This window comes from Spinacia oleracea, chromosome 6, assembly GCF_020520425.1.
Source record: "Spinacia oleracea cultivar Varoflay chromosome 6, BTI_SOV_V1, whole genome shotgun sequence".
Taxonomy (NCBI): Eukaryota; Viridiplantae; Streptophyta; class Magnoliopsida; order Caryophyllales; family Amaranthaceae; genus Spinacia; species Spinacia oleracea.
In genome coordinates, this window is record NC_079492.1 from 67,003,039 (window position 1) to 67,075,127 (window position 72,089).

General features: G+C 37.3%; 1 protein-coding gene across 1 annotated transcript; it reads left to right on the top strand.

Moving 5' to 3' along the window:
- The first annotated feature begins 30,295 nt into the window (after window positions 1-30,295).
- LOC110800232 (23 kDa jasmonate-induced protein) lies at window positions 30,296-33,999 on the top strand. Its single transcript, XM_022005532.2, has 3 exons — window positions 30,296-30,398; window positions 30,933-31,389; window positions 33,667-33,999. The coding sequence occupies exons 2-3, from the start codon at window positions 30,949-30,951 to the stop codon at window positions 33,886-33,888; spliced, it is 663 nt and encodes a 220-aa protein (XP_021861224.1). The 5' UTR covers window positions 30,296-30,398; window positions 30,933-30,948; the 3' UTR covers window positions 33,889-33,999.
- The last annotated feature ends 38,090 nt before the right edge of the window (window positions 34,000-72,089 follow it).

The window sequence follows — 72,089 nt, forward strand, 5'->3', positions numbered from 1 at the left end:
TCATACGTCTTTTAGTTACTATTAAAATAATAAATTATTTTAGTAGTAGCCGTGCGTTGCACGGGCCCTAAACTAGTTATAGGCTATAGCTGATTGATTCGCATTTAATGCATATACACGACACAGTATGTATAGGTCCACGCATATAGTAAGTTAGTAACAAACAAATTCAAAAAAGAGGACTTGTTTGTTAAAAATAGGGTAAGCTCTAATACACGTGAATGTATTGATATTAGAGGGACAAGTATTTTTATATACCACTACACAAGCAAACAAATTCAATTAAGATAATAAATACTACTCCAATATGAATATTTTGTTTATGAACCAAACTAAGAAATTATAAATGATTATTAGTCGGTCCTCGCATGAATCTATTTATATACACCCTTCGTCCCATCAGTGCCGGGCTATAATTACGCCACGATAATGGGGCGCTGTGCCATTTCTTAAAATGGGCCCCTCGGTTCATTTCTGTAATCAAAATTTTTATTTTCATTAAACAAAATTTTTTAAATAGTTCATTAAAATTTCAAAATAAAAAATTTCCCAAGGCTGAGTGGTTTGGATGTTGAAGCAGCTTGGGAGTTAAACAATCTGCTATATCTAGCAGTAGCACCCTAGTTGTCACAGTATACCGGTGCTGAATTTGTCTTAATATGGTGCCCGTTAAAATTGATGTTTAAGTTCCAGAAGAAATGGTTTGGAAGGAATCCGTTAATATTCTCCACTATATTTTTGCAATTTTGCAGCAAAATTAACACAAACAACGCATGTTATATACTTGATAATTCAATCAAACATTTGTAATAAAACGCAATTACGCATGTGCAATACTCAACACTGATATAAAATTATAATTGAAAAAATCAAACTTACATAATTTAATTAAAATTATTGGCAAAATCAAATTGAAAAACAATGAGACTATCAAAACGTACCAAAAATTAGTAGATTTCGTAACCCTTAGCTTTGTGTGTTTTTCCCAATTATTGTATCCAAAAAATAGAGTGAATTTCTAACAATCAAGCTTGTATTTTTATTTGTGAAAATGAAAGAATTTGTAAATCGCATATGTAGGGAAATAAGGCTGAAAAAAAAAGTTTAATTATCAATTTCATTGGAGCATGGAAGATTTATCTGTTTGAAAACGATTTGAAGGAAAGAAATTAAATTAGAGATTAATTTTTTTATTGAAAGTTGGATGAGAATGGGAAAAAGGGATGAATTTGTGTTTCCCAGTAATTGGTAATCCCAAATTCTAGTAGCCTAATAATCACCGCGGAAGTTTTTTGAAAAAATAAAAAAATAAAAGGAAAATCTCAGTCAAAGTACATTGTATACCTGCCCAAGTGCCGGAAATCCAGCAAAAATGTGAATTTTGATGAGAAGGGGAATCGAACCCAGACTGCTTGCATATTAGCATGTTATCTTAACCAATGCTCCACATTGGTTTTTATGTAGATTTAGGAAACTATTTACACTATATTTAAAATTAAAATTTGGGGGCCCTGTTTCGTCGCTCACCTCGCGCCGCCCCAGAACCGGCCCTGCGTCCCATAATATAGTGCTCGTTTTACTAAAATTACGGTTATTAAGGTTAAGGATACACTAAATCATTGCTTGTACTTTTAAGATAAAGTACATATTTTATTTAAATTTTATTTAAAAACAAACAAAATAACAGTAATGGGTTTAGATTATAGTGCTGGTTTTTTAAGCCAATAACAAAAGATAATTATCATGCCAAGTTTCTATCCAGACAAAAACATACTGACCAATCAAATGTTTTTATTTCCCAGCAACTACCAATAGAATTACAGATTAGAAAACACACAGATTACTCAAATTCACATTTCTAAACCTATGACTAACACCCACAATATAAATACAGACTTCATTTGTTAATTGTTCAGAAAAATTTCAACAAAACAAAGAGAGAAAATCACTAAAAAGGGGGGGGGGGGGGAGGGAAAGCAGCCAACTTTTTGAGGAGAGCATCATCGCCTGGGTTTTATGGCTTCAGACTTGGATCTAAATCAGCCATGGTTTCCGGATGAAGAACTTGAAAAGGATCAAAACCACGATTTCTCTAGTGGTGATGAAGTAGATGATGATGAGCTTGACATACTCTTCAATGGAACCAGCAGGAGCTTGAATACGGAACAACATACAACTTACCCGTTTGATTTAAATATGGAACCACCAGAAACAGAGCAACAAGGGACAGAGCAACAGGGGATAGAAACAGAGCAACAATATACACAGGCAGCAAGCAGTATTGCAGAAACAGGGCTGCATTTACAACATTCTCAGGCTGCCACTCATCCGGAACCAAGGCAGGGAGGAAGGCGTCCTCATAAGCGCGCCAGGCTCAGCAGTGCTGATAGGCTGCATATCCTCGTTTGGATACTTAACAGGGGACTGGAAAAAGACGTGAAAGTCAAGAAAGGCTCAATAAAAGTTGAAATACACGAATTCGGATTGTCAAGAAGATGTTTAAGCAACTTATGGAACACATCAAAGAAGCAGAAAGAAGCCAACTAGAAATACAATGTAAGTACAAAATTTCACAATTCCTGTAGGAAAAGGATTGAAGTTCCTCTTGAAAGCATCACAAGTATTAACATGGGGGACAGAACATGTTTAAGAGATTTAGCAAAATTGCTCGGAATAGGAAAGAGTACAGTCCATATAATGGTTAAAAGGGGAATCATTAAGGCTCATACAAATTCATTACATCCCGGTCTGAATGATGAAAACATGATGGGAAGGTTGCAATGGATTTTGAGCTTGCTAATGGGAAATACACCAGAAACAAAAAAAAAATTTCACAATGTACGACTTTGTGCATTTGGATGAAAAGTGGTTTTACTTAAGCAAGAACTCACAAAGATGCTACGTAGCAGGGGGAAAAAAAGGCAAGTATAGATCAGCAAGTTCAAGCAAAATTGGACTACATTAAATTAGTTTTTCTTAAAAAATGACTACATTAAAAGTGTTTTATCTTCGACTTATCTCAACTGATTACATCGGAAACCTAGCATGACTCGTGGATTATCTACTTAAATAAATAAACTGGACCAGCTCATAATTTCTCCCGGACTAGTTTGCAGTTCTCTTTCCTCCGACATATGGCGTATGCTAATCACCTCTTCTTTGTCTTTCTGCTGTGTTGTTTTTTTTACTTCCTCGTAGCTTTTTTTTACATAGTCTTAATCATACATAAAAGAAAAGTTTTCACTTGACCTTTCTTTTTTACATAAATTAGGGAAGGGTCGGGCATCTTTTACCTTGACCACTCATACATAGGGCTTGTAACAAAATTTACTTCACCTAAAACCTTTGTAAATGCATACACCCACAATGGACATTCAAACAAGAAGCTCACTTGCATCACACCAAGGAAGCATATGAACCAACATAACCACTAGTAAAACAACCAACCCCATGCCCTAAGCAGATTACTAAGTTAAACAACCACAACAGAACAAACATACCTAAAACTGTGACTACTAAAACCAAGCACGAGTAATTGAAAAACTATTTCCTAAACTTGGACTACCAAACCAAGCACGACTAAGAGAAAAACTACAACCTAAAACTAATAAAAAAAAAAATCAAAGTAGAGAGGTATGATAACTGTTTGCAGTTCTCTTTCCTCCGACATATGGCGTATGCTAATCACCTCTTCTTTGTCTTTCTGCTATGTTGTTTTTTTTACTTCCTCATAGCGTTTTTTTACATAGGCTTAATCATACATAAAAGAAAGAGTTTTACAACACTACAAGACCTTTATAGACCTTTACAAGAACTACATTAACAACATGACCAACAGTTGCTCTTACATCAAAAACTTGAGATGACATACTTAAAGTACTCGCTTTCTGTGTTGGCCCTTGGTAGTTGGACTCCTATTGTAGGTTTTCGAACTTAGCGTGCCAAAACCTACTATACACATGTTTCCCAATTTTCCTTTTCCACAAAGGGTGAATCTTGGGTGAAAATAACTGAGAGTGTCCTCTAATTAACATGTGGCACTCGAAAGATAATGCAAGACACGTAAGGAAAGTGACATCACAGGGCAGCAAACCTCGAAACCTCCCTTTAAAGGGGAAAAGACAACCGAGTAGCATACTATGAATCCCCATAAAATGGGGAGCAACGCTCATATATAAAATTTTGAATGCAATGAGAATGAAACTCGTCGCAAACCTAAATTGAGACTTAGCGGTCGTTCCCAATGAACATTAATTAACCAAATCGGAACAAACACCCAAATTTCGTGAAAACCTATCTTCCCCCAACAAAGTGCCACACCTTGTAATGGAAGACCTACATAAAATAGACCCCACAAAACCCCATCAAAACCAATAACAAGGTTACTGTTATCCTCTTTGACAACATTCAGGACAACCACTTCCCCAAAACTAAGACACTTGACCTTTCTTTTTTACATAAATTAGGGAAGGGTCGGGCATCTTTTACCTTGACCACTCTATTCATAGGGCTTGTAACCAAATTTACTTCACCTAAAACCTTTGTAAACACATACACCCACAATGGACATTCAAACAAGAAGCCCACTTGCATCCACACCAAGGAAGCATATAAACCAACATAACCACTAGTAAAACAACCAACCCCATGCCCTAAGAAGATTACTAAGTTAAACAACCACAACAGAACAAACATACCTAAAACTGTGACTACTAAAGCCAAGCAGGAGTAATTGAAAAACTATTTCCTAAACTTGGACTACTAAACCAAGCACGACTAAGAGAAAAACTACAACCTAAAACTAATAAAAAAAAAATCAAAGTAGAGAGGTATGATAACTATCAAAATCGAAAATGGTCAATTCAATCCCAAAACTGAGACGCTCTACTAATCTTTACCTTTACCGTCACGATTGGGGTTGTCCGACACTATGAGACAGTGACGATCAGAATCCCTCTATTAATCCTTACCTTTACCGTTTAGATAGGATTTATCGGCCACTACGAGACGTGGACGATTAGAAAAAATTTGATATTTGAAAAAAAATCTAAAACCCCCAATAAACAGATCACAAACAAATTTAATTTGGGATCTTCTAAGAATTTAGATAACATAACATATAAAGAAATATCATGTTATTTTCGATCCGAAGTGTTAGTTTTCCTTTAATGTCATTTTATGTTTTGTACGTGTGAATCAAAGAGCACACAATTTTTTTTAGGGGTGGAGCTAGTGGGGAAAGGAGCAGAGTCGAACTCTGTTTATATACATGTTCATTAACTTAAGCGAGTCACATATCTCTTCAAATTGATATTGCATTTGTTTGTTTGATTTTGGTCCTTACATCCCTGACAGCTCCACTCTTAGATAAGAATGTGCGGGTTTTGGTGCCCAATTGTCTACCAATTGGGCATGCTGGCCAAAAGCCCACTTGTTTATACTAACATAATGCTAGCCCTCTCTAAAAGGCTTTACGGCTCATGTAAGCGGCCCATGACCCACTTGTAGGGAAATCTCTCCAGCATTTACTACACAAACACTATATATATGTCTCCCTAGTGTACATATCAAGGTACGTTCATTTATTGCCTTCACACTTACAATTCTCTACAGTATTCTCCCTAGATCCGATCCTAATACTTACTTAGGCATCGTAGGGGCTTTCCTCGGAAACACGCCCGAGGCTAGTAATCTTACTTGTGTGAATGTATTCTTGGACTTATTACATCAAAGAGAAAACTAGATTTTCCCCATCAACGAAAGGACCTTAAATCTGAAACACATTATTTCACACCCGGAACAATTTGGCGCCGTCTGTGGAAAAATTACTTTAAGTCCTTGAATAATCAACAATTTCTCTTCCAAATTGGAAAATATCAACTATACAGACTCTAAATCGGGGTCTGGATCTGAAGCGCGTTCCAACTCCAATCCAATTAGGATAATGCATACTCATACCGGTCGCCTCTAGACCTCCAGTCCCGACGAGGGAACAACTGAACGCGGCCATGACGATAATGCATAACTTCTTTGAACAAGACAAAGAGAGAAATGCAAGAAATGACCACCATAATTCCTAAAGGACTAGACGACGACTCAGTATAGAGTCACAACCAAGCGGTGAGCATCCCAAATATCACCGAACTCTTGCATCAATGTAAGAAACTTAGAAAACTAAGCAGGATTAGTTAACTCAGAAAACCAAGGAGGATTTCGTCCAATACCCTCGGATTTGCGAAATTCTGAAAAACATTGTTCGTACCGGCATTGCCTTCGGGTTTCCGAAATCATCTTTATTGGTTATGCTTATCAAAATGCTGCTTATCGTTTTCTAGTTAAGGTTGCTAACAACTCTTATGCAGGTGGTAACATTATTGAAGCAAGAGATGCTGAGTTAAGGGTGCTATCATGTAAACACTACAAAATAATCATTTTATAGAGACGAGGAATTTCGTCTCTATATAGTCCGAATCCGTCTCAAAATGATGCTTAGAGACGGATTTGAGACATAAATAGGGCGTCTCTATAAAGGGCATCTCAAATAAATTTGAGACGGAATATTTGCTAATCCATTACAAACTTGAGACGGAAGTTTTGAAACACTATGTACAATTTCATCTCAATTTTAATTTAGAGACCAAGTTTTAGTAACTCGTCTCAAGTTTTAGACGTTTATTGTATCCGTCTCAAAATCCATCTCTAATTGATGCATAATTTTGTAGTGGAATGAAGGTGACTCTTTTCGTTTATTCAAAACATGATTCATTTGGTTGTGTGATTATTTGTCTCTATGTGGATGATATGCTAATTTTTGGTACTGATTTGGATCGAGTGAATGAAATAAAAGAATTTTTTAGTTCAAAATTGAAAATGAAAGACATGGATGTGGCAGATGTGATTTTGGGAGTAAAATCATTAGAACTCGAAATGGCATGTCTCTGTCAAGCTCATTATGTTAAAAAACTTCTTAAAAAATTTGATTCATTCAATTTCGATCCGATCAAGACCCTCTATGATTTAAGCATCCATTTAGAGGAAAACAAAGGTGATCCTATTTGTCAATCTGAATATGCTAAAATTATTGGTAGTGTCGTATTTCTTATGAACTATCCTAGACCTGACATTTCCTATTCTATAAGTAGGTTAAGCAGGTACACTCATAACCCAAGCATTGAGCATTGGGGTGCTAATTTGAGGAGGTTTCTTAGGTACCTATGGGGTACCTTGGATTAGGGATTGCACTACTCCAAGTTTCCAAGAGCGTTGGAGGGATTTTTTGATGCCAATTGGGTATCAAGAAATGATGAAATCAACTCCACTAGTGGTTATATCTTGGAGTTGTATCTTGAAAATCTTGTATGCAATCTTGTACTGCTATGTCTATTATGGAATCTAAGTTTATTACTTTTGAATTGGCAGGTCATGAGGCATAATGGTTGAGGAACGTGCTTGCATATATTCCATTGTGGGGGGAGCCAACTGAAGGAAATATGTCCTTCACCCAAGGTGCATTAGTCCAATACCAAGGTCCAGATTAATTACGAACAATTAATTCAGTGAGATCAAGTGATCGGAACAGCTGGCTGGAGCAATGCTTCCGATCGGTGAGTACTAATCCTTTCGATCGGTGAGTACTAATCCTAATTAGGCTCACAACTTACTCTTGACTGAACCTATAAGGTCACACCATTGGCATGTTATAGATCATCAGATTAAATGAATAGGAAATTCATTTAATAGATTTTCGGAAAATTAGTTCGGAAAACATAATTATACGATTTACCATTGGATCGTGAAATCGTATATCGTATTGCGTATATTCGTAAGATAAGTGAGACGAATAATCGTATCGTACGACATTGGATCGTCATGTACGAAACGATAAATAAATTGTCGAAGGATAATTTAATCGCAACACGAAAGCAACCCACGAGCTAGAGCGCACAAGCGCAAGGCCCATCGGCGCATCGTGCATGACAATGCAGAGCTGACCCAAAGGCCTTGGTTGTGTAGCACGCAAGGAACAGATGAGAAAGAAGAAGAAGCAGCACGCGGCCCAAGACCCAGTTGTGCGCGCCTGCTGCTTGCTTTGCGTGCGGGCTTGGCCGGCCAACTTGGTTGGGTTTCCCACCAAGTTGGTTGGCTTGCTTATTATGACTACTAGGTTATTCTAATAACCTAAGTATACTTTTCCATCACATACGATTCAGATTGTACACACAACCCTAGGAGAAAAAGAGAAACCCTAATTCTCTCTTTGCCTCCATGAATGTGTTCTTCCCAAAAAGCAAAATATCTTGAGTGACTTCTAAGCCATCGATCTCAAGACGGATCTGAACTTGTCTGTGAACCAAGTACAGGAACGATATCTTGAGTTCTTGTTCGTGTTCGTACGTTGAATCTAGGAAAAACACACTACAAAAGTAAGTATGCTTGATCTGTACTTTATACATGGTTCCTGGCTTTGGGGATTATTCCGCTGTGCTAATATGTTTTTAACTATACTCCCTTACATTGGTATCAGAGAAACATGTATTTAAAGTATTTATTGGTATGTTATTATGTTTGTGATTAATGTCGATTTTTTTCTGAATTTTTCGTGAATTTTTCGAATTTTTCTGGATTATTGGATAGATCGTAGAAAATGTTCTGAATTCGTAAAATGTCGGAAATTCGATTTTTCTGACCCTAATCTGATTGACACAGCGTTCTAAAATCAACTCATGTGAACAGAATCGCAAAAACAGACCCTGAAGTTCGAGTTTTTGGGCGTTTTTGTTAATTAATGAATTAACTTAACAAACGGAAATATTGTCAGAATCGGAAATATTATCGGAATCGGAAAATAATTCCGGAAACGGAAATATTAAATATTTGTTCGAAACGGAAATTAATTCCGGAATCGGAAATATTAAATATTGTTCGTATCGGAAGTGAATTCCGGAACCGGGAATTTAATCGGAAGCGTATCGTACGAATAAGCATCGGACGAGGCCTGCCGGACGAGGGCCCAGCACGAAGCCAGGCCAACGCCCAGCAAGCCAAGCGAGCCACACGAACAGCCAAGGCCACGCCAGGCCCAGCGCAATGCCAGGCCCAGCGCAATGCCAGGCCCAGGAGGCCATGGCAGCGCGCGCAGCGCGCGCAGCGATGGGCTGCGAGCTGTGCTGCTGCTCGCGTGGGCTTGCGGCTCGCGTGGGCCGAGCGGCCGTGTGGGCTGTGCGCGGGCATGGCCTGCACGCTCGTGGGTCATACTCGTGTGGAGTTTGTGTTCACATACGAAACCTAAATTGTATAGGATTTGTTTGATGATTAAATTCCTAATCCTAAAAGGATAAAATTAATTAGTTAGAGTCCTACTAGGATTCTAGTTTAACTAATTAGTATCCTAATAGGATTCCAGTTCATTTTCCATACCTCTATAAATAAGGGCCTAGGGTCATTATTTGCGGAGACGATTGAAGTATTCAAAGGGTAAGTTTTTGAAATAAAATTAACCATACACTTGCAAACACTAGCCGAAATTCCTAGTAACCTTAAGGGCGATTCTAGTTGGTCTAACTTGAGGCGGATCCGGACGTACTGTGGACTATCTACGGAGGGACGACATTTGGATTCCTAAAGACTTGTTCTTGTTCGGTTCGGGCGCAGCTAGGGAAGGCACGCTACAACATGTATGCATCAATTCTATGCTAAATGATTATGTGAATATAATATGCTTTCCTGGCTTTATGGTTTTTCCGCATGATTTATGAATTGTCATATGTATCATAACCTCACAGTGGTATCACGAGCCTCTTATTATTTTCATAATCTAAATTGCATAAACATGGTTAAATATTACAAATTTGCAAGAATTAAAAGGGGTGATTAATTTTCGTAATTGTTAATTAATTACAAATTGCGTTTATTTAATTATACGTACGCAGTTTTTCGGCAGTTTCTTCGTTACTCATCCAAATCGAGTGATTTTTGTGTCAATTCCGCATGTCAAAGGCATTCTAAAATTTTGACAAAAAAAAATTTTTTCATCCGAACCCAGAATTCTCAAATTCGAAGCCTAACTATGACTTTTCGGAGGTTTTAGTTTTTCGAATGCAAAATTTCGTAAATTTAAGATGTTAAATTAAATATTTGCGATTCTTGTTGATAAATCTTGAATTTTGATTGACCTGCTGTATATGTTTAACAAGTTTGAATGCCTAGCCTTGTTAATTATGCAATCTAATTTGAAATTATGATTAATTTGTTGAAAATTGGAATAATTTTGAATTAATTTGATTTTCATAATTAGTTATAATTTAATTAGATACCTATGATTAAAAACCACCATAAAAATTGTAAATTTAAGTTAAATTTTAAATTTTTATGACCTAGACTTGAATCCATGTTAATCGGAAATCAATTAAATAATAAATTTTCGATCTTTCGCCCTAAAATTATGAAATTAATATTATTTATTAATTTGTCATTAATTTTGAAAATAAATTCTAAAATTTTATGCGATTCGCTCATATAACTTGCACGCACAAAGCAATGGACGCTACGTGTTACCCTTAAGAGGTGTTGTATAGTGCGGGCATGCGACGACGAGCAAGGGAGCTCGTCGCCCATGCGGTACGAATGCAGCGAGCAAGGGCATGGTGCACGAGCACAAGGCAGCAGCCCTGCCTTGTGTCGTGGGCTGTGAGCAATGGGCGCATGGGCAAGGGCGAGAGCAAGGAGCGAGCAGTCGCGTGTGGGCAGCAAGCGTGCTGCGCCACAGCGCACACTGCCTCGCGCAAGCATGCGGAGCCTCGCGCGCAGCGAGCGCTAGTGTGCGTGCGACGAGCGCTGCGCCCAGCGATGGCGTGCAGCGTGCTTGTTCCGACGTGCGACGAGCGCTGCGCACAGCGATGGCGTGCAGCGTGCTTGTTGCGACGTGCGATGAGCGCTGCGCCCAGCGATGGCGTGCAGCGTGCTTGTTGCGACGTGCGACGAGCGCTGCGCCCAGCGATGGCGAGCAGCTTGCTTGTTGCGACGTGCGACGAGCGCTGCGCCCAGCGATGGGCTGCGGCAGCATGCTTGTTACGTCAAGCGCTGGCGCGCGCAGCGAGCACTGGCTCGCGTGTTCGATTGATGCCTTGCGATGGGGAGCAGCAGCGATGCGACGCAGCGCATGGGCTACGCGCACATGGCCAGCGACGGCTGTGTGCGTGTGGCCCATGGGCGTGCGTTGCGTGGGGTTGTTGCGTTGCGATTAGATCGTTTTGAAATTTTAATTTGAGATTTTCAGTTTACGTAATTTTAATTAATTTTAAAATTAATAATTTAAATTATTTTCTTGGATTTTAATTTTGAATATTGTAATTATAATAAATTTTATTTATTCTAATTATTTTACTAAAATTAAAATCATGAATTAATTTAAATACGACTGAAATTAAATTAAATTTATGGATTCAATTATAAATTTATATGAGCTTTAACTTTTAATTAAATTTGCATGTTTCCGGTTAGACTAGAAATACATTTTTATGTTTAAAATTAGTAAAGCATATTAATTTATTGGTTTAAGTGGGAGCCCTTTTAGTCATATACTCTTGATTAGGTCTACAAATCCTTAAGGTTAAAACAACTTGATTAGAATTAATAAGGACTGAATAATTTGTAGATTATTGGTGCCCTTGATTAATTGCTGCAAATGTTTATGTGATGCATAATGTGTTTTACTAACCAGCTATGTGGGCCATTCATGATAATGAATGGGTGAATGGTATATATTGTATATGTACTGTTTTGCAGGTTATGAAGTGACTAGTATGGCCCAAATAGGATAGAAAATATGGTCTGCGTACCATTAATTTGAATGTAATTGGTCTAAAGTACCAAAGTTGTTTTTCAATTCAAATATGGTCTGCGTACCATCAAATAGTTGTAATTAGTTTTAATTATAGCTTATCCTATTTGAAGAAAATGGTGCCTCCCACAGAGATTTTCAAGACGGACTTTGAAGTTGAAGCTTCAAAATGAAGTCGGGCCATACTAGATCACATTTATCTTATGCATGTTTTAAGTTATTTATTGCTTTTAAATATGTCTTAAAATGCATGAGATCAATGCTTGATTATGTTGCATGATTAAGGATTTTAGTTCACTTAAAATCTAACCAACATAGTAAGAGCCTTAAGTTCCAAACTTAAAAATTGAGTTAAAAGGTGCCATGCCAAAATATACACTTGCTTGGATATCCTTTACATCAATCTAGTAATAGTTTTCGCTCAGCGAGGTGTTACTTATTTTTCCTAAAGGGGCAAGGTACACAAATAATTGTGAGTACATGTTAGTTTTGGTGAAACTCAACGATATAAGTAAGGAGTCCTTTTATGTCGTGGCAAAATCGATAGGTTTACCTAATAAGTTCTTAGACGTACCTATCAACCAAGAGTAGTTTCTAGACTATTAGCAAAAGGCTTTTGCTTACCTAAAATGTTTTAGAATTGAGTCGACAAACTGTGCTTAATTCTTAAATTGTTTTAGTGTCTTGGAATCATTTTATTCACACCTGCCGGAACACATAATTCGAATAAAATGCTAATAACTTGTTTGAATTGCATGATTGCTTTAATTTCAAGTTATTATTCATGATAAATGTTTAGACTTTGCATGCTTCAATATATGTTTTAATTATTGTTTATAATTAAATATCTTGCACTGCAGTAAATCCTTCTAGAAAGGTAACAGTAAATTTCCTCGATTGGTAGTGAATCCAAGAATGATTCACGAAAATGATAGAAAATGAGCAATTTAAATGTACGTTTCTTTTAGCGACTTTTATGGTTGTTTTCGAATATCAAAGTCGAATGGCAAACCGATTGGTGCTTGTGAATTCAAAATACAATGTAGTTTTGAGATCATAAAGCATTGAGTTTAAACGCTCAGCTTTACCAATGGTTAACAACCTAATATCTTTGTCCATTTAATTCTCGAATGAGTCTAGTCCCTAGACATTCGAATAGATAGATGCTTAGAGAACTTTAGAAGCTTCTGGTAAGATCATCCAGTTGAAATAAAATGTTCAACATAAATTAAAATGGTAAGAACTTTGTTGTAGTGACATTGGACATGTCTAAACAAAGTATAAAAGTCAACACTAAAGAATTCAATTCTTAAGGCTATAAGAAAGGGTACAAGAAATAGGAAAACAAGGAACAAATGAAAGGAATTTACGATTCCGTTTCTACCTATAAGTTTATGTTTAAAGAGAAGTGACCTAGCAATCAAACTTCCTTGGTATCATATACCGCTTGAGGTTCTTACTTCGGTAAATAACTCAAACAATGGAAGATAGGCTACACTAATGGCCTACAAGTGGGAAATGAAGCATGGCAATGCTACATTAGTTGTAGGGTCATCTAGTTTGTTTTTAGTCCTTTCAAAGGCTGGAACTTAATGGCTATTTTGTTCCATAATCAACATACCTAAATTTCTGTTTTCAAACACAGAAAGACTCACATTCAAAGAAAAACAAAAACAATGTTTGTTTGTTTATTTGAATGAAATGGTCAATTACAGGTTGAGTCAATATGCTTGATTAAAATGAACAACTCTTTAAAGAACTTTACTAGGTTCAAATCAACCCCTTGATTTGAGTTCCACTAATCTTTGGCATTGTTACTTAGACTATATCAACAAGTTAACATTCAAAAGCTCTATTTTGATGGAATTTTAAAAGTTCATTGATTTCTAGATCAATTTAAGACAACTAGTCTTACTTGTTGAAAGTAACAAAAGAAATGAACTATTGTTAGAACGCCTAGACAATAGAGTTCAAAGCTAAAGAAAGATTTTATGACTTTATTATTTCACATGGATTTAAGTGAATATAGGTTTATTTACTCAAATGTGACATAAAGATGAATCTGTTTGGCTAGTTCAAAGATTCAGAAGTATAAAATCCACTTGGCAAGAAATCATAAAGATCTAGGTTAGATCATGTTGATGATTACTTGAGACCAAATATGATCATCAATGATTGTGTGTTGTAATTTCACAATCTAGGTCCATAAGATATGGCATATCTTAGTTGGAATAATCGAAGTCAATTAGTACTTGATTCGATTAATGATGAATCATAAAGACTTTTCCTATAATTTCTAAAACAAAATGCTCAACTACCACCAAACTAAACCAAATTCGTCAAAGCTATTGAAAAGTAATTTCAGAATAACTTTTCATAAAATATATCTAGAGAGTTGCAAAACTCAGTGGGAGCTTAGTGTTTGTCATTCGACAAACTAAGGCCCAAGTATAGATATATGTTTCATTGTGATTTATTCAAATGAGACACAAGGGTATTGTTTCTACCACGAATTTTTGAGAACATAATGTTTGTTTGCTTGAAATAATTTCCTTTTGGAGATTCGTTTCCAAAATGACAAGTGGGAGAAAATAGACCTCGAAAGTATTCGAGGCGAACAACAAACATAAACGGACATTCCGGAGGCTTTTCGAAGTTCTTTAGAAAATCCGAACACGTATTCTTTAAGGACTTTAGAAGTGGCTTTTAAAGAATAGACATCTCTTAGAAGACTTTACAAGTGCTTCAAGGAAAACAGAATATTCAAAGGACTTTTAAGTAGCTATTGATATTCTATTTGTTTGATGTTCTATACCCAAATAGGCATAGAGTTCAAGTCACTGAAACTATGAGATTCTTCTATTAGATAGTGAAGAAACCAACAACTTGCAGTCAAACTATTATCATGTAGATTAATGAGTTTGTGACCTGTAAGAAAGCTATGACGAAACCCAGATTCCCTAAAATGGTTAAAGGCCATATATAGACTCAAATGTTTTAAATGGTTAGAGGCCATAAAACATACTCAATGTTTTGATGACAAAATTGTAATTTTGTTGATTTGCAAGAATAGTTTCACACCTATTGGTTGCAAGTTTGTTTTAAAGGATAAAAACCATCAAACATTGAATTGTGTTCACACACAAAGCTAGATTAGTTACTAAAAGTTACAAGCAAATTCACGGTGTGGATTGTGTTGAAACCTCATGCAAAATCGTAATGCACAAGTCTATATTCAAGCAATGATTGCATATTGGTACATATAGAAATTGGATGACAAAACGTATTCCTCAATCAAATGTTGGAATAAACTATGTACATGGTATGTCATAGGATTTGTGGATCCAAATAAATGCTTGAAAAGGAAAGCTAGCTTATAAAATCTAAGTACAGATTTAAGCAAGCAATTGGGAATTGGAACTGTATTTTAAGTGAAGCTAATAAGCATTTTAGTTTCATAAAATATACATGATTCTTATAGATATATAAGAAGTTTAGTGGGAGTACATAAAAACTTAATTGGTCCTATGTGTATCACACACATATCTCTCTATTGTGAAATAACATTCAAATGCTAATGACTTAGATTTGAAATTATTCATCAATGACGGACCATGGCGAAACTTAGTACATACTGGGTATTAAGATCTGGTTACAAAGATCTTATAATATTGTTTTGGATTAAGTAATGGCATTTACTAAATCAAGCACGAAAGACTCCATTGGAGATATTCGACCCATATGAAGAAATCTAAGTAATGAATGTTTGAACTATGTATAAGCAGTTACTAAGTTAAACATCAAAGGATCTAAATGAGATTCCTAACCTATATTATATATCAAAGAATTTAGCTGGATTCAGTATCTACTGAAATTAAATGAGCTAAAGTTACATGAATAGAATTCAATTGGGAATTATTCTGCAAAAGAATTTATCATGTATGATATAATATGAGGATTGCCAAAAACGTATCGTGTGACTTTGGGCATGACGAACATACACCAATCTCTATTGATCTAAGTAAAGATCAACTAGATTGAGATCAAGAAAAACTTGTGGTACTTGAAAAGGTACATAAGATTAGTTCTTGACTCAAGGAAATAAAGATATGCTAAACTTTGATGCTACACGCATAAACACTGGCAAAGGATCAAGCAAGATCCCTTTGGAGTTAACCATTGATAAGGACGAGCTATAGAGCATCGTGTTTTGAAATGGCAACATGGATTGGAGACCATGAGTTGTTGCGTGGGAAATTAAATATTAATTTCTATGTTCTAAGATACAACTGGAAAGTCTTCCACATATCTGTGAACTGCTTGGATAAGTAAATCCAAACAAAGCATCACTAGCAACCTAAACAGTTGAAGTAAAAGTACTTATTGCCTAAGCAATAAAACATGGTTGTTTGTTTATGTTAAAGAGTTCTTCACTGAACTTGGGTAGATCATATATCTTCTGACTTGATGGTTCTTCATTGCAAAATGCGTAGAACTACTCTTGTAGCTAGAAGGAATAGATCACAAAATAAACACACTCAAAAGATCTTATCATCATATCTCGAAGAACATTCGATGAAAAGATATTAAGATTGGCAAAGCATGATAACTAAACCTATGCAACAAGTGAGAAACAACACTCACATTGTGGCACTGGAAATCAAGCATAGCTTTGAATTCCATGAACTGTTTTAAGGATGGGTTCGAGGCCCATGGCTGTAGAACATTAGGGTTGAACATTTATCATATATGAAATGCATTTTCATATTCCATTTAATCTTGGTTTAGTATTAAATGATGAGTCCCTTCAAATTTGACGATATATATTCAAGATAGACTGTCAGGACCAGCCCTGTGACTAAGAAATGTCTATCAAGTGAACTTGAATGTCAAAGGTTGAAAATGGTCCCTAGTCGGAGTTTTCTATAAAATTGGACGCATAGAAAACATTAGACGACTAGAATGCAAGATGACTAGTAGTTCTGTTTCTTGAACTATGTGGACATGGCAATGTCATAATCATTTGCATAGATACTTACTTTGGGAAGACTAGTATCGGACAGACCTATGAAACTTTACTGTAAGAGATGAAAATCTGTCATAAGTAAATTTCATTAAAAATTATTAGACACTAAATCCTCAATACCTTAGTGATTTGAGATTACTTGTTTGAGAACTGGTTGCTTTGACGTTGACCAACCGTCGCACCGTAAAAGGAGGCTATAAAGGCAACGCTCAGGTAATCACCTATCAAACGAAGTCTAATCTCAAGATCGCAAGATTGGGATTGTCCTCCCATAAATCGGGATGAGATGCTTAAAAGTTGTACAAGGCCACTCGGAGAGCTAGAAACTGTGAAATGCATGGCCGTGCTCGGATGAATCATAGGCTATGATTATCTGTTTATTTTATCAGTTGAACTCTGAAACCGAGGAACACCTCTGGACATAATAAGGATGACAACTCTTACCTTATGTTCAAGAGCAAGCATCGAGTGACAAAGGAATTAGGAAATGCACACTTGTCCCTAAGGACAAATGGGAGACTGAAGGAAATAATGCCCTTGGTCCAAGTATGCATTCTATGTTAAGTCTAATAAGTGCGGTTGAGTATTAATTAACAAGTTAATAATTCAGTGAGATCAAGTGAGCTGAATGCATAGCTAGAGGCCGCTTCAGTTCAAGTGGAATTAATGATATTAATCCACAGCTTACTCTTGACTGAACCCGTAGGGTCACACAAATAGTACGTAAACGGATCAAGTATTTAATGGCATTAAATACTCTATCTATGGATATTCGGAATCGACGGATCTTGGTTTCAGTGGGAGCTGAGATCGTCACAAGAAAGAAATGAATACTCCGGAAACGATGATATTGCCGGAATCGGAAATATGGATCGTATCGGAAATATAAATATTATCCAAGTCGTAGATGTTGCCGGAAACGGAAACATGGTACGTATAGGAAAATATTATCGGAAATGGAAATATTGCCGAAATCGGAAATATTGCCGGAAACGGAAATATTGTCAGAATCGGAAATATTATCGGAATCGGAAAATAATTCCGGAAACGGAAATATTAAATATTTGTTCGAAACGGAAATTAATTCCGGAATCGGAAATATTAAATATTGTTCGTATCGGAAATGAATTCCGGAACCGGGAATTTAATCGAAAGCGTATCGTACGAATAAGCATCGGACGAGGCCTGCCGGACGAGGGCCCAGCATGAAGCCAGGCCAACGCCCAGCAAGCCAAGCGCGCCACACGAACAGCCAAGGCCACGCCAGGCCCAGCGCAAGGCCAGGCCCAGGAGGCCATGGCAGCGCGCGCAGCGCTCGCAGCGATGGGCTGCGAGCTGTGCTGCAGCTCGCGTGGGCTTGCGGCTCGCGTGGGCCGAGCGGCCGTGTGGGCTGTGCGCGGGCATGGCCTGCACGCTCGTGGGTCATGCTCGTGTGGAGTTTGTGTTCACATACGAAACCTAAATTGTATAGGATTTGTTTGATGATTAAATTCCTAATCCTAAAAGGATAAAATTAATTAGTTAGAGTCCTACTAGGATTCTAGTTTAACTAATTAGTATCCTAATAGGATTCCAGTTCCTTTTCCATACCTCTATAAATAAGGGCCTAGGGTCATTATTTGCGGAGACGATTGAATTATTCAAAGGGTAAGTTTTTGAAATAAAATTAACCATACACTTGCAAACACTAGCCGAAATTCCTAGTAACCGTAAGGGCGATTCTAGTTGGTCTAACTTGAGGCGGATCCGGACGTACTGTGGACTATCTACGGAGGGACGACATTTGGAGTCCTAAAGACTTGTTCTTGTTCGGTTCGGGCGCAGCTAGGGAAGGCACGCTACAACATGTATGCATCAATTCTATGCTAAATGATTATGTGAATATAATATGCTTTCCTGGCTTTATGGTTTTTCCGCATGATTTATGAATTGTCATATGTATCATAACCTAACAAAGCCCTCAGGCGAGCTCGCGCTAAGCCACAGGCAGCGACAAGCAGCAGGGGCAACCAGGCGCGAGTGCCTATGCGCTGCGATGCCTCGTGCTTGCGCGTTGGGCCTTGTGCCTTCGCGTGGCGGCGTTGGTGCATTGCAATGCACGTCGATGGGCTGGGCATTTGCCTAGCCCACGATGCACATAATTGTGCAGTTTTTGCTTCGTTTTATTTCAAGGCCCAATTTTTGGGCTTTGGGATTAATTTTGCACGAAGGGGCTAACGGTGGACTTTTAAATTATTTTTATTTTATTTGACTTGGGTCGGGCCGCGAGTTTAAATATTTAAAATTATACAGTCCAAATTAAAAATTGGTTTAAGTGGGAGCCGTTTAAATGAAATTATTAAAAATAATTATTTTTAATTATTTTTCGTAGGGCACCATTATGTTAATTAAATTAAATTTTTATTAGAATAATTCTAAGGGTTAATAATTCGGAATTGATTAATCTTTTTGGTCGCGTTTTACGTGAACGTGATTTTTAAATAAATCATGTAAATACTTGTACATTTATTTGGGCAATTCGTTTTAGGACACGAATGGATGAATGCATAGAAATCATTTTATATATTGCAGGTATTCAAGGTGACTAGTATGGCCAATCTAGAAAAGTTAAATACGGTCTGCATACTGTTCTATCTTTGAATGTAAAGTTTTAAATATGGTACTGCGTACCATTGAAGTTTTGATGTAATAATTAGGTTATTATTATTATTTCAAGTTCTTCTAGATTTTTAGAACTTTAAGTTAGCTTTTGAATGAAGTTCAAGATGATGCCAAGCTAACAAGGTGAAAGGAAGATTAGATGCTTCACGACCAAGTTTTGGGCCATACTAGTTCACCAAAGTTATTTATGCAATTATATATATTGAATGAATGTATATTATGCATGAATGTTGTTTGTATGTTTGATCAGATTTAGTTCACTAAATAATCAAACCAACATATAAACAACTAGGTCCAAAGTAATATTGAGTTTATAATTGCCTTCCAAATCAAGCACTTACAAAAATCTAAGGATCTAAGGTAGTAGGTTTCCACCAAAGCGAGGTGCTATTTTAGTATACTTAGATAGTAAGGCATCCCAAAGGAGCACGTTGATTGTGGTTGCAACTCAAACAATATTGGAACATATTGTGGCAAATGGATAAATTATGGTATTAATTTATTAACCAAGAGTAATTTGGAGATTACTAGAAATTGGTTTTTGCTTACCTAGAATCTTAAAAGACATAAGTCAAGCCAAAGCATGCTTAAGGATTTAGGACTATTAGGGTCTTGGAATCGTTTCATTCATTATGGACCATGTTTTATTTTGCATGAATGAAATGTTTAATAGCTTTAATGATAATTCTTTTATTCAAGTTATTAAAGTATGATAATTGTTTTCTTTGCTAGTTCATTTTGTAGATTTGTAAATCTTCAACTTTATTGCGTTCGGATAATAGAACTGCGATATTTCCTCGATCGATTGTAAACTAATTTTGAGAGAGATTCTCAAAGAAAAAGAGAATGAGAGCGTATCTTCAATGCTATTTTCTTATAGTGATCTTTGTGGTTGTTTTCAAACTAAAATTTGAATGGTAGACCAATTAGACATCATATATTCAGAATACTGGGTGGTTTTGGAATAATGAAGTATTGAGTTAAAGGCTCGTGTATAACCAATGGTTAACAACCAATTTTCTTTTGATTCAATAAATGAACTAGACTCATTGGATGTTGTCATTCAAAGTGAATAAAAGAAAGGGACTTTATAAGCATAAAAAAGTAAGAACATTGAGCAAAGAGTAAAATCTTTTGGACTATAAGAAAACGTGCTAGAAAGGATAGGAAACGGGAACAAAAGAAATGAACTCAAAACTCTATTTCTACCTAGAAGTTTATGTTGAAGTGAAACGACTTAGCAAATAAACTCCTATGGTATTAGATTACCGCTTGAGGTTCTAACTTTGTTAGGAACTCAAATTCTGGGAGCTAAGTCTGGTTATTGACCTACAAGTGGGAAATGTAGAAAAGTTGTGCTACATTAATTGTAGGGTCATCATGTTTGTTTTAAAGTCCATCTAAAGGCTGGAACTTAATGGTATTATATTCCATTAATCATCATAAACAATTTCTGTTTAGACAACAGAAAGACTCACATTCAAAGTAAAGAAAAACATTCGTTGAGTGTTTATTTGAATGAAATGGTCATTTAAGGGTTGAGTCATATGATTGATTAATAAACAAACAAATCTTTTCACACTAAAAATTCAAAAGGTTCAAATGAAATATTTTGATTTGTGTTCCACATATCTTTGGCAATGTCATAGGACCATATCAACAAGACAACATTCTAAGATTCCATTGCATGGATTTTTGAAAGTTGACTAATTTAAGACACATGGGTCTTACTTGTTGAACATGACGTGGAAATGGACTATTGTTAGAAGTTTCTAGACAATTAAGTTCATGGGCCAAAGATGGATTTTATGACTTACCTATTTCACAAGAATTTGAGAAAATATGGCTATATTTACTCAAGGTGAAATATGTGAAATGCTTCAATGCGATTCACAAAAGGGTATAAATCAACTTGGAAAGAATTTTGGAACATCTAGGTTGGGTCAATTGATGTTTGCATGAGCCAAGAAAGATTATCTAGATCGTTTATATGGCATTATGACAATCGAAGCTCCATAAGAATATGGTATGTCCAAATGGAGAAATTGGAATCTATTCGATTAACGATAATCACGACTATTTTCCTACATAGTTTCTAAATGATACTCTCAAGTGACTATCACACTAAACAAAGTTGTCAAAGCTAAGGATAAGTTGTCATAAGGATTGAACTTCGACTCATTACATCTTTTCAGCATATATATATCTTGGGTTGCCAAACCCAGTGGGAGTTAGTTTTTACATCAAACACACTCAGGAATAGATATATGTTTCTTTATAAGCAACTCATAGAAACAAAAGGTATTGATTCTACCACAAATCTGAGAACATATGGTTGTTGCTCTAGATAATGTATTTTAGGAAACCATCATATTTCCAAAAAGACAAGTGGGAGAAAAATGACCTCAAAGTGACCTCAAAAGAACTTCGAGTCAAGCAACAAACAAATGTAGGATACTTAGGAGTCTTTGGAAAAGCTCCGTACTTAGAAGCCTTTGGAAGAGCTTCAGGAAGACTTTAGAAGTTCTTCAAAAGAATCCTAATACTCAAAGTACTTGAGTAATGTCTTTATAGACACTAACGTTTGATGTTCAATACCTAGGTAAATCGTATAAGGAATAGAATTCAACCAAGATAGATACATAGATATCTTGAGGATGAAAACTATGAAGACTTTGTAAGTGCTTCAAGGACATACGAGCTACGGGTTAGCTACGACGAATTAAAAATTCCCAAGTATGGTTTGAGGCCATCAGAAACTTAAGTATGGTTTGAGGCCATATAAAATGGTTTGAGGCCATTAAATCTGAAATATCTTCATCTTGAATCTATGATTTGGTTCGAGGCCAATAAATATATGATTTGGTTGATTTGCATAAAGGGTTCACTCAAATTGGTTGCAAACATGTTTTCAAAACATACAAAGATGATATTGTATACTCATACAAAAGAAAAGCTAGATTGGTGGTTAAAGATTATAAACAACTTCTCGGAGTTGATAATGTTGAAATCTTTTTCACCAAGTCAGAATGCTTGAATTATTTCGAATAAAAATAGCAATCGTTTCATATGGAAATATGACAATCGGAAAATGAAACACCTTCCTCAATTGGACTTGTAGAAAGGAATTGTGTACATCACACAATGTAAAAGTTTTGAATGCTAGATAAAAGAGCAAGCTTAAGAAATCTATTCATAGATTAAAGCATGCAAGTGGGAATTGGACCATATCTTTCAACAAGACTATTGAGCAATCATATCTTTATGAAAATATGGAGCATCTGGTAGATGAGGAGTTTAGTGGGAGCTAAGTCAAGTTTATTGGTTCTATATGAGATACATATCTCTCTATTGAAAGTGACATTCAAATTCTAAATGGTTAGATTTGAAAGTATTTGTCGATATTAGAACCATGGCGAAACTTAGAATACTGGGTTAAAGATCTATTGGATAGGATCTAAAGTGTTGTTTGGATTCTGTAAAAGTAATTACTAAATCAAACACAATTGAGAGACTCAAAAGAGACTCTCAACCCATGTGAGTAAGTCTAAGTAATGAATTCTTTCACTAAGTATAAAGCTAGGCTGTTATTACTGAAGTTAAACATGAAGGACCTTGAAGAAGTGCTTTCACCTTATATAACATGGCAATGCCAAGATTTTAGCAATATTCAGTATCTCTTGAAACAGAATAAAGCTAAAAGTTACATGGATAGATTTTAAAATGCGGATGGGTTTTGCATTACAATCAATCATGTATGATGTGATATATAGATCGCCAAGATAACTCGTGAACATTGGATCGTGACGAATTTATACCAATCTCTCTTGATCTAGATCAAAGATCATTAGAATAATATCAAGAACATCCAATACATTTGGACATGTAGGATGAGCACTTGATAAGAGGAAGTGAAGATGAACTAAAGTTTTGATGCTGCATGCATAGCCTAAACAAAAGTTGGATCTTGTTATTGGGCAAATCACAAACATACACGGGCAATTAGGCGTCGTGATTAAAAGGTGGTAACATAGGTTCTAAACCATATGTGATGCATGGAAAACTGAATCAATGATTATTTTTGAGGTTCTTAGTTGAAAGATGTATCTCCCACATCTCTGTGAACTGGTTGGAGTATCCAAAAGAATAGCATCATTTTCAATTCTACATAATTGAAATGAATTCATTATTGCCTAAGAAGCAATGAAAGGGGATTGTTTCTAATGGGAGTTCTTCAATGAACTCAGGTTGATCACAAGTCTGTTATCCGGATGATTTTCTATTTTAAATATGATTATCATTCTAAACAGCAATGAAAGACTAGATCATTCTATAAAAATATTCAATGATCTTTTCATCTTAAATCGAAAGGCTTTCAATAGAAAAGATGCTAAGAATAGCAAAGTATGATAAACTAAACCTCTGCATGGAATGAGATACAACACTCATATGCAGAAGTGGAATCAAGTTTGACTTCCATGAATGTTTTAAGTATTGGGTGAAAGGCTTATATCTGTAAAACATTAAATGCTTGAATTTGGGTTAGAGGCCCACAAATTGGTAAGCATTTGGTTTAAACATTTATCATTTGTGAAATTATATTTTGTAGTTCATTTAATCTTGGTTTAGTGTTAAATGAGAAAGTCCAAGTGATTCACTAGTGGAAAATGACTCATTTGCATCGCACATTTAAGGTCATTTGCGTCGCACATTGCGCGACGCAAAAGGTCGCGACGCAAATGACTAAAAGTCATTTGCGTCGCACAAAAGTGCGACGCAAATAACTCTCATTTGCCACGCACAATAGCTTAATGTCGTGGCAAATGACTTTTCAGCATGGTGCTGAAAAGTCATTTGCCACGCACATTAGCTTAATGTGCGTGGCAAATGACCTTTTGGCGCCAAACAAAATAAGTCATTTGCGTCGCACATTAAGCTAATGTGCGACGCAAATGACTTTGAATTTTGTAAAAAAAATAGGTTTCATTTTAATATGTATATATATATATATATATATATATATATATATATATATATATATATATATATATATATATATATATATATATATATATATATATATATATATATATATATATATATATATATTAAAATGAAACCTATTATATAGTGAGTTCAGCAAGGCAACGAGCAACAGTGCAAAAATGTGAGTTCTGAATACGACACACCAGTACGTTTTAGAGATGGAAAAGGCTTCCAAGTGGCTGAAAGTAGCACCAAACACTTGTAACAGACATAATATGTTCTTTTGGGGAACAGGGAAACCGCCACATATGGCTGTCTTAACTCATTCGATACAAGCATAACTGCATAATCACCTTGACTCATACTCTAGTGTTAAGTGTTAACAGAATAACTGATCTAGGCAAGAACCTAGAATCAAAATTAATCACTTCAACAGGAAAGCAATCATGTAACCATATGGGCAAACTGAAAACAAAAGACAAAAAGAAGAGCAGCTGCAGCTCAGTCCTTGAATAATCAGCTGCAGCTCCTAGAATGGAAATAAGAGCAGCCATCCCAGCAATCTCCTTCTTGCTACGAGTCCAAACAACAATAGCAGCTCCAACTATAGCACCTGCACCTGCAGCATTAACCTGCACAAGAAGACCTACTCAATTCGTATTGGATCAAGGGTCTCCAACTATTTTCAGTGTAGGCATATGCAGACATGCAGTACAGAATGCGCAGCTGATAAAATGAACAAGTAACAATAAGGAGTACTCCGTAATGTTAAGACTTAAGAGCATCTGAAATATTCTAATGAGGCGGATCAGCAGGACAACTGATTGCCTAGCTTTCACTAATTTGTTAAAAGCTGCTGCCTTGCAGCTAAACAGACAATAATTCACGGTTAAGTGTCTTGATCACCCCCATGTAGATATTCACGGTTCTTATCTTTTAATGTTACAATCAATCCATTTTGGGACTTATCACTCGAGACACGGATGTAATTACCAACAAAATCAACCTCATAAGTTAGGGAACTCTTTGGGTGGGTGGGTTGGGTTGTGGACGAAGTGATTTATCCTACGAAGAAACTCACATCTGAAAAATTGGATGTCCTAAACAGCTCTCCTAAGGCAAGCAGGTCATACATAAACGCTTCCAGAACAATAATAGTTCACAAAGAATATAAATAATGAACTTCAAAGTATAGAAATATTAAATCTATGCATATCATAAACAATTCAACAACAATTTTTTTTGACTTCAGCTGCTTGGTACAATTTCTTTCAGAAGAAACTTATTCTGGTTTAAGATCCAAAAAGAAAAATTATAGTTACTAATCACAAGATAGCAATGGCTAATTACCTGATTCAGTGCATGTTTATGGGTTTCATACTCAGCTGCAACAAATGCAAACACCTGCAGCAAAAATTACAGAAGCGCAAAAATCAAATTGAATTCAATTACCCCCCTTTTCTCCTTTGAATCCAATTGCACAAAAATCAGCAGTTCAGAGGAACCAAATTACGAAAATGCATGAGTAATTACATGAAATAAATCAATCAGATTAATCTAATTAAAAGATGAAGAAATTACGTTGTGCCCATCTTCTAAGAGGATGCGAGGGAGGGCGAGAGGTTCTGGGTTGTCGAGCAAGGCTGCACAAGCCAGGAAAGCGCGCGGGATCGCGCAAGTGTTGCGGGGATGCTTCGTAGTTACCCTGCTTCGTGCTGGTGGCTGGCTGGGGTGCTGGGGCCACTGAAGAACAGAGATGAAAGAGCAGGCCGATGGTCGACGGTGAGGGTATAAGCGATTACGCCGGCGCTGCAAGGGTTGATTGGCTGGGTTTTGCGTCACCGCCCAATTGATTTGGGGGTTTTCTGGTGCTGGGTTTTGTTTTTTCAATCCCGCACTATCTCTTTTGGGGTTTTTTGGTTTTATATTTCGAGATCGAGATGAAGATAGGTTGGTTAGAGGAGATTTCAGGTGAAGTCGCCGTTGAAAATGGAGTTTCTAGGAAGAGGATGAGAGAGAAAGTGAGGAGCTGAGCGGCGAAATTAATGTAGGGTTCTATCATATCTGAAATAATGTTGGAGGAATATGGCAGGCACTGCGTCGCACATTTGTTAATCTGCGAGGCAAATGACTTTGGGATGCCCCCAGAGTCATTTGCGTCGCAGATTAACAAATGTGCGACGCACTTGATTGAGTTATTTGCCTCGCAGCTTTGTTAATCTGCGACGCAAATGACTCTGGGGGGCATCTTAGAGTCATTTGCCTCGCAGTTTAACAAAGTTGCGACGCAAATGACTAAATTTTATTCTAAAATTTGTCATTTGCGTCACATGTTCAGAATGGCGTGGCAAATGCGGGGATGCAAATAAGCGTTTTTCTAGTAGTGATTCAAACCATTCAAATGGGATGTAAAGATGGATTCTTTGACAAAGAAACACCCATAAGTGAACTTGAATATTGAAGTCACAAAAGGATCCCTAATCCAGGTCATTGAAAGGTTGGACGACCAATGACTAATGAAGATTAGATTACAAGTTGATTTGTAGTTCTGCTTCTTGAACTAGATGGACTGGATGTCAGAAATCATTTGCATAGATACTTATTGGATCTTGTATCGGATTGACCATGAGAGCACTTTAAGAGAATAAAGTCATGTCATAAGTAGTTCTCATTAATGGTGATTGGAACCTATTCCTCAGAACCTGAGTAGTTATGGCTGCTTGTTTGAGAATTAGTTTGCTTTGATGCTCGCTAAACGTCGCACCGTAAAAGGAGACTATAAAAGAAGTTATTGGGCGTACTATGAATCAAAGTAAGTTGTTCATAAGTTACAAGAAGGGATTGTCCTCCTATATTTGATAGGATATGGTGTTGTTGTTGCACAAGGCCTCTCGAAGAGTTAGATACTGTTAAAATGCATGGCCGTGCTCAAAATGGTTAAGGCTTAACCTTCTGTAAAAGTCTAACAGTTGAACTAGTGATTCGAGAAACACTTCTGGACCTAATAAGGATGTCTTGGATCTTACCTTCTGTCCAGTAAGTAACACCAAGAGACAAAGGAATCAGAATGCACACTTGTCTGAATGACAAGTGGGAGACTAAAGGAAATATGTCCTTCACCCAAGGTGCATTACTCCAATACCAAGGTTCAGATTAATTACGAACAATTAATTCAGTGAGATCAAGTGATCTGAACAGCTGGCTGGAGCAATGCTTCCGATTGGTGAGTACTAATCCTAATTAGGCTCACAGCTTACTCTTGACTGAACCTATAAGGTCACACCATTGGCATGTAACAGATCATCGGATTAAATGAATAAGAAATTCATTTAATAGCTTTTCGAGAAATTAGTTCGGAAAAAATAATTATAGGATTTAACATTGGATCGTAAAATCGTATATCGTATTGTGTATATTTGTAAGCTAAGAGAGACGAATAATAGTATCGTACGAGATTGGATCGTCAAGTATGAAACGATAAATAAATTGTCGACGGATAATTTTATCGTAACACGAAAGCAACCCACGAGATGGAGCGCACAAGCGCAAGGCCCATGGGCGCAACGTGCATGACAATGCAGCGCTGGCCCATAGGCCTTGGCTGTGTAGCGCGCACAGGCCAGAAGAGAAAGGAGCAGCAGGCGCACGCGGCCCACGGCCCAGCTGTGCGCGCCTGCTGCTTGCTTTGCGTGTGGGCTTGGCCGGCCAACTTGGTTGGGTTGCCCACCAAGTTAGTTGGCTTGCTTATTATGACTACTAGGTTATTCTAATAACCTAAGTACACTTTTCAATCACATACAATTCAGATTGTACACACAACCCTAGGAGAAAAAGAGAAACCCTAATTCTCTCTTTGCCTCCATGAATGTGTTCTTCCCAAAATGAAAAATATCTTGAGTGACTTCTAAGCCATCGGTCTCAAGACAGATCTAAACGTGCCGGTGAACCAAGTAGAGGAACGACATCTGGAGTCCTTGTTCGTGTTCATGGTACGTTGAATCTAGGAAAAACACGCTAAAAACGTAAGTCTGCTTGATCTGTAGTTTATACATGGTTCCTGGCTTTGGGGATTTTTCCGCTGTGTTAATATGTTTTTAACTGTATTCCCTCACCAACTCCTTCAGTTGCACTTCATTGTGATTCGCAATCTGTTATTGTCGTGGCAAAAAACCATGCCTACAATGGGAAGAAGAGACACATTCGTTTGAGGCACAAGGTTGTCAAAGAATTGATGTCAAGTGGAGTGATATCACTAGACTATGTTTTGTCTGAAAGAACATCGCAGATCCGTTAACGAAAGGCCTATATAAGAAACTAGTTTTAAAAACGTCGAAGGGGATGGGCTTGAGGCCCATTTGATGAACTCCTACTATCTAAGAGTTCAAAGGGGAACATTATGTAATAATTCTGAAACACAAATTTTTGTTTTTGTCATTCCTTGCATGTTTATGATGTGCTTGCTACTATTTGGAACGAGATTGAGCATACGGCTCTTAATGAACCCATATCCATACTTTTGGTGGTGTGGTAAAGCTCACACTTGATGGGATTCACCTACTTAGGTGTGGAAGTAAGGTCATTTCCTATGAGAATTGCATGGGCTATATATTCTCTAGAGCACCTATGAGCATCCAGGTTATGGACGTATGGTTAGTATAAATACGTTACTCTTATTGGCGGAGATTCAGAATATTATACATGTTCAATTATGTGCTTTGAGTAACGGGTTTTTAACCTCCTATTAAGTTCAAAACGAAAGTCACTTGGTAGAAAAGAGATCCTAGCTTGAAAGTCACTAAGTGTTAATTCAAGTCACAAGACATTGACACTTATTCAATTGTTTGTTTTGCCCAGAAATTCAATTCCTTCATTTTCTTCTTTTTTCTTCTCATCTTCGGACCTGTGTGGGATTGTTGGAAGTACTAGTGAAAGTGCAAAATAAAATGAGTGGGAAAAATGGAAATGTGAAAAGTCTCACATGGAAAAAACACCAACTTCATTTAGTGTTTATATTTGGGGACTTGAGGGAAACACATGTATAAGAAAGCGTAAGAGGTGGCATTGGTGGACACACAACACACAAACGTGCGCGCGCGCCGGCCAATCGGGTTGGGCTCGGGGCGTGGGCCTTGGGTCTTGGTACTTGGTACTGGGCGAATGCGGTTCGCGGGGGTGGGGGTGGGTTTTGTGGGCCGGGTTATTCTTTTTGGTCATAAATGGTTATGATTAAGTCTAACGGTTAGAAGAATTAATCAACTCATTAAATATTGTAACTGCCCAATTACTCCACCCACTAATCGATTAAATCATCCACTACTTCTACTACTAGCTGTTTATGACTGTTACATGGTTCTTATATATACTTCCTCTTCCGTTTTTTATAAACACACAATCACAAAAACTATTCTCTGTATTCTTTCTCTAATTATCAAACACTCTTCTGTTCTAGGCAAGTATTCTGGTCTCCAATCGACGCTTGTGAGTGCATCGGAGGTAGCGCATAATTGTTTTCTAGATAAGTGGTTCGGCAACGACGCGACAAATTGTTCAGTTCGTATATACGTAATATCCAGCTAAGTTGTTCTAATTTTTATAGCTAAAAATTGATGTATTCCACCAATAATACTCGAGAGTTTTAGCAAATTAGGGCGTTAGATTAAAAACCCCCTTTTTAAACCTATGTACACAGTTACACTAAAAAACAAACTATTATGTATACAGTTTAAAATAGTATATCTGCATGTGTTTACGGTTTTACCCTTTCGTTTCTCAAAATTTATAAATATGCTTTCAAAGCCAAGCACTAATACTGCATACTACTGCAATCAACCATCTCCAAATAGCTTTTGTGATAGTCTCTTCTTTTTTTTCCACGTCAAACTTCAGGTGACTAAATGATTATCCAAATGTTTGTTTATTTTCAGTACTTAATACATCCTCTAATTTTTATATAATTACATTGCTATAAATATCTCTAGTTTTACATTACTATCTTCATTTTTTAAATGTTTTTTGTTTTCTTATTCGGGTGTTTGAAAAAAGGTTTTCTGTTTTTATTTTTAGTCATACATTTTTCCCACTTTCATGACATTTGTGTAAAAAAAAAAAAAAAATGATTGTTTATGTAATCGGGTGCTCAGTGTTGTGCACCCCTTTTTTTAATGAACATGTAGTTCAAATACAAAGAACACAACAATCATATTCAAAGAAGATATAGTTCACATTGCAAAGAACATAAAATATAATGTTCCACTTATACGCATATACGGAGTAGCAAATGAAGCATATAGTTTAAATTACAAAGAACATATAGTATAATGTTGGAACATTATACTCATTTTCCGCTTGTATACTCATTTTGTAATCTAAATTGCGATTTTTTCTATAAAAATATAACAATTAGCACCATGTTTGATGCAGGTGGGTAGAAAAAGAAATGGGTTCAAACGTGTTCGGAACTCCCATCACACAGGAGATGCTGAAATCAATGCCGGAATACCATGGGACAAAGGACAAGGACATAAATGCTCATAATCGCGCAGTTGTAGCGTTGGAGATGAAGAATGCGGAAGGAAAGGACACAAATGCTAGAAAATTCCTCAAGGCTTTGGAGCCTCGATTTGGGCTAGATACGATGACGATGTGCACGATTTACAATGCTACTGGGGATCCATTAACTCTGGTTGATGCTCATAGCTGGACGGGTCGGGTTTGCGAATCTCCTTATCCAATGATGATTTTAAATGGGCAATGGGGTGCGTTTTTGCACGGCAAACATGCAGATGGACATAGCTCTGAAGCTGTCGTTGTGTACAAGGGAAATAACCTTCACTGGGTGTTATCATTTTCCAACCTTCGGACAAATGTCACCAACAAGGTATTTATTATCTTCGTCCCTCTTTCTTTACTGCCTTATTTTTCGGGTATTGATCGTTTCAGAATGGTTGTTGGTTCGTGTCATATTTGATTCATAGTCCATACGCTTAAATAAAATAATTATTATATTTCCCGAAAAAATAAAAATGAATAGCTATTATTAGATACATTTTAAATTTGTTGGGTTCGTTCGTTATGGGTCGGCTCAAATCGGGTCGGGTACATTTGAGGTAAAGTTCAGGTCTCATATTAGATAATTCGAATCTGATAATCGAGTACGAGTCAGTTTCGCTAGATATACCGGCGAAGGGCAAAGTGGAAGGATATACAAATGGTTATTGTTGGGAAAATGCTACATGTACACCTAGTGTATAAGATTTTCTTGTACACCACCATTAATTTGTTAACACATCATCAAACCCTCTAAAATTGTGAATAAAAGCCAATAAATATGTCATTTCAACCAATATAAAAGCATGGTGTATAAAATATCTTATACACTAAGTATGCATGTAGTAAGATCATTATTGTTGTATGGACTATAGAGATTTGAATAGGGAACGGAAAGTATGGTTAAAAAAACAAAATTTTGAAAAAGTAACAGGGTGTGTAATTGTCACATAGGGAGGGAGGCTACATCGCTGGTAACCAGCGACATAATTACCCCATACCCGGGGTAAAATGGTAATTTCATCTCACGAGTTGAAAAGTCAAACAAAGTACTACATATGGGCAACAATGACAGTAATTAGTACAACAATGACGGTATTTTAATACAACAATGACAGTATTTATGCAAACGATGACAATACTTATATAACACTTGTATACATACTTTTATCCATTCATTTAAGTGGTCTCTTTACTTTTTATATTTCATTACAGTTGTATACATAATTTCCTTTTGTTTGGTGATTGTGACAGTATTTTAATACAACAATGACAGTACATATACAACAATGACAATACTTATATTAGAAATGACAGTATATAACAAGTTAACAATACTTTTACACATTTATTTAAAGGTGGGCCATGTTTCTAATTTTTTTTTTTTTTTTTTAAAGTGGGTATGGGGTCCTTATTTCGCTGGTTACCAGCGATATTGACAACCTCGTCACATAGGTACAAACAATCACCTTTTAACTTTTTTACTGGCCCAATATAAAAGATATCTTACCAAGTGGGATATTGACAAAGTGAGACCGTTTAACAGTTTATAGAAAATCGGTTAACAATTTGATAAATAGAATCAATATATCAGAAAAAGCTACTTCCTTTATCTTTATCTTTATCTTTTTTATCTCTATCTTTATGTTTGTCCTATCTTACTTTTCACGGTATTCAAAACACTAGTTAAACTATAAATAACTCCTGTTATATACTACTCCTACCGCTTATTTTTGCTTGTTACGTTTGGACTTTTACACGTTTATTAACGTATAGCAAAGATTTTTTTTTCTTTTTTATTAAAAAAATAAACTTAAGTAAAACCCTAATCCACTAATCATTACAACAACCAATAAGATTGTTTTATTCATCAAAATGAACCAATAATGGAAAAGCACAAAGATTGCTAACTTAACATACTTAGGAAATTGTAAAGAAATTTAATGAGTTCAAAAAATTGGAACAATTAAAATTAAAAACTGGCACAAAAAATGATAGTATAATAAGTATATAAAAATAATATTCTCCCACGTAACAAACATTTTGAAACACCTTAAAAAGAATACGTAATAAACAAAAAGAAACGGAGGGAGTAGTAGATTCTTTTTTAAAAAATTGATATTTTAAGTTATGTATTGAACTCTATCTAACGAGATCTCACATGAATAATATTACTTTTTATGGTTATTAATAATCCATGTTCAAACGTTTTAACATTTTGACCATAAAAAATTTAACGGGGTAAACCCTCCGTCCCAAAATTATCTTCCTGCTTTTCTAAACGAGCGTCCCAAAATTATCTCCCTGTTTCTAATTTTGGCTACTAAGGTCCTCACTTTCTCATGTACTATATTAATTAAAATTGAATTGAAAACCCTACCCATGTACTATATTCCACTTGTCCCATGTACTATATTCTCTTTCACATGTACTTTATTCCACTTTTCCATACAACTCTATCATCATTTGTACTTTATTCCACTTTTTCATGTACTATATTCCAATTTTCTTAAAATCCGTATTTTTGGTCAAACAGGAAGATAATTATGGGACGGAGGGAGTAAGAGTCGGAGGGAGCAGATATTAACAACTTCAATTATCATTGCAGGTGTACACTGAAATTTCCGAATCACGACATTATGATGACCAAGAATGGAAAAATATCAAGAACAGTTTGGATAAGGGGAAAACGACGCACAAAAGCGAAGGGAACAACAGCGAAACGGTGGACAGGGCTTTAATGTTCGCTTCTATTGGTGATATTTCAATATGCGAAGTCGAGGCAATATTGACTACTCCTAAAGCCCTTAGTGATCCTGGGTATCACTAGTAATTAGTAAATGTAATCTATTATGAGAAACATTGGCCAACTTTTGTTGTGTTCGCTTGCTTACGATTTTGTGTTACTTTTTTATTTCAATTATTCTCGATTCAGTCACTAGTGGAAAAAGGCTCATTTGCATCGGTGAATTTGCGTCGCAACCATAGACATGCGACGCAAATGAAAAATTTTAGCTTTAATTTTAGTCATTTGCGTCGCAGTATTACTAAACTGCGAGGCAAATGACTTTAAAATGTTCTTAAAGTCATTTGCGTCGCAGATTAGTAGAGCTGCGACGCAATTGAGTCACTCATTTGCCTCGCAATATTACTAAACTGCGAGGCAAATGACTTTAAAAACCTCTTAAAGTTATTTGCATCGCAGTTTAGTAATACTGCGAGGCAAATGAATTTGAAACTTTTCAGAATTTGGTTTGGCACTCACCTAGCTATTCTCACTTTGCTCTAACCTAAATCGAATGTCTGCTTCTCCTTTCACTGCCTTGTCCTCCTAGCCCGCTTCCTTCCTTGGTCCAACTTCTCACTGCACCCAGGCCAACTGCGACGGCCGTTCTTCCTCCGGCAAGCATACTCGTCCTCCGGCCTCTTCTCCCTGCGCGCTGAACCTCGTCTCCTCCTGCGCAGTGGTTGTCCTCTTCTCTGTCGTTCTCACTGCCGCCGCATCTCCTCGCTGCACACTGTCGTCGCGGCTAACAGCCGCCGCTGCTCTCACAGCCGCCGCGGCTCTCACATCCGTCGCAGCTCACAACCCCTGCACACCGCCCCTGCACACCTCCCTTACTACCACCGCCCCCTGCACGCCGTCCCTGCTCACAGCCACCGCCCCCTGTGTCGTCTGTCCTCTCTTCAATAATTAATTAGGTATTATTTACATTTAAGATTGAATTTTAATCTTGATATTATTTAGTTGAATTTTAATTGTGCAATTTAATTATTATTGTGGATATTTTGATTGAATTTTAGTTGTTCATTTTAGTTGAATTTTAAGATTGAATTATGAAAGGTGCACACCCGAAAATAGAAGAACCGGAACATGGATATTGATGACAGGTGCATCTCACTAAATCTCCCTTTGATATGTTCTATAAATCCAGAGAGGGGAAGAAATTATATGAATTATTATGAATTTATGATAGAAATGGGCCAATTTGGCATTTCTCTTTGCATTTGTATTTAATATGGATCAAATATAAGGAAATTGCTAAATGTCGCCCTCAGGGGACTATGTATCACAGGCCTTAAATTAGAAATACTATGAATTATTAACTTTGAACAAATTGTAATTATGTCATAATTCCGAAACTGATACTATTTTTGGAAATATAAGGGATAGCAAAACACTTGATTTTAAACTGACACCAACGAAGGAAAATCTCGCAATTTTCACCCTTCAATGGAACTTTTTTTTTCTTTCTTTTTTGAGTTATTTGTTGTGGAGCTTTTTGTATATAGAAAGAACTGCAGGAAAAGACACTGCCAAAGTATATTATGAAAAATTCAAAACCCTGTCGTCATCATCGTTATGAAAGAAAGAAAAAGAGATTGTCCATTTCTTATTAATCTAGGTACCTCTCCTCTTTGACAAAGATTATATGAGGGTACATGAATCTTGAGATATTTGATTATTTCTCGGGAAAATTTCCATTTGATTACCTATTAAGGGAACTGGAGCCTCTTCATCCTTTCCCACAACATTTCTCTATGTTAAGTAGTTAAATTAGTGATTGAAATTAAGCATACATGTGATTTGGTTTAAGATTCATATTGAAAGAAGCATCAATATTCAGGTAATAATGATATGAGTATCTGATTTTACTATGGTAACATTTTTATTAATGTTTTACCTTAAATATGATGCTGTATGGTAATTTCGTTTATTGAGACTTGTGATTTGGGGTAACAGGCAATATCTGTCGAAGGATTGAAGAATTCCCTACAGACAGACTACATACAAAAAGTAAGTATATGATAAAACCTGCCTCATATTTGATTTTGTAGTTAGTTTGTGGACTATAAGTTTGCAATCAATCATGTGCTCAACTAATCGTCATATGTTCCCTTGCAGATTCTTGGTCTAGGTATCTGTGCTGACACAATGATTGGTGATGCTATGAGGAGAGGCATCTCAGGTGGTCAAAAGAAAAGATTGACTACAGGTGCTTCAGTTAAAAACAACTGTTGTAAAACTTAAATCTGATCATGCCCATTATTCTGAAGAATCATGGTAATAATGGAATTTTGCAGGTGAGATGATTGTTGGGCCGATTAAGGCGTTCTTTATGGATGAAATTACGAATGGCTTGGACAGTTCTACTTCATTTCAGATTGTTTCATGTGTTCAACAGTTGGTCCATGTAACAGATGCATCTGCATTGATTTTTTTGAGAGCTGTGGTTTTAGGTGTCCTAAGAGGAAGGGAATAGCTGACTTTCTACAGGAGGTAAGAGTTTCCAACTCTGGTATCTGGTGATGCACACTTACCATTCTGAAGTGACTGCAATTTTCTCTAGCTTCCATGAATTTTTTCTTGAGTTAAACTTTCCATCCCTTTATACCTTAGTTACAGGTTATTTCACAAAAATGTATATAGCTTCTTCTGGGAATCTAGGATAGTTAACAAAACAGTAGCTATGAAACTTTAAGGTTATGATTTAAACTTCAAATCTCCTAATAAAAAGCACAGATTTTTTATTGATTGAGTCCACTGCTTGTTAAACATAGTTCCAATTTTTTTTCTTAATTTATTTGCTGCCTGATTTGTTTTTTTTTCACCCTTTTTTTTTTTGCAGTTGGTCATTTTAGCTCTGTAAAAATGACTGTATATATGCGTACTCGGATGCATGTGGACATTCTTCTTGCTAATTATTATTTGAACGCCCTGTTCTATGGTCTTATCGTGCTTCTTACTGACTGATTTCCAGAAGTGTCTGACTATCATGAGACTTCCTGTTTTCTTCAAAAACGTTGTAACTAAAATATTAAAAAACGAATTTTTTTTTTAAAAAAAAAAGTCATTTGCAACGCACATTTAGCTAATGTGCGTGGCAAATGACTTTTTTTTTTTCGCCTAAAAGTCATTTGCGTCGCACATTTAGCTAATGTGCGTTGCAAATGACTTTTCAGGCATGGTGCTGAAAAGTCATTTGCGTCGCACATTTAGCTAATGTGCGTTGCAAATGACTTTTCAGGCATGGTGCTGAAAAGTCATTTGCAACGCACATTTGCTAAATGTGCGTTGCAAATGACTTTTCAGGCATGGTGCTGAAAAGTCATTTGCAACGCACATTTGCTAAATGTGCGACGCAAATAAGGTTCATTTGCGTCGCACAAATGTGCGACGCAAATGACTTTTAGTCATTTGCGTCGAGAGCTTTTGCCACGCACGATGTGCGACGCAAATGTGCTTAAAAGTGCGATGCAAATGACCCTTTTTCCACTAGTGAGTTTGCCAAATGATCATTTCAAACCTCTTGTAGGCTAGAGCTGTGTGAATGTGCAGACCATGATGCTGTGTTCCTTTAATTCAAAATGTGACCAATATGAGCTCAAGTTAGTTTTATTATCATTGATATGTACAAGAGATTAGAGTTGTATATCAACTCTAAGTAAGTAGGACTACGAATAGTTAAGGGTGGATGACGTCATTAAGGGTGTTTGGTGTATTAAATTTTGAAATATGGGTATTTTTATATATTATGGTAAGTTGAGGGTATTTGTTGAATTTCTTCAAAACTCGAGTGTATTTCATAAAAAAACTGTTATTAATTTCACAGGAAAAGTTGATTTATTGATAAAGATTTGTGTGGGATTACAACAAAGGTCAGTCCAACGCTTACAATCAATTGAATCGAATATAATTTAAACTCAAAACTAGAGGCACTAGTAGAAAAAATGCAATTTGCAATCACGTGATTACTGATCGCAACGAAAAGCCTATGGTCAACGCGGGTCAAATGTTTAATGATCTTTTAGCAACCTATACGGGCTCAAAACACTGCGAATTAATGAAAAAAATTCAGAAATGATACTGCAGCACACGTGGTGTGTGGTTGTTGCGAATAAGTTATATACTTGCAACTTAGTCTTGAAGGGGCGCGCTGCGACTTATCTTTTCATCACTCCAGCTATCGAATTTCTCTGCTCGCCCATTCAGAGTCCCTCAAACCCTAGCATCCCCCCCCTCTCTCTCTCTCTCTCTCTCTCTCTCTCTCTCTCTCTCTCTCTCTTCTTCAGATCTAACATTGCTAAGGTTGGAATTTCGCCGTTTTCACCGTTGTTCGAAGGAATGTCGGCGTTATCATATGATATTGAGCGAATTTGAGTGCCGATTTACTCTCTCACCAAGAATTCCAGAGTAGGAGAAGCGAAGCCACACGAGTTGAACCATGATTCTTCTAGTTTGTTGCATAGTAGGAAAGGTTATCTCTCTATTGTCGAATTGTTTTTTGTTGTTTTGCTAAGTAAGAAATGATAATATTAACCACAAAAACGGATTACAAACTAGGGCTAACTCCAAAGGAAAAGAACCAACTAGGTTGGACCCTTTCACAAAGGAGAGAGAACCACAACTAATACAACTCTTAAAGAGTTAAAAACCATAAGCTATCCTTTCGACTTACTTTTTTAGGAATTACACTCCTAATTCTGTCTCTCACAATCTGCTTGATTCGATTAACAGTATTTTGCACAGTTGGGATGCACTTGTCCCATAAACTGCCATTCCTACTCCTCCATACAGAATACACAGTTGCTGCTAAGGCAGCACACCAAACTTGCCTTCGAAACTTGGTTTGATTACTATTACCAATTCTTCTGATAAGAATCTGATGCCCACAGTGTGTAGTGTGAATGCCAACCCAACTCTTGATCTCCTCAATACACCTCTTGCTATATAGGCAGGCAAAAAACAGATGATCATGGACCTCCTCTTGCTGATCACACAAAAGACAATTAGGAGAAGAACATTGTCGAATTGTTCATCGTCGTATTTTTCTAGGATTTTGTCTGCATTGGTTTGGGGTTTTTCTAAATCCCTAGTTTCTTCAAACCTCTTGTATAATTTTTGTTGTTGAATGTGTTCAGGTAATAATTGGAAACTAGAGGGATACTGCTTATTCTTTTACCTTCGCCTTGTCGATTGCGGTAAGAATTCGATCCTTAAACCCTTAGTTTTCTTCGAATTTATTTGATTAATGTTTAGCTAGTGTGATTATTTTTATTGTTGATTTGTTGTTCTTCATTTGACATGTTAATTTGATGTAAATTTTTGGGTTTCTGTTGGTTGAGAGATTGGTTTATGTCATTTTAGGTTTGTTTTTTTTTGTTATTTTTTTCAATTAAATGAATTAGTGGTATGAATTTGTTGCCGTTAATTATGCTTATTAGAGTATCAAATTCTTATATCATAACCTTTTTGTTTGGTAATTGTGAATCTGTTGGAGGTGGAGGGGAAGGGGTCCGTGGTCTTATTTATGATGGTAGTGTATGCAGTGACAATTGCAGGTGGTGGAAAGAGGAGAGGGAAATAGATGTTAACACAGTTTCGGGCTAAGGAAGGTTTTTTTTTTATCATATATATATATATGAGATTTTATTTTGGAAAGCTGTTAGTCAGGAGGTAATTTTGATTGCTTAATCACCAATTTTGATGAACTGTTGGCCTATCTTAAGAACCAACTATTTTATTTTAGCTTCTTATTTTTCCATCTGCTTATTGTATTGTGCCCCTTCATTGTGAGTTTATTATGGAGTAGCACTACTACAAAAGTTGGAATAAGAAACGCTGAATAGAGAACAGTTAAGTAAGTTAAACGTTACACATTTTTCTTATAACAGTTGTGTGAAAAAAAGAATAGAGAACAGTTACCTTACCTAACTGTGTTGTATTCTTTACCAAAATAAATATAATTAAATAAATATAAAATACTTGATAAAATATATAGCAGTGCTTCATGATAACCGTTGTATATTCTTACTTTTAGAAAAAATTATAATAATAATAATAATAATAATAATAATAAAATAATAATATTAATTAATTGTATTGATTGTTAGGGCGCTGCAACCAATCCCCAATATACTCCCAAAAGAAAAATAATTAAGCTTCCAAGTTCAAAAGAGCGAGATGGAGAATTGCAAAAACAAAGCATCCCGCCTGCCTTTCCCATCGCCCTTTCTCTGATCTCCTCCATTTACTGTCATCTTCAGCATCGCCTTTCCCACCACCCTTTCCCTGATCTCCTCCATTTACAGTCGTCTTCAGCACCCCTACAAACCTCCCGTAGACGACGTGTGTTCCGCCGCTTCTGTCAATTATGAGGTTAGTATTCTTAATTTTTTTTCATACTACTTATTCAAGTAATAGCCTAGGGATGTGAACATATTTAATTATCTAATTGCAATATATGAATAAGGAATTCTAGCTTGTTAATTGACAATATAAAAATAGAGTAAGGAATTCTTGCTATATTAGGTCAAATTAATTTAATCGAATCATTTCCGCTTGATGAATACACAGAAAGGAGCAACAATTAAATCAAATTACATATGTAGAATTATAATCGATTGAGTTTTCTGAATTAAGATCTTATTGAACTAATTTTCTTTTAGTTAATATGATTTAGGATGAATAAAAATTCTCAGTTAGAATCGAAATAATGAGGGGGAAGGATAAACTGATGTCTGGTGGGAGTAAGAGACAAAAAGAGGTGGGAAAATAAAACTGAAGTGAGTGAAATAATATTCAAATTTGTTGCTTTTAATGGGAGCTCATCTAATTTTTTTAAATTTTTAGATTGTTATAACTATAATTTGCAGGTTGTGATGTTTATCAGATGATCTGCAGTTGGGTGTTTTGTTTTGCAACTGACCGGTTGTGTTGGTGTTGTTTGCTTTACATGCTGCAGTCTGGTTCAATTAGAAGAAGGGGCATACACTAAATTAGAAATAGCAGAGCTCCTGCCATTACGGTTTCCATGAGGATGATTTCAAGGTACATGTTTTTGCTTATTCCGGCCCATAATCTTGACTATCAATAGAATAAAATATGTGAATTCTTAATTTATTCTTTCTCATTTGTTTAAATATTTTTTTAAAACTCCAGATCTTTCTTGCCTACAGCCAACCAATATGTATGTCCTTCTGTGTCAGTGGATGAGAAAAAGTGATTTTTTTCTTGCTCACTTGAATTTGTTACCAGGCCTATATATTTGTGTAATTAGCTGAAGTTTTTTACTTAGGTGTTCTTGTTTGCCTTTTTCTTTTGATGCAGATATGTAATCAGTACTGCATTCAAAAGACCAAACAGAAGTGCACATTATGGTTCCCCTTGAGCTTTCTCCGATGGTCATGGCTAGGAAATTTAACCAAGAGAACATAATTTGTCGCAAGTAAGTCTCTTGATGCGTTTTTAACAAGCTTCTATGGTGATCGGCATTGAGACTATATATTGTGCATAGTCTTTTTGGTACTCAGATGGAAATTCTCTCTTTACTAAAGACTGCATTTCTCTTGCAATGAGTTTAGTAACTGCCCAGCAAATGCTAGGTCTCAATTTCTGAAAGGATAACTATGAATGAATTTTGCAGTGCATCTATACGTAATTTTATTGTTTTATCTTTTATGTCCTATTACTCTCAAACATGTTGATTTTGAATAACAATGCGTGATCATACTATAGATAGCACTTGTAATTTGATGTTACCCCTCCCATATTTTATCTCCTTCTTTCTTTATCTTTGGGATGGAAACAGAGATTGCCTCACACAAAAAATTCCTCCCTTTACACAAAGGAATGCTCCAATTAATTACTTGTTCACCGTTCATATTTTGTTCTACTTATTATCAAAGATGGTAGTGCAGGGAATGGTTGATACTCTTCACAAGCAGGACCGCAGGGAGTAAGAGAGAGAAAAAGGTGGAAAAAGAAAACCGAAGGGAGTAAGGCATGGTTGAACTCTTCGCACGAGAATTTTTTCTTATTCCGATCCACAATCCAGACTATTAAGACATCAGGATATGTAAATTCAAGTGTAAGTTCAAAACTTTATCATTCTCTATGGTGAACATTCAAGATTGACTGGAGCAGATTGATCGTGAAGGATCGCATTCACAAGTTGAAGGAGCTCAAGTGTTATTGTTTAGTCTTTTATGACAGTGTAGACACCTACTTTTGTCCCCATTCCCGAAAGTGAAGGTTCGATGATGAGAACATAAATCTCCACTTGGCAAAGCATCTCCTATAAAATAACGAATCTCAAACACCCTTTTCATTTCAGCCAAAACTGCTATTTATAGAAGCCTGCTAAGAATAGTAACTGCCGTAAGAAGTAGTTGTTAAAAGTGGCAAAGTCATAAAAGATAGAAATCTGTCAGAATTAGGTGTTGCACTCCAACATAAGTCCTAAAAGAGATAGAATTGGCAAAAGGAATTCTATTCCTGCTATAATTCGAAAATAAGAGTTACATATTAATTAAATTCCTAAACGAACCTAGAGTTCGTAACGGGCCCAGACGCATTCCGTCATAAGTTAATACGCACTAAGAAACTCGGATAAGTCTCAAAAGCTCCGTGTTTAAAGAGTCCAAATCTGACAAGATCTCGGCCCAGATAACATTTTCAACGCCCAGCCCTGGGCGCTGAAAATGCCTAGGGCCGTTTTATTTCCGGATTCTTTTTGGATTCGTATTCTAAAAATCTATCTTTCCACAAACTCTTTCCCTATAAATACAGCCTCAAAACCGACGTGAAGAGGACACACAACACACAATTCCATAACCTGAGTATTGACTCTAGCCTTAAGCCTAGCCTCACGCTGCGAAATTGATCTGGCGTTCTGTCGCAATCGACCCAAAAGTCGAACAGAACGCGTCCTGCCCCTTGTAGCTGATGAATTAAGCCTAAATACTGGAACATTGCTTGGAAACCCGAGATTCGTTAAATAAAAGGAGAAATAGCAAAGCCAAGTGGTTAGTTTTCTGAGAACCGTAACGCACCTCTCAAGGGTGCGTTGTAATGTGCCCCTCATATGATTTAATCGCTTTCATCGCCCTTTTATAAAATTGTCAAACTATTAACTTGATTGATCTATCACGCCTAATAAGATAATACCCTGGACAATTGAATTATCATGCTAGGTACCTTAAATCAATCTAAATAAGATAATCACGATCGATTTAGTGTTATATGTTGCATATTGCTAAAATCAATTCAGAATAGTTTAATAGTTTAACGCATGTCCCTTCAATTATTTATGCTGAGCTAGTAAGGATAATCTGCCTCTGGAGTTATCGATGAGCACTCCTCTCGGTAGTTACAGTCCCCCGAACTCTCAAGCAATGCCCCGCGGGTGTACGTTGAGCGATCCCCACACCAGGGATCACAAGGGAACCTATGGCCGTCGTGGTCGAACATAATTGCACTCCCTTTATGTCACGATAACCGGGTTTTGTCAGTTTTTCTCATTGTCGTTAAAAACTGAATGGCGACTCCTATATAACTAGTCGATTGGGTGTAAATTCACAGGAAATCTAACTACACTTGATCTGACAACGTCAAGCCCACGAGGGACGAGGTCATGCATTAGCCTCATGCTTTTTCGACCCCCTCACAGTGGCGACTCCACTGGGGAACGTTAGTGAAATACTCGTGCTCGTAGGTAATCAAAATAGCCGAAGGGTGAAACGATCCTACCCCGCGTTTATTTCCCTATCAAGTTGGGACGACCTGAAAATCAGCATATTAATGTGAACGGACAGAACCGCATAACGAATCTCGGCTCCCTTGGCATGTTTCATCTCGGGAGTTGGGACTAAGGATACCCATCGCCAACCGGGGGGTGCATACGCTTCAAATGTTGTCCACTCGGCACTTTTCGCTAGTAGTACACCCGTCCCAAACCCAATCGCTCGCCCACTAAGGTCCCTCTCATTGGTGCATGCCCCCTTGGCTTACATCGTGATTGGCCTCTTTGGACGAAATTCGTCTGTTGAATGCACTACCTCGACCGGGGCATGTGTTGGATCTACGATAGAAGCGGTACCAAGCCGGCGCAAATATTACCCATAGAAGCCTATTATAAACTACGTGACATATTATTTTTGCTTCATGTTGTAATGTTAGTTATGTGTAGCGAATTACGTGATTGTGCTGTGATTGTGTGTGACAAATAATGCTAGAAAACCAACGACCCTAAAAATTGCCTTAACATTCATGAACACCAATTGCCCAAAGAGTTATACCTAAATACGTGTCCCGCAATCCCGGGCGATCGCCACAAAAATAAGCGACGCCCAGGACGGCCTGTAACGGATCCCACGACGCAGCATAACGCGCAAAGGACGTTATCGGGCAAGCACGCAAAATTAAGTCGTATGTACGAAAAAAATAGACGAGCAGAATACGAGTACTAGTCAGGGACGCATTTTCAGCTCCCCTGGCTGGGCGCCAATCATTTTCAACGCACAGAGCTGGGCGCTGAAGTTGCTGCCTGGCCCTTTTGGTCAGGCACAACAGCCTTGGTGCCCGTGCATAAAATATACGTAGCAATAAAAAAAACATTCGCAACAAATTTTCTACGAGGACGTATGAAAAAGGCACTCGATTCTAACAACGACTTATAAAATAAACAACTCCTTGCGTCGTCATTAGGCCTCCTATGACGACAATGTTCGGCACTGAACCGAGCATGCTAATTAAAATGACCTTGAATGTCACATAGGGCAAAGTATTCAAAAAATGATGTTCAAATAAAGTTTTCAAGGAAAAAATAATGTTCGAATAAAAAATAAATAAATTCGAGTCTAGACTAGGCTATGCCAAAGTACAATCTATATATTATACTAAAAGAGAGGAAATCAATGTGGTGATGACAAATGTCACTCATTGATTCGCCTCTCTTTTAATATAATAAATAATTAAATATATAATATAAATAATCAATTAATAGAATATATGTAAATATAGAGAATATATGTAAATATTCTAGCAAATCAATTATTAATCCTTATAAATTATTTGTTTACATTAAATAATTATTCTTTCTATTTACACATTAGTTAATCAAATCAATGTGATCTCATGAATCTATATGCTATAATAATACTCTTACAAGATACGTAGTATATAACTTATCCAAAAACAAAATGATATAATTATGTTAAGTTCAACGATTATTTATATTTCTTATCCTAATATAAGAACTATGGTTTTGGATCCTCTATAGTTTTAAAATAACTCTACGAGGTAGAGTTTGAGCATATCTACCACTGAATAAAAAAATCAATGTTTCATATATTATCTTTCAAAAATTCCCCCTATTTTTTCTCATCAATATGAGCCATTGATTTTAAAATGTATTGTTTATATACAACTTTACATCGTAGAGTTTTATTAAAACTCTAGAGGATCCAGACTCAAGAACTATATACTTGAACTATTATGTTAGTAAAGAACTATTATACTATACTAAATTTAAGATAAGTGTATGGAGTTTAAGATCGTTTATACATTATGATATAAAACGTGAAAGAATCTATTTGATATATGGGTAAGTAACTTATTATATGAAGGTTGTAAAACAAATAAGTATAAGATGTATAACAAATAAATATACAATGTGGATGTCTTATAAAAATGTAGAATACACTTTTAATTTTATAAATAAAATCTCGATACGAAGTATTTATTTTGTTTGAGTCAATATGTAAAAATTATTATGCACCTAATTTTATGTCGTTATTTTTTTATCTCTCTATTGCATGGTATGGAATATTTATTTTATTTGAGACAATTTGGTCAAATTATTATGCACCAGTTTTGTCATTATTGTTTATGTACAACTGATATATGATATTAATATTACTATAATAGGACTTTACTAAATTCGACTCAATATCACAATATTCACAACCATACGACAATGATTTGTCCAACATATTAATAAAAGTTCGTAAACATCTTTTAGCATGTATTAAAATAATTTACCTTTTTTTTTACTAATGACTAACTGTATGTACTATTAGTTTTTATTTAGAATTTGTGTCATTGAGGATATGTATAATGAATGTTTACCTTTTGCTTCAATAAACAAAGTAGTCTTTAACAAGTTTGTCTAAAACATGATTATTTAAAAGAAATTGTTTAATTACTTAGCATCTTTTCTCTCTCACATTTATAATTTTCTCCTTATCGTTTCATTAATAGTTTCTTAATCTTTTAAATGATTGAGAGTCTACTTCAATATAAAAATATTCACAACCATATGACAATGATTGTCTAAAATATTCAAAAGTTAACTGAAAGGCAAAATTATTTACCGAATATAGATTGTCAGTGGGGCTGGATTTTTGGGAGTAACCCCGCTCATCCGCTTGAAGTGGGCGGGGATGGAGGAAAATTTGGTGGGTGATAGGGTTACAAAACGTATTCGTCACGGGTGACGGAGCGAAGATGAATTTTAGATTGGACTAGAGTTGATCATTGGCGGGAATACCCGCTAGACCCGACCCGCTCGACCCGTTAAAGTAGCGGGCTTGGACAATGCTTTTTAAACAAAATCGAAAGTTGGGAGGGCCAGGTCCAGCCCGTTAATAAAAATGGACGGGTTACGGCACACAAAATTTAACAGGCAGGCCCGCCCAGCCCGCTAAATTTAAATAAACTTACTTCTTGTAATTCTGATAATCTGATTGTAGAACATTTTGGTCTTCTAGAGTATGTATCTAATTAATTAATTAATAATTATCTATTGCCTAAAAGAAAGTAGGAAACCCTAGAGCCAACCTAACACTTTAATTTCACAAAAGAGTCGCCACCCACCCTTAGTCTCTTACTCTCTTACGTTCTTCACTACATCTTCATTCTTCTCCATTCCTTCTCCATCTACGAAGTAACTTACCAGTAGGTACAACAGGATTAATTTATGTTTTATTCTATGACAACTTTTCCTTGAAAAAATTATATTACGCTTTCGTAAGCCCATTAGCCCGCTGGCAGCCCGCATTTTATGTACAGGGCGGGTGAGAGAAATAAATATATTATTTAGCGGACGGGTAAGGGCTGCATTTTTAAGCCTGTTGGACAGATTTTTGGAAGGTTGCCCGTCCTTTACCCGTCCAAACCCGCAAACGATCAGCTCTAGATTGGACCTGCCTGCCTCGCTTATTGTTCATCTAATTGATTATGAACTTATCAACATTTCATTTACTGCTAACCTACACATTACTATGTTTTGTTAATTCACACAATTACTCTAATTAATCAAACAACCGAATTATCGATGACTCTATACTAAAATTCAAAACTCTCTTACCAAAAGAAAATGTTTAGCCTAGAAGTGAGTTAATTTGAGGTGGATTTGGAACACGAATGGGTGATGGAGCGGAGATAAATTTATTTTTTACCCCATGAGAAGGGGATTGGGAGGAGTGGGGGTGTTTTTATAATTGTGGGTGGCGGGTATAAAAATGAGCATTTTAGGCGGTAGGAGTTTGGAGGCCACGCCCCGCCTCAAACTCATATATAACTGAATAACGTAAATGGTTGGAGTAAGTGTTAGGTGGTCGGGTAATGAAGTATAAGGGCAAGTATTAAGTGAGTATTACTATAGAAGTTAAGGTTGGATGATAATAACTTTATGCTTGCCACAAGTCATGAATGGGGATGAAATAGTTTAGTTTAGATGCCCTTTTTTGTTTTTAAAAAATAAATAAATAAGACATCGAGTGAAGCAATAACACATATATCCATCATTAATTTTAATTAGGAGAATACACATATATAAGCTCTATTTTGATAATAATGGTCTATCATAACAATTTAGATTTCATATAAATTTATATTTAGATTATAAATCGTGCATCGCACGGGTATTATACTAGTCTAAATCCTAAGGCTTAGTTGTCTTATACATAGAATCGGTCCTAATGCTTGGTGTCGTTCTGCAAGTTAAAAGGTTAAACCATATTGAGTCTCCCTTCCTAACATTTAAATCAATAAGCACCCATATGTAATTGTCATCCCTTGGTAAGAATCTACGGCCTCAATACTCTCTCTCACCAATAAAAATAAAATATTATGTAATTCAAGTATTTGCAAAATGGAAACAGTCACACTCTGAAAATCATTCCTCCATAGTCGCACAACCCCCAAAGTGAACCTAAGGTGTCAATACCATTGGCAAAAAATTAATGGCCTCAAGGCTTATGATCACATTGGGTCACGACTATCATAGTCCTCTCGAGCCACTCGCTCCTTGAAATACTCCTAAGTACGGACTAAAAGATTTTCCATGAACGCAACATGACGAACCATGAAAATACCCAAATCGGCATGCCATAAAGCTACCATCGGGGTAAAGCAATACACACTAAGAGGGAAGCCGCACTAATGATTCTAGTCTTGTGAAAATGAAAATTCGATCTCCCCAACTAACTACCTTGCCAACATTAAGCAAAATGACGCATGACAAATGAATACCCAAGGGTTAAAATCTAAAGTGTCAACCAACGAAAGTTATTGTCCAATTAGCCTAAGTCTGAGAGTCGCTTGGTCAAGTATTATGGGCTTACGCCACGTCATTATTTTGAGTCTAGGCCACCTCCTTGTATTCATACACGGGTTATAATCAGAAAAATTAATGAAAGTTCGAGTCTAAATCACAACTTCCAATTAAATCCCGGAAAGTGGAATCCGAAAAGAAGCAAAAAAATTATTTTCGATGTAATTCTTTCGTTAAATTTCAATAAAATAAAAACAATGTTTTGAATCTACGCTATTTGCACATTTTAAGAAACGACTAAAAACGCTTGCAAAGTAAGACAATTAAAGGTCCACTATAGGCCTACCAAAGGAAGCTCACTCAGTCTCGCCTCGTGACTCAAAGACCACAACCATCTACCTTTCAGCCCAAATAAAAAGGGGGAGAAATCCCAAGCAAAAAAAAAAAAAAGAGAAAGAGAAAAGGGAGAGCGAAAAGAGCGAGCCATGAAATACTTAGCCCGTACCCCCCCAAAGTGCAAAAGTTACCCAAGTAAACGAAGGAAAAGAATTGAGTCAACCAATCCAAATCATACCACAAAAACTACATAAAGTTCTACGATCTTCTACCCTTTCCAATCCTCATGCTTGACTAATACCTATACAAGTTATCCTATCTCATTCAACCCATCTTTCAAGCCGTCTTGAGTCACGAATAAAAAAAAAAGACAAATGAAAAGTACATTCTACGCTTAAACGTAAAAAAAAAAAAGAAAAAAAAAAGAAAAATAATAACAAAAAAGAAACTTTGCAAAGCGCCTTTAAAGTTCGTCTAAAAAGAAAAAGAAGCATTTAGCGCACAAAAAAGATTCGCAAATATTTGGCACAAAACGAAAAGAAGCAACGCACCCAAAAAAAATCTGCCCAAAAATAATTTTCAGCGCCCAGAGCTGGGCGCCAGAATCTTTAGAGCCCCAGCCTGGGCGCTGAATCTCTCTGCTTGCCAAAATTGGCCCAAAAGTGCTCGTCATTTTATCCGCACATACACGGAAAAATAACGAACACTTGGGGGGGGGGGGGGGTACAGCACGTATTCAGATATACGTACCAAAAAAACACATGAAAAGATTCTTGCGCAAATACATGTACTTAAAAAATAAATCAAATTTTTGGCTTACGGCAAAGCAGCAGATTAAAATAATAATAAACTTCACTTATTTCACCCTATTTCAAACATTACGATTCCACTCGAACGTACTTGTTTAAAGTCGGCATTCTAAGAAACCATTTTCTGGCTAAGAACTACGCAAGACCTGATTCCAAATTAAATCTATTTAAGGCGGATACATAGGCAATCCATGATTCGGTCCAACCAATTTGCAAAAATGTTAAAGCCTATAGAATAACAAGAATAAAAAATAGAGTCCCTTATTGAAATTTAATTACTTGCAATCCAAATCGGAAAAAAAATCAAGTCAAAGGAAAAATCCAAGTCATCAAGATGCCAAAATGAGCACACATCGAAAAATAATAAGGGCACGTACCCTTGCCAGAAGGAGCACTCACACTCCTAGGCACTTAGCCAAGACTGAAAAGATCGCTTTGCCTCAATTGAATGGGGGCTAGCGCAAGCGTCCATGACCTCTAAAGTACTCGACTTGACCCTCCCTAAAGTGAACTAACTCACTTGAAGACCTTCTTTCACCACTAGATACAGTCATAATTGCCAACAAGTAGTAAAGGCAGTAAGCTTGCAATAAAGAGGATTGTTCTACGGCATCGCCCCATCGTTCCTTCGAATTCAGGGTATCCATTCATGGTAATTCAAATGCTTGCGAATCCCCTTTGAAAAAATCAGACATTGTCAATAGGACTTGGCACTTAACCAAGGCTCACCTACTCAGACATATGACACGGGCATCTAAAATCGAAATCTGAAAACATCATTAATGAGAAGACATAATAGCAACTGGGGGCTAAAAATTGAAATGAAAGAGCTAGGGAAATAACTAAGTATACCTTGACCTTTTGTGCAGACATACACCAAGTAAATCTAAGTCAATTTGAAAGCGGTTTATATTCCCGCAATTCTGGAAAAGATGGCCCTAAAAACCTAAAGCATGTGCCACACGGGCACAAGTAATATCTTGACGCCTGCACCCTAGCTTCCAGCAAATCCTTAGACAGCATTCCGAAAATCGTAACAGTATTTTGATTCACTCATGTAATTCTGTACGAACCCTTCTATAAATCAACTTACTTAGGACACCTTGGATTATACACAGTAGGACTCGAATTTCAAAAAATTTTCAAAGACTTCTTCGAATATAATAAAGTGTCGTTGGTTTAAGCTAAGTATGTGTTTATCTCGATGTTGCAAGTGAGTCAAAAAGATTTCTAAACATGATTATGGATAAAGAAAGGCACCTAGCTTTTGGTCAAGGCACACTTCAACATGTGACTACCTTGACCATGGCAATGTCGCACAATACGACATTTACAAGAGAAGTAGCAAATCACTACTCGAACATACCTCGCACTAAACGAGTCTGGTTCAAACTATTCATGATCCATGTCACCATGAATACATAAAAACGTATGCCAAGAATTATAGCACCAAGCCGATCCCGCAGCTACAATTGGGGGCTTGAGAAAAAAACACTCTAAAAATGCTCGAAATGACGATTTTATCGCAAATTCTTGACGCTAATGCTATACATACATCATAGGGGCACAATCCTAAGGTTTGATCGTGTAAAATGAACCTTAGAATGGCTACAACCCCTCCCAAATTCTAAGCGCTACTTAGAATATGTAAAGTCACCCCACTAACAAGGGTAACTGAAAATCGCGAGTCACCAAAACTCCGATCAAACTACTGCACATAACGCTCGCCCTACAAGCGCCCGTTACACAGTCTACGTCGTTCCAAAGCAAAAGCAAAAGAAAAATCAAGTATAAAAACAAGAAAGAAACATCTATGAATCCTCGCATCGAACGAAGTAATAAGCCGTGCACACCCACACAGAAGGTGCTACACTTGTCCGAGCATCTGAACGAGGCATGATGAAGTACTCCAATGCAAAAAATAATATTCCAACACCTGGAGGAATGTTATAAGACACGCTGTTAGGCCACACAAGCCTACGTCGCACCATGAGTTCAACCATCCCACGGTACAAGTCTAAAAAAAAAAGAGTAAGGCATATTGCACTAATGCGGGCACGACCAAGAGCATGTGTAAAAGAGGCAGAGACTACTTATCTCCCAAATTCGAAATGCAAGCCACACGACTTCTACATTAAGGATTAAAGGTAGCAAAACATTACCTACCACGGAAGGGATAGCTCGCACCTACACGAGCGGAACCCCAAGGCATCTTTCTCGAAAGAACCTACAAAAATCGTACGCCAAAGGGAAGCATCCCAACATGCATACTTGGGGGCTCCAAGCTACGAAACGACCATAGAAAAATAAAATAAAAGTCTCAAAGAAAATGTTTGAACGATCAAAAGGGCACGATGCTTGAGCCCACTTCATGAATGGGCCTGAACCCTATCGAGCTTCTAAGAAAACTATTCAACATCAGTCATTGCTCAAAAAAATGATTCAAGCGAACTAATTAATGGACCGCACGCAACGGCCATTCTATGAAACGCTCGTTCGCACATACGTATCATCATCCTAAGTATCAAACGTTCACGAACGCGTTCAAAAGAAAAAATATACGTTCAAAATAACAACAAGAGCGATTAAAGTCTTACGCCTCAAGGTATGTTCCTCGGGCCATATAGACTCGCCCAACTATTACAATAACTGTACGCCTTAAGAGCAACAGTTCCTTTAAATAATCGCCCCAAATCGACAAACACCGTAGTCCACCAAACGGCTACGGCTTCTCGAGAAATCATCACGATAAAGTCCTGCCTGGGACGCACTTTCAACGCCCAGGACCAGGCGCCAGATATTCCGACGCCCAGCTCTGGGCGATGAAAATCAGCTCAACTCATTGTGATCTCCAATAAAATTCTACGTTCCAAAAATAAAGAAAAACAAAAGAGAAGAGAATACGTAGAATTTCCAAGTAAAAAAGAGGCCAACTATGTCATCAAAGACCAGCCCAAACAATATTTTCAACGCCCCACCTGGGCGTGAATTATTTTTAACGCCCTGACCTAGGCGCCGAAAATGAGCCCAGGCCCCAAAAGAAGCCTGGATTTCTATAGGGTCCTGCCGTATCCATTCGACTCGAAAATTGCCGATTTCTTTACTGAAAGTCGCACCTCACGACTTTGTTAAGAGTAGCACACCACTACAAAGATCGCTCGCACTTACAAGCATGATCCCAAACACGATCAAGGACATTGCAAAATGCGTATCCCCAAGGAACCTCTTTGACAAGAAATGACCATCAAGCACGAGTGCTTGGGGGCTCGAAAGAAAATATATATTTCAAAAGAGAGTATGCAAAGGTAAAACAATATTCCGAGACCACGCTGTACGAAGTCCCGTGTTTGAATAATCTCAAAAGATAAAACCGAATTACAACCTCAAAACAATGGTCGCCGTTGATACTTATACATAGTCCCCTAATCAAGGACCCAAGTAGTGACAAAATTGAGCCGTAAAGACTAGCTCAAAACCATGAAAGATGATGACCACGAGACAATGGTCCGTCTAAGCACGTTGTCAACCCACATTCAGGTTGCAACTAAATCCGAGCATCCCTCGATAGAAAATAAATTCTTCAAAAAACAAAAACAGACTCGCCCACCTTCAGCGGGCGGGGTCTGCGTCACTAACCGCGCAGGTCCTCAGTTTTCGAAAATGAAATCTTCAAAAACACAAAACAGGCTCGCCATCTTCAGCTGGCGGGGTCTACGTCACAAACCGCGTAGGTTCTTATTTTCAAAACATCAAAACAGATTCGTCCACTTCTATCGGACGGGGCGTCCACCCTCAGCAGGACAGGCTCGCCCACCTTCAGCGGGCAGGGTCTGCGTCACTAACCGCGTAGGTCCTTAGTCGCTGCAGCGATAACTTTTCCCGGTTTATCCTTTTCCAAAAATCAAAGGATGGTTTATCTTTTTTCCAAAAATCAAAAGATGGTTTATCTTTTTCCAAATATCAAAAGATGGTTTATCTTTTTCCAAAGATCAAAAGATGGTTTATCTTTTTCCAAAAATTAAAAGATGGTTTATCTTTTTCAAAAAATCAAAAGATGGTTTCCCTTTTCCAAAAATCAAAGGATAATTTCCCTTTTCCAAAAAGTGATGTGCTGGATTTTCCTTCGTTTTACGTCCTATAAAAACAAGGGGGTTTTCTCGTTTAGCTAACCCTGAAAATGAGAATATTTAAAACATTTTTACCTCGTGATTGGGCTTGGCCAGGCCTGGTTACATTTTATAGCTTTAGTTTTGAAAACATCTGTAGATACTTCCAATGACAAAGTGAGGGAGTTTCTATACTTAACAAATTCCAATGACACGTGAGGAATGTGTTAACACTTCAAGTGATGACCCTTAAGTCAAATGTTATCACTCGGGGGCTTGTGAGACCCTCGCAAAATAGGTCACATACACCATGGCTTGTATGACGCACTCCGTGTGATACTTTGACCATCGTCTTACTCCAAGACTCAGTCAAAGTGGGGGCTAATTGTAGACACCTACTTTTGTCCCCATTCCCGAAAGTGAAGGTTCGATGATGAGAACATAAATCTCCACTTGGCAAAGCATCTCCTATAAAATAACGAATCTCAAACACCCTTTTCATTTCAGCCAAAACTGCTATTTATAGAAACCTGCTAAGAATAGTAACTGCCGTAAGAAGTAGTTGTTAAAAGTGGCAAAGTCATAAAAGATAGAAATCTGTCAGAATTAGGTGTTGCACTCCAACATAAGTCCTAAAAGAGATAGAATTGGCAAAAGGAATTCTATTCCTGCTATAATTCGAAAATAAGAGTTACGTATTAATTAAATTCCTAAACGAACCTAGAGTTCGTAACGGGCCCAGACGCATTCCGTCATAAGTTAATACGCACTAAGAAACTCGGATAAGTCTCAAAAGCTCCGTGTTTAAAGAGTCCAAATTTGACAAGAACTCGGCCCAAATAACATTTTCAACGCCCAGCCCTGGGCGCCAAAATCTTTGGCGCCCAGCCCTGGGCGCTGAAAATGCCTAGGGTCGTTTTATTTCCGGATTCTTTTTGGATTCGTATTCTAAAAATCTATCTTTCCACAAACTCTTTCCCTATAAATACAGCCTCAAAACCAACGTGAAGAGGACACACAACACACAATTCCATAACCTGAGTATTGACTCTAGCCATAAGCCTAGCCTCACGCTGCGAAATTGATCCGGCGTTCTGTCGCAATCGACCCAAAAGTCGAACAGAACGCGTCCTGCCCCTTGTAGCTGATGAATTAAGCCTAAATACTGGAACATTGCTTGGAAACCCGAGATTTGTTAAATAAAAGGAGAAATAGCAAAGCCAAGTGGTTAGTTTTCTGAGAACCGTAACGCACCTTTCATCGCCCTTTTATAAAATTGTCAAACTATTAACTTGATTGATCTATCACGCCTAATGAGATAATACCCTCGACATTTGAATTATCATGCTAGATACCTTAAATCAATCTAAATAAAATAATCACGATCGATTTAGTGTTATATGTTGCATATTGCTAAAATCAATTCAGAATAGTTTAATAGTTTAACGCATGTCCCTTCAATTATTTATGCTGAGCTAGTAAGGATAACCTGCCTCTGGAGTTATCGATGAGCACTCCTCTCGGTAGTTACAGTCCCCCGAACTCTCAATCTCTGCCCTGCGGGTGTACGTTGAGCGATCCCTACACCAGGGATCACAAGGGAACCTATGGCCGTCGTGGTCGAACATAATTGCACTCCCTTTATGTCACGATAACCGGGTTTTGTCAGTTTTTCTCATTGTCGTTAAAAACTGAATGGCGACTCCTATATCACTAATCGATTGGGTGTAAACTCACAGGAAATCTAACTACACTTGATCTGACAACGTCACGCCCACGAGGGACGAGGTCATGCATTAGCCTCGTGCTTTTTCGACCCCCTCACAAACAGTTTAATACTTTTCAGTTGGAAATAGATCACCTAGTAATTGAGTTGTAATAGTTTAAATTTTGTAAGCCTTAGCACTTGACAATGTAGTCAAGTGTTGTGGTGAATGGTGATACCTCGGATTTAGGTGTAAGCTTCCGCAAATTTTTATAAAGTCTTTTATATTCTTATTCATTTAAACTTAGTAAATCGGGGGTGTTACATGCTTGCTTTTCTTAAAACTTCAATATCAAGAAGTGTTTTGTATCTTAAACAGAGAGATTTGGCTTGATTTAGAAGAAAGATTTTATCAGTCATCAGGACCTCAATTATACATTGTTCAACAAAGTCACAATGGCCTGACTCTAGAGGAGAATAAAGAGATCACTAGCTTCTTTACTAAAATCAAGTTGTTGTTGAATCAATTAGATGGAATGGATCCAATACCTTCTTGTGCTTGTACTGGATGCAGCTGTACAGTGACTCAGAACCATATAAAATCACAACAAAATTAAAGGTTAATTCAACTTTTGATGAAGCTAAATCAAAAGTTTGACAACTGCAAGAGCACAATTCTAATGATGAATTCATTACCAACTATATCCAAAGCCAATGGTTTATTACTTCAAGAATAGAAGCAAAGGAGGTTCACAACATTCTACAGTATTCACTGCTAGGAGGTTCAATGACAGCAAACCTTACCAGGCTCAATATACTTCTGGTTTTAACTCTTAAGGTTCAGCAAATGGAAATGATGGAAATCAACCTAGAAATTACACTTACAACAGAAAAAATTTGTTCTGTGAACATTGTAAGATGAAAAATCACACAGTGGATAAGTGTTGGAAGTTGCATGGTTATCCTAAGGATTTCAAGAACAAAGGAAAACGAGTAACAGCAGCAGCTCAACTAGAAGAAAATGTTTCCAAAGATAATCATGTAGCCGAAGATTTTGGTGTCATTCATGCTACGTACCTTCAATGAGGACCAGTACAGTAAATTGATGAAGTATCTTACAAACTCTCAGGTTGCTAGCCAAGTAAAGAACCATGGCTCTAGCTCACTTAGTCTAGCAACAAGCTCTCATCAAAAAGGTTATTTCTGCCTTTTGTCTAATTTCAAAAGATAGTGGATTCTAGATAGTGGAGCTAATGCTCACATGTGTTCAGACTTGATCATGTTTAATTCTCTTGAATCAATAGATGACAAACAACACACAATCGCAATATCCGATAGATCAGAGTTACAGGTGACACATAAAGGTCAAATTGATCTAGGTGGTGATATTACTTTAAGAAATATTCTACATGTTCTAGGATTTAAGTTTAATCTGATTTCCATTTCAAAGTTATGTTGTGATGTTGGATGCTCTATCTACTTTACAAATGGTAAATGTTTTTTAGTACCTTTCCAATAGCAAGCCTATTCTTCCTGGTAGGTTGAACAAGGGTCTGTACAACCTAAATGAGGATTTGCTAACTACATACAGTACTTCTGACAATACCTATGCCGACCCTCTCTAGTGCTTGCTTAAGTGCTATTGAAGAAGCCAAACTGTAGCACCTTAGGTAGGACACATATCTTTTGGTAAAATAAAGAACATAAAAAATGTAGATGTAAAAGGTTGTTTAGCTGAATGTTTCAATCAGATTTTTTCATTAGCTAAGCAAACCTTATTTCCTTCTCCTACTAGTAGTATAAAGACTTCTAGACCTTTTGAATTGTTACACATTAATGCATGGGGTCCATATTCTATATATATCACTTATAAATGTAATCAGTTTCTTACAATAATGGAAGATTATACTAGAATGACTTGGACTCATCTCATGAGAAATAAAACAGATCCAGTGTCTATCATGCATGATTTCTTATGTTACATTGCTAATCAGTTTGGTATGTCAGTAAAGCATGTTAGATAAGACAATGCATTTGATTTAACAGAGGGTGGTATGAGAGAATTATTCAGCAAAAGAGGTATTCTAAAGTAGAAAAGTTATAGCAACACTCCACAACAAAATGGTGTTGTTGAAAGGAAGCGGTTAATTCTAAAAAACCAAAAGAATAAGGGTTTGGCAAAAATAATTCTACAAAATTCAAGGGAAGCCATAAAAATAAAATTGTGTGCTATATATAAGGTTAATTCAAAAGATTTGTACTATAATATTATTTGGCAAAAAAAAAAAAAACACTACAAAATCCAAAGATGATTTAAAAATAAAATTTATCAATCTATCTTATCTATTTATTATTATATACTAAAAGACACACCATGAATGACACGTGTTTTCCTCTGGACATTCTTAATTCTTTTAATAATAAATATGTCTAATTAAAGGTTCTGTAAATTTTCTATTTGTTTCCCTTTAATTTCCTTAGAATATTATAAATTATATGTATCACGAAAATATTATGATTTTATGTATTATAGAAAGAATCTAAAGTAATATAATAACACTGATTTGAACAAACAATATATGGTAAGCATGGAAAATGTGATAGTACTGTTAATACTTATTTGTAAAATATATGTTGAGTATGGAAATAATATGATAAAACTGATTTGAAAAATATATGTTGGGCATAAAAATATTAATTTTTTATGTATTATTTACTTTTTTCCTCCTTTAGTACAATCTGTCAATTAAAAACTTCACATCAAATTTATAAGAACTTTTTATTATTTTTTCCCAATTAATATAGTCACGTGATAAAATTGGCCAGGGGGTGCTAGATCCAAATTTTAAATGTCGGTTACGAGCACGGATGAAAATAACGGGTGCCCGTTAAAAGAAACGTTTGCCAATGTAACATGGGAAGCCGTTGACGAAATGAGAAAGAAATATCTCGAGATTTTTCCCGAGGTTAGTTGAGTTACGAGGTCGTTAATTACTCATGTTTTTTAAGGGGGTAGAGTGCGGAAGAATTTCGCGCTTTTTAAATTCAGAAATTTATATCATCACTTATTTAAAACATTTATAATACGAAGTACTTTCTCTGTTCTTTTTTAAATGACACAATTATTTAGACTCGTTTGTCAATGTATGACTTTAAACATTAATATTTTCTGTTAGGCTGGGATAAAAAAATTATGAAAAGTTGTTATTTAAAAAATATTTATTGAGACGAATCTAATTGACTCCACACGATTATGGTTTTCTTATGTATAAATCACAAAAGTAAGTCAAATGAGCTTTTGTAAATAGTGTCAAAAATCCAGTTATGTTATGTAAATAAGAACGGAGGAAGTATTAAATATGCGGTCTTACTATTTGAAAATTTTAAACCGTGTAACTACACGGGTTCTATACTAGTACTAGTACATAATAAATAGTTAATTTCTATAAGTTAGTTTTTGATAAGTACTCCGTATTTCTTAAGATGATTGTGATGAGTCATGCCTGATGTGGAGTATAAATGATGAAAAAAACGCATAACCCATGGCATCCCTGAAGGAATTATGTCCTTAGACATTTCCGGCAATTACTAAATACAAATAGGAATTAATTATGAAGATAATAAGTTAATTATTTTAGTAATCATATTTGCTTGCTAGAGAATAAATGTGATTAGTAGGACAATATTGATTGGACCTACAACTAAAATAATTTAATCCTATAAGGTCACACATATAAGCACTAATTGGAATGGGCCCAAAAGGCCCGATGGCAACCGGTCTATTAAGGGAAAGAATGTTGGGCCTTGGTTTTGTGTTAACCTAAAACTCTCACATTATAATAGTTATAATGTCAGGGATTTAGAAATCACGTTCATTCAATATCTGACAAAAAAGGAAAACACAAAAACCCTAATTCCAATTCTCTAAACGCCGTACATCCCAAACAAAGCAAGAGACAGATTGTGATCGTTCTCTTCCGTACTAGCATACGTGGGATTCAATTGGTGCTTGTGGACTGAGTAGAGGAGCAACAAGTGGGGCTCTAAGATCTTCGAAGCTTGCATACGAACGGGAGAACACGCTTCAAAGGTGATTATTCTTTCGACTTAATCTGATCTATACTATTGTTATGCATGAGATCCTGTGATAGATGTTAGGAAATTGTTTCCTGAAATTCCGCTTTATGCATCTATATGTTCCTCCAGTGGTATCAGTTAGCCCCTTGCATACGTTAATTATGATCATGATTAAAGTTTTATTTTTGATGCATATTCTTGATTATTTTGATTCAATTACGGCAGAATTTAATATATGGGATAACAAGAAAAAATTAAAATATTGATTTTAACAAACAGTCACGGCAATACCCTAGAGCTTCCCAATAAAATTTCGAATTATACTTATATTTATGCAACTAATTATGATTAATTGTATAAATTTAAAATACATTAAAAATATTTGATTTTTTTTGTGCAAACATAAATCCGAAAATTACCAAGGAAAATTCGAAATTTATACGTAAATAATCAGATTATTTAGCCTATTTAATTTCGATTTCGTACCTAATTATGCCCAACAACATTGATTAATTGTGCACAAAATCGTTTTATGCCCAATTTCTTCTATGAACCCTAATTTTATGAAAATTACAAACCCCAAATTCAATCAAATTGTTTCCTTGAAATCTTACCAAATTCACGCAAATTGTTGCACGAATTGAGTGGGAGAAACGGGGATTGTGCAAGGCGGAGGTCGTGGGTTGTTAGGGACGACGGGTTATCGAGGCAAGCAGAACCGCCCGCAAATCGTTGCGTGGTGGTGGCTGCTGGAGGTTGCGACACGAAAAAGGGTTGCTCCGGTGCTCGCGCAACTGTTGCGTGGAGCCTTCACGGGCTGCTTCAATGGTTGCGACGACCAGCCTGGTGCTGTGTTGTTGCGGTTGCCAAACGTGGGTCTGCAAATTTCCTTTACTCTTCACCGACCCAAATAATGAATGTTGGGGATTTGATTTCCAAAATTATTTTGGCGTTATGTGTGGATGTGGACCACAAACAAGCAATTAATGATACAGTGACTTTTATTCCATATAAATTTTGAATTGCATCAAATTAATAAGAAAACTTCTTTAATTAGTTATTTAAGTTAGTTAAGTTAATTAATTAAAAACAAGATAATTATTAATATGATTATTAGTTAATTAAGGTCATTTACTTTAATTAAGTAAATGAATGAATGATAATATTTTGATATTATATGATATGCGTGTATGGAATATATGATATTTTGTTACAGGTACGTGACTAGTATGGCCCAAAATAGGATAGAAAATACGATCTGCGTATCGTTTTGTATTCTTGTAAATTTTAAATACGATCTGCGTATCGTTTGTATTATTGTAATTTAAGAGTTTAAATTAGATTATAAATTCACTATTGTAAGCACAATGGAGCAAGAAGGTCCAATCAAGATTCAAGGATGGAGATCCAAGAACGATGAACAGGACTTTTGAAGATTTGATCTTAATTTTTTAGGGGCCATACTAGGATCACATTTATTTTTATGCATTTTATATTGCCTTAAAATGCTTATTGAGTTTATGTATGTGGTTATTTAAAGCAATGTGTTCACGTTTAATTAACCAACATAGTAAACTTAGGTCCCAAAATAATATTGAGTTTAAATGCTTTTCCATACAACACCTATAAAGCCTTAGATCATGAGTAATAGGTTCTGCCAAAGCAGGGTGTTGCTTATAATTCCGGGGATAGTAGGGTAGGTTTTTGAAACTTACATGTTAATGTTTGGTTTAACTCAACAAAACTATCAAAAGACAAAGTTTTGGGTTTTGAAGCTAAGAGATAGGAAAATACAAAGAGTTGTTAACCTGTCTACCAAGAGTTATAATTAGTTATAATTAGTAAAATGTTTACTTACCTCGAATACTATAAATTAAAGTAGCAGGGCCAAAGTCCGTTTGATTGTAGTGGGAGGGGATCTTGGTTAATTCTTTATTCAATGGGGACTTCTAATTTTGAATAAAGGGTGGTAGTGAATTGAATTTGTTTAATTGCTACTTTTGATAAACATTATATTGAATCTTGCTTTACTTTTTTATTGTAGTTATCATGTCTGGTGCAAACAACTCTACTTTTAACTTGCGTCCTCTAATTGAAAAAGACAAACTGAATGCTACCAACTTCCTACAATGGCAAATGGCTGTGAGAATTGTTCTCAGAGCGGAAGGAAAAGAAAGTGTTCTTGACAATCCTCTCCCTGAACCCTTGCCAGAAAATGCTACTGCAGCTCAAAAGCGAGCTAGACAAACTCTAGAGGATAACTCCTTGCAAGTAACATGCTTGATGCTTGCTTGCATGGAACCAGAGTATCAAAAACGTTTTGATGGTCTGGATGCCTACAGCATAATCCAGCAACTGAAAACTTTGTTTCAGAAAAATGCTAGATTGGAGAGATTTGAAGCAAACTGCAAACTTCTGGATTCCAAGTTGGAAGAGGGGAAGCCCGTTGGTCCGCATGTGTTCGATTTGATTGGACATTTTCAGACCATGGAGAAATTGGGTTTCCCTTATCCTAAGGACCTGGCAACTGACATAGTCATCAGATCCTTGCCTGAAGATTTTCATAACTTTAAGTTGAACTTCTACATGCAAGGAGGGGAGGCTACCCTGCAAGAGTTGCATGGTTCACTAATTCAGGCTGAGAGAAACTTACCAAGTAAACCTAAACATAAGGATGTTCTAATGGTTAGTAAAGGTAAGCAGTTCAAGAAGAAAGGGGCTCCCATGAAGAAGAACAAGGGCAAGGTAGTTGCCAATGAGAACTCTTCAACCAAGCCAAAGGCCACTCCCAAGGCTAAGGTAGCTGCTCAACATGAGTGCTACCACTGCCACAAGATTGGTCATTGGAAGAGGAACTGCCCCAAATATCTGGAGGATAAGAAGACTGGTGCTTTAACTTCAGGTATCTATGTCATAGAAGTTAATTTAGCTACAACTGCTTCTTGGGTATTTGATACCGCTTGTGGATCTCACATTATTGGTAATGTGCAGGGACTAAAAAGAAGTAGGAGCTTGAGCAAAGGCGAAGTGGATCTCCGAGTAGGCAATGGAGCAAGAGTTGCTGCTTTAGCTGTAGGAGATTATAGTTTACGCTTGCCTTCTGGTTTAATATTAGAACTTTATAATTGTTATTACGTTCCAGTTATTACCAAGAACATAATTTCTATTCCGATTTTGGATTCGGAAGGTTTTTCATTTCAAATTATGAATAATTGTTGTTCAGCATATTTGAATGGTATGTTCTATGTCTCTGCTAAATTATCAAATGGTTTGTATGTACTAGACTTACAAAACCATATCTATCACATAGAAAACAAGAAACACAAACCAAATGATTTGAACCCTACTTACCTATGGCATTGTCGATTAGGCCACATAAGCTCAAAGCGCATAGAGAAACTTCATAAGGATGGAATTCTCAAATCATTTGATTTTGAATCATTTGAAGTATGTGAGTTTTGCTTAATGGGGAAAATGACAAAGTCTCCTTTCACAGGCTCAAGTGAAAGGGCCAATGATCTTTTAGCCCTCATACATACTGATGTTTGCGGACCTATGAGTACTTTGGCTAGGGGAGGGTACGAGTATTTCATTACTTTTACTGATGATGTGAGCAGATTTGGATATGTTTACCTCATGCGACATAAGTCGTAATCCTTTGAAAAGTTCAAGGAATTCCAAAAATGAAGTACAAAACCAACTTGGAAAGAAAATTAAAGCATTGCGATCCGATCGTGGTGGTGAATATTTATCTCAAGAGTTTGGTGATCATTTGAAAGATTGTGGAATACTTTCGCAATTGACTCCACCAGGGACACCACAGTTGAATGGGGTTTCCGAAAGAAGGAATCGAACTTTATTAGATATGGTTCGGTCCATGATGAGTCTTGCTAACCTTCCTGCCTCATTTTGGGGATTTGCGCTTGAAACAGCGGCATTCACACTCAACAGAGCTCCGTCCAAGGCAGTAGAAAAGACGCCATATGAGATGTGGACTGGAAAAGTTCCAAAATTGTCTTTTCTAAGGACATGGGGTTGTGAAGTTTATGTAAAACGTTTACTTTCTGATAAGCTTTCACCCAAGTCCGATAAGTGTCTTTTTGTGGGTTACCCAAAACAGACTAAGGGATACTACTTCTACAACCAAAGCGAAAACAAAGTGTTTGTTGCTCGCGATGGTGTCTTTCTGGAAAAGGAGTTTATTTCCAGAAAAACAAGTGGGAGTAATGTATATCTCGAAGAAATTCGAGATGAGCAACAAATGGATGAGGTTCACACCTCGTCAGAGACGACCCAGCATGAAAATGCTCAGGAGGCGGTGCATTCCATTCATGCGCCTTCTACCGTCCCACTTGGAGATAATCCATGCGAAGTCCCTCAACCTAATGAGGTGGAAACTTCTCCTGTTGTTCCCCAACGTAGGTCTAGTAGGACTGTCATTCCGTCAAAGAGATATATTGATTTCCTTTTGACTGAAAGTTCTGAAATAGAGATTTTAGAACATGAGGAACCTACTAGCTACACAAATGCTTTGACGAGTCAAGACTCCGAGAAATGGCTTGAAGCCATGAGATCCGAAATGGATTCGATGTTTGAAAATCAAGTATGGGACTTGGTTGCTTTGCCTGATGGGGTTAAACCCATAGGTTGCAAATGGATTTTCAAACTGAAAAAGGACAAAGATGGAAACATTGATGTCTTTAAGGCAAGACTAGTGGCAAAAGGTTTTAGACAAATTCATGGTATTGACTATGATGAAACCTTCTCACCAGTAGCCATGCTGAAATCCATTAGGATAATTCTTGCGATTGCTGCCTTTCATGACTATGAGATCTGGCAGATGGACGTCAAAACCGCTTTCTTGAATGGGTTCTTGAAAGAGGATGTGTACATGACACAACCACAAGGTTTTGAAGATCCAAACAGTCCAAGAAAAGTTTGCAAGCTTAAGAAGTCCATTTATGGGCTTAAGCAAGCATCCCGGAGTTGGAACCTCAGATTTGATGAGGCAGTCAAATCTTTTGGCTTCCTCAGAAATGAAGAGGAATCTTGTATATACAAGAAGTTGAGTGGGAGTAGTATTGCTTTCCTAGTCTTGTATGTGGATGACATACTTCTCATAGGAAACGACAAGACCATGCTTGAGTCAGTCAAGGAATGGCTGAAAAGTTGTTTTTCCATGAAAGACCTAGGAGAAGCTGAATACATCTTGGGAATAAGGATCCATAGAGATAGATCCAAAAGGATGATTGGACTTAGCCAAGAGACTTATATTGATAAGGTTCTTGCAAGGTTCAAGCTGGAAAACTCCAAAAGAGGTTTCATTCCCATGCAACATGGCATTTCACTTGGCAAGACTCAGTGTCCTTCGACACCTGATGAGGTCAAGCGCATGAGTAATGTTCCTTATGCCTCTGCAGTAGGGTCCATTATGTATGCCATGGTATGCACTCGACCGGATGTTGCATATGCTTTGAGTATGTGCAGCAGATACCAGTCAAACCCAGGAGAGGCACACTGGATGGCAGCAAAGAATATCCTTAAGTACTTAAGAAGGACTAAGGATGATTTCTTGGTCTATGGTGGAGATAATGAGTTGGTTGCCACTGGATACACCGATGCAAGCTTCCAAAGTGACAAAGATGATTTCCGATCACAATCTGGTTTCATATTTTGTCTCAATGGAGGGGCTGTGAGCTGGAAGAGTTCTAAGCAGAGTACCATCGTAGATTCTACAACAGAGGCTGAGTATATTGCAGCAAGTGATGCAGCAAAAGAAGCTGTTTGGATCAAAAAGTTCATTAGTGAACTTGGTGTAGTTCCTAGCATTGAAAATGGCATTGAGTTATATTGTGACAACAATGGTGCCATTTCCCAGTCCAAGGAACCCAGATCGCACCAAAAATCCAAACATGTGCTCAGGAGATTCCATCTTATTCGAGAGATCGTTGAAAGAGGGGATGTGAAAGTAAGCAAGGTTCATACTGAGGATAACGTAGCTGATCCTCTGACTAAACCGCTTGCTCAACCTAAGCATGAGAGTCATACTAGGTCTATGGGGCTTAGGCATATGGGAGAATGGCTTTAGTTTGTTTACTTTATGTTTACAATTGTAAAGACATTTATTATGCTTTGAATGTTTATCAATAAAAGTTCATTCTTATTTAATTGTTTGGTTTAGTATTAAATAAAATGTCCAAATAACTTGTGTTTTCAAATAGGATTATCGAAAACGTTTTGATAATGGAACCCTATAAAGTGAACTGAAATCACAACTTATTAAGTCCCTAGTCTGAATCACTAAATTGGACATAAGTGATTTATGAGAAGACTAGCATGTAATTAATTGATAGTGCAGTTCCATGGGCTATGGAGACATAGGGATGTCTAATTGATTATATGGATGTATACTTGATGCATTGAGACTTGACCTAACTAGATTCTAAAAGTAGAATCAAAATTCTATATTTAGTGGATTCCTTAGACATGAGTATGTCTTAATAACCATGAGACAATTAGTTTAACCTTGACTCTGTTAAACGCCGCGCCGTAAAAGGAGGTTATAAAAGCAGTGATCAGGTGGGCTAAGAATTGAGTGGGAGTTATGGTCATACAAGAGTGAATAAGTCCTCCTATTTGATAGGAATGGTGTCTGGGCCTCTTGATGAGCGAGAACTGAAAAATTGCATGGTCATGCGGAATGGGATTAAAATGTTAATCTTTATTTGAACAGTTCGAACTCGGCGATCAAGAAACTAGAATTTGAGAATAACAGTGTGTTATCAAATTTTGGCATTAAGAGACTTAAGGAATTTAGCATTGCCTTCTTGTCTTCGGACAAGTGGGAGATTGAAGGAATTATGTCCTTAGACATTTCCGGCAATTACTAAATACAAATAGGAATTAATTATGAAGATAATAAGTTAATTATTTTAGTAATCATATTTGCTTGCTAGAGAATAAATGTGATTAGTAGGACAATATTGATTGGACCTACAACTAAAATAATTTAATCCTATAAGGTCACACATATAAGCACTAATTGGAATGGGCCCAAAAGGCCCGATGGCAACCGATCTATTAAGGGAAAGAATGTTGGGCCTTGGTTTTGTGTTAACCTAAAACTCTCACATTATAATAGTTATAATGTCAGGGATTTAGAAATCACGTTCATTCAATATCTGACAAAAAAGGAAAACACAAAAACCCTAATTCCAATTCTCTAAACGCCGTACATCCCAAACAAAGCAAGAGACAGATTGTGATCGTTCTCTTCCGTACTAGCATACGTGGGATTCAATTGGTGCTTGTGGACTGAGTAGAGGAGCAACAAGTGGGGCTCTAAGATCTTCGAAGCTTGCATACGAACGGGAGAACACGCTTCAAAGGTGATTATTCTTTCGACTTAATCTGATCTATACTATTGTTATGCATGAGATCCTGTGATAGATGTTAGGAAATTGTTTCCTGAAATTCCGCTTTATGCATCTATATGTTCCTTCAATCCCCCATTCCCCACATCAACATGCATGCATGTGTGAGTCCGTGACTATGTGAGGACCGATTAATTTATCAATTTGCAGAGATATGTGATTACCTATTAATAAGCATATGCCACGAAAACTCACTCCATTTATAATTTCTTGGTTCTATTGTCAATATAATACGGAGTACATTCGTAGTAGTTTGTATTAGTTGAATTTGTTTGCTTGTATATCAATTACATTCTTTGACCCTCTAAAATTAATACATTCACGTGTATTAGAGCCTATTCTACTTTTACGAACAAGCCGAGAGAGATGCGAGGACCGACCAAAACAATAGAAAAACAGATCTATTATCAATTTGAAGAGATATGTGAGGACCAATTAATAAGCATATGTCATACTCCGTTTGTAATATCTTGATTTATATACACCAATGCTAATTGGCTTCAGGGCCGTCCCAAAGTTTTTGGTGGCCTATGGGCGAAACAATAAATTGGGGCCCTACACACCTTAAGTACGTAATAAGTAGAAATAATTTTTCGTAAATAATGTGTACTTTTGATTGAAAAAATGGATTTTATACATTGTCAACTTTTTACTTTCTAATTCTACTCTGCATCTAATTAAACTACCAGAATTTTTTTTAACTCTATTAACAACATATAAAGATCATTGTCAAAAAAAAAAAAAACTAACATATGAAGATTTAATTTGCACACCTTCGATCTTGTACAATTAAGCATGAATTTTAATATTTCAAACGTTAATTATCAAACTAACGTAACAAAACACAATAAACCTGTAACACCTTAACACCGGGACCTCTACAAATCGCAAAGTTATTTAAAAGACATGTATTGAATAGAAAATGATGTAATAGAGAATCGTCCTAGAATTTTAACAAGTGGGTAAAATATTTCAAAGTGCGATAAATAAGTAAATTGCATATTCCGTAGTCCATATTCGTACAAAAATTCATTTTTTTATATTCCGTAGTCCATAATCGTACAAAAATTCATTTTTTAAAAAAATAATCACAAACTAAAACAGAAGGTGTGATTGAAATAACGAAAAAAGAAGAAAATTTTAGGATTCTAAGAGTTTTGTACTCTATATATTTGTGTGTGCTTGATTAAAAATTGAGCAATACTAAATAAAATTGAATAAAAAATATTGTTAAAGTTAGCAAATGAGAAATCGAAATTACATTCGGTAAAAAAAATTGTACAACAAAGAAATTTTGGCTTTCTTGGGACTTGAACCAGTCACCTTTTGCACCAAATCCTCGTCAACAACCAATAAGCTAACTTAGTTAATACTACATTATGACACACGGTAATTGTTTTATCAATTAGTTTTGGACCAGATTAAAGAGAAACTTGGGCCTTTTTTCGTTGGGCCCTGGGCGAGTGCCCCTTATGCACTGCCCTAGGGCCGGCCCTGATTGGCTTATACAAATCCTCTTTATTGGATTTGTTTGCTACTATATGCATGGACCCGTCTGGTAAGTGAGTGATGGTAAATCATTAATATCTAGCTCCATCATTATCTCAATGAAACAAAATAGATTCAGTTTGCTCCGGCGTTGAAGCGGATGGAACAATGGGCTTCGAATGAAGGCCCTTTTGAGTGTGTTGAATATCTTACTATCTTGAATGAGTGTTGTCCGAATTCACCTGCACAAAGACAATGTTACTAGCCTCGGGGGTGTTTCCGAGGAAAGCCCCTCTGATGCCTAAGTAAGAACAATGCTCGGATTCTAGAGAGAGAAGTTCTCTAGAGAGTAGTCTTAAGGCAATAAATTGGACGTACCTTGAGGTTTGAGCCTTGGCGGCCTATTTATAGTGTTTGCATAATAAATGCCCATAGGTCATTTATGTCTATTGGGCCTTGGGCCTTGGTTGATGGCTGAATAGCCTTTTTGGTTGTGGCAGGTTTGATGTTGTTGACTTGAGCCATCGGGCTTTGGACTTAGTGGCCCAATTGATATTCAATTGGGAGCCCAAACAACATGCCCCCCAGACCCAGTCCATTTAGAATTAAATGGGTGGGTTTCCAGCTGTGAGAAGTCCAAAGGTTCCCTTTTTTTTTTTTTGAAAAGAGAGTGGTTTGAATTCGCGAATGGATGACAAGTGTTAAGGGGCGGAAGTTGGGCGGTTTTCAGAACGTGGCCTATAAATACCGCACTTCTGTCCTCATTTTGAACTTTATTCGCTCAAACGTTCTCCATACTTCTCAAGAATTCCGGTGATTTCCTTTGGTGTTTTCTTCAGATCTTTGCAAATTCGCTGTGAATCTGGTTCGGGACCTGACTTCATTTGTTTTATCGGCATTTTCCGCTTCCGGAGAGGTAATTTGCTTTTCGTTTTCGCTTCCTTTTACTTCTACTCTTTTCTGTGTGTCCTCGACGCTTCCCAACTTGCCATGGCTGGGGGAAGATGGAAGCAGAAATCCGGTGTGGTGTCCTCCTCTAGTGGTGAGGAGGAGAATAAGGTTTCTTCCGAAGGACTTAGATCAACGTCTCCCGAGGTTAATGCTGAAGGGGGTTCGGGGAATGAAAACCGTGCTGAATCGAGCCAAGGGGCTGGTGTGACGGGGCGCTTTCCCATTCGCCCATTCTTTCCGAGGCGGTGGGAGGAGGCTGACCCCTTGGGGAGGCTTGCTAGCCTTTTTGAGGATAAAACCGAGATAGCTGGTCCGGATGGTGTGGCTGTTGATGGGAAGTGGTTGGTGAAAGCCAAGCAGGGGAGGTATCATCGGCTCGCCGAAGATTTGTATGGCATTCAGCATGCCTTGGGCTACTGGTGCGAGCTTCCGACGCAGAATAATGCGTGGGTGACTCGTACTCCTCCGGAGTACATTGCTGTGTACCTCCATCATTTCGACTACGGGCTTCGGTTCCCTTTGGATCCGTTTATCGCTCGTGTGCTGGAGGAATACAACGTTTCTTTGGGCCAGCTGACGCCGAAGTCTATGCGCCATATTGTGGGGTATCGCTGGATGTGTGACTACCTCGGCTATGAGCCGTCGATCGAGGTTTTCAAAGAGATGCACGAGCTTGTTAGGAATGCAAACGCTGAGGATGGCTGGTGGGCCATCAATAATAAAAACAAGCGGAAAGGCGAGGACCTTTATATGACCGCCTTTCCGTACGTCTCTTCGATCCATGGGTGGAAGGATCAATGGTTGCTAGTCCGCGTTCCCGTGGATCCGAGGCATCCTCACTATTTTTCGCCTCCGAAGTGGTTCGTGAAGCCGGATCCTTCGATGTCGCGGGTTGGCTCCGTTGACAGAGAGAATTCTGACAACGTTGTGCAGCTGGAGTGGTTCAAAGCCAAGTCTGCTCGGGAGCCGTTGCATTGGCTTCCGAACTAGCATTACATTACCCGGGAGGTCATCCTCGCTGCTGCCAGTCTCAGTAGGATCTACGAGAGGGGTGAGGTTTTCTATGCTGAGATCGTGCTTCAGTTGAGGTGTTAACCTCCTTTTTATTTGTTTTAATCTCACCCTCTTTATCCTCTTTGTGCAGATCAAGGTGAGAAGGCTATCGTTCCCGTGGTGCTTGGTTACCAACTCAACGGTGACGGGGTTCTTACTCGTTGCCCGCCGTACGACTTCAAGAAGCAGAATCCTCGGCAGCCGAAGCTCGAGGATCACGAGTTCTCGGATCACGCTCTCGCACACTTGGGAGATGTTCGAGCTGACCCTTGGGGCTCTTAGAATCATGGAGAGGCCGTTCCGAGGCGGACAGCGCTTCCTGAATTGGTAACTACCTCTGATCCGGTAACGCTGATTAGTTTGTTTCGTTTTGTTCAGATTTTGGTTCTGTGAACTCTTATGGTTTCGGTTTTGACCTCGTCTCCTGTGTCTGTCTTTTAGGGACCGGAGGTAACAGCTGCTGCGCCTGTTATTTCCTCTGCTTCGTCTCCTTCTTCTTTTGCTGCTCCCGAAGTAAGCAATCTCGCATCCGTGCTTTTTCCACTTGTGTTTTGATCGCCTCTCATGTGCTTTTTCTTTTGTAGGAGTCGAAGAAGTTGAAAAAGAGGAAGACTTTGGGAAGAGATACTTCTCCCAAGAGGCAGAATAGAGAGAGGTCCCCTTCGAAGTTGAAGAAGAAAGTTACTTCTTCGTCGAAGGTAACTCCTAGTCCTGAGGTTCTCGAGCTTTTGAGCCGTCGTCCTTATCTGACTGAGGAAAGAATTCGGCAGGTTGTTGCCGCAGATCCTAGTCTCGCCGAGGCAGATGAATTCTATCTTGCTCGGCAGAAGGGAGAGATGGGTCCACCGAAAATCCTTCAGGGTAAGCTTCCGCTTCCTGGCCAGAAGCTGAAGAGTGTGGCGTTTCTGGTGCAGGACGAGCCTGTGAACCAGCATATGGCCGAAGAGGTTGCTATACCTTCGCCTCTGAAGCCCTTGACTCCAGTGGGGGGGACTGTCGCTGACATTACTCCTATGGTGGAGAAATTCGAGGTTGACCCCCCCTCTTGACTCCACCGTGGTTCTTGGTTTCGAGGGTGCTGCTGCGGCCGGGCAGGGGGATGATCTACAAATTCCTCCGAAGGTGGTAGTAGACCTTACCTCTTCGGGGAATGAGGAAGGTGGTCCTTCGGCTAGCAAGGGCGCTGATTTTGCGGTTCTTGAGGGTGGTGAGCCTGCTCAACATCACGGACTGAAGAGGAAGTTTCGTGAGACCTTAGGCTCTACATCTACCTCGGTGTTGGAGCGTTTGGCTTACCCCTCTTTCGATGTACCGATCAGGAGGGTGCCTTGGAAGGTTAGGGACACCATGGCTCGGTTTGCTCGGGCCTCTGTTCTGGGTGAAGATCCAGAGGCACACCCCGAGTTTATGATTGGTCCTAGTGCTGCAAGGGAGAACATGCTTCGGGGCGTCCCTGATTGGCGTGTTCCTGGACAGGAGGCGAACCACCCTACTCAAATGGCTCAGTTTCATTTGAATGAGGTAGAGTAAATATTACTTCTTTTGTGAACTTTGCTTGCATCTTTCTTTGGTATTTATTTTTCCTTTCATCCTCGTAGGCGCACTTCTAGTCCTCCTTTGCTGCAGAGTGCCAGTATTTTGATGAGGTGAAGCTGGCCAGGTTCGAAGAGCGCTACGATCATGACGTCCCTCTTCTGGATGAGAAGGCGAACACTCTCCTTGCCGAGCTTGAAG

What these genes read in the sequence shown, in the direction of transcription:
- LOC110800232 (XM_022005532.2), top strand. Translation starts at nt 30,949, where the DNA reads ATGGGTTCAAACGTGTTCGGAACTCCCATCACACAGGAGATGCTGAAA. An exon ending in GGACAAATGTCACCAACAAG is followed by an intron (nt 31,390 to 33,666) that starts GTATTTATTATC and finishes TTATCATTGCAG; the next exon opens with GTGTACACTGAAATTTCCGA.